This window comes from Ambystoma mexicanum, chromosome 7q, assembly GCF_040938575.1.
Source record: "Ambystoma mexicanum isolate Mex_15411 chromosome 7q, UKY_AmexF1_1, whole genome shotgun sequence".
NCBI classification, from domain to species: Eukaryota; Metazoa; Chordata; class Amphibia; order Caudata; family Ambystomatidae; genus Ambystoma; species Ambystoma mexicanum.
Genome location: NC_090941.1, coordinates 585567974 through 585640062, shown reverse-complemented (window position 1 = coordinate 585640062; position 72089 = coordinate 585567974).

Below are 72089 nucleotides of genomic sequence, written 5' to 3'. Positions count from 1 at the left end.
TTTGGGTCTCTCGCGCCCTCTTTATTACAGTTCTTTCTCTGCTTTTCTTGTTTTCTCATACTTTTTCTTGATCATGTCACTCTTCTTTCAATCTATATTGCTTTATTAGTTTCCTTTCCTTTCTTTCCTCTTTTCCGCTCCATGCAGCTTTATGCATTACTTTTGCACGCTCTACTTCAGTCAGCTGCATGCTCCCAAGTCTCTCTCTCTCTTACTTTCACGAGACTCACCCGGGCAGCAGCGCAGTGACAAGCGGCCCCTTCTGGTCATGTAGGCCTGATGTCAGGGTCTAACTAGCTGCCATCAGACACCCTTGGGCTGGCACAGATCCCAAGGGAACAAGCAATGTTACGACTGCCAGTACCAGCCTGCAGGGTGCTTCGCTCCCGCTCTTTGGAGACATGGCTCCCTAGCCACGCTGCAGCCACTCACAAACACCGGGCAAGTGACTTGGTATGCTGTTCTACTCTGGGCCATCAATCCTATTGCTCTCTGCTCCTTGGCTTCTCTGGTCCAACCAATGTCCCCAGCTCGCTCTTTCAACTGTGTAGAACCACACCATTTATAGTTGATAAAACAGTCAATTGGAGTCAGGTGTGAGTGATAATTAGTAAATGCCTGACTCTATCAATGGGGCAGCTTAAGTTCTTTCTACAACCGTTTTCCCTTACACTCCCCATTTTATTCCTATGCAAAATCTTCACTACTGTTGGTTGTCTCTTCCTCGTCCCAGTATTTGTTGGAAATCGGGAGGGAGAGATGGAAATGGATTGTAAATACCCCATGAAAGCTGAGGGAAAGGGTTTTGAGGTGGAATGGAAAAGGGGGGAATACCATTTCTCGCCCTCAGATGTTCTCCTCCCAATCCCCTGTGACCCTCCACTCAGGTGATCCTCCCTTGCTTGTCCACCCCCAGGGTCGGGATCCAAAAGCGATGGTCCTTCCCTGGCCACTTGACTAGAGGATCCTGGGGAGCAGCTGGGTGAGCACCATCAGGTTTCTCACAGTGGGCACATAACCAAACAACACCTACAGGTTGGGTGTCCCTCCTCGGCTGCCATTCCTCCCTATTTGTACTCTAATAAAATAGTTTTGGCTTCAAGGTGTCACAAGCAACACCTAATAGCCCAAACTAACAATGCAATTAACTTAACGTAGTGCATAATGCAGAACTGTGCCTCCTACAAAGCTATGTACATTGGTAACATGACATAAATAAAGGGCCATGGTCAAGCCCTCATTGAAGAGCCTTGTATTTAATAATGGCAATTTCAGTGAATACAAATGTAGGCCCTTATTAAGCTGCCCTTTATCATTCTGACACGAGGGCTTTCCAGTATTAAATAGAGACACTTTGGGATAATTCAAGTAGAGAAGGTGACACACAACTGTTACAGTCATTAATTTTTGAATCTCTGATAGTTCCATGAGTTAACCGCTGTCCTGGGCAAATCTGTGTTCACCTTTCAGATCATAGGCTCACATGTTAGCAATAAAGTCCAGGTCACCTATTCCTCTAAAGTCAATAATTAATTGGACAGCAGTACTGATACTATCCCATTTTCATATAGAAATGGAATCGTGAGGCAGGTTGGTCTCAAGTGGAGTGGGCTGTCAGAATTCTGGGATTCTTCATCCACAGGCCCACATATATGAATTCATTGGATAAAGCTCAGATGTCTCTAAAGCATATCTGCATGCCCCCTGGCTCTCCCAGAAGGCAGTAGGGGTGCAGTTAGCCCATCTGGCTATTGAATTAGTTTTAGGGGCGTGTACATTTGACCCAGCAGGAGTCTATCCCTCCCAAACCCTATCATCTTTCCACACTATAGGCAGGGACACAGAAATGGTTCAGAGGAGTGGCAAGTTATTGCAGCTTCACCCAAGGTGCGATTGCCCCTTACAGATATCCCATTAGTGGAAATATGTATGATTTTTTTTTAACAAATTGGTGTCTTGTTTCTCAGGATCCTTAGGTACTGCAGACAGCAAGAGGATTTATCGAGTGTTCTCCTGGGCCCCATATCAAAGAAGGCCTTCGGATTCTCAGATTATTCCCATGAGCTAAAACGTATTCTACATAAAAAGGCAGTGGAGAAGATTGGGTTCCACCCAAAAGGCAAAATGAACAATGTACGGATAGTTCATAAAAGTGAAAGTGCTGCCCAGCTCAAGGCCTAATCCGATTTGATTTGTAGGGGAAAGAAAGTGCCTCTTTTGACTGGTGCTCTAGTGCTGTGGACAATCTTATGTGGTGAGGTAGAGCCACAGACGGACAAGTAAGAATCACTGAAAAAAGCAAGAAGGTCCAGCTCTGGTTGCAGACAACACGATGTATTTATATGAAGTTGGGAATGAATTTAAAGTTATACCTACTTTTCAAAGCGGACTGGAATAATGCATTAGAGTGTACTCTGCTAGAACCTACTTTAGATGCAGAAAGGATTTTCAAAGACATGTTTTGTTGTCGGCCTGTAGGTTCCACCAAAAACGTTCTTAATCATCTGGAAGAATGATTTATTCATTGAATTTGTACTCCTTTTATTCTTTCATTCCCATGTGACAAACACCTCGCTGGGCTAACCCAAATTTGCAGAATCTAATTTCATTAACCAGATTTTTTGCTTTTAAAATTATAACCATCTTCCAATAGTCTACACTCACATAAAGGTCATTGTCTGGGTGAAATATTTCTTAGAGACCTCACAGTCCTTCATTACAATACCTCACAACTTTTTGGTCAGTTTACTTCATCAGACACTTCAACCATAGTATACCCTTGCTCTCTGGCTTGTAGTAAACCAGTTATTACAGACATTCCATTTTGTAAAAATTATAAATGAATCTCCCAACAATTTTTAAATGAGCTTAAAATGATGCATGTTAACCCTGTGGCCACCTTTAACACATTGAGTAATTGTTTATGGACATTGTTTCAAGCTCTTTATAATAGTATCACCCCTCTACAAAGCCCTATGCATAACTCAATGCCGAAACACTCTCCGTGGTATTATGCATGTCTAAAAACAAAATCACTAATAAAAGTGAAAAGAATCTGGAACAACAGCAAGCAAGAAGACTCTTTAGAAAAGCAAGAAATATTAAGTAGCTGTCTTTGAAGATTAAAAGCTCTTTCTACAGTCACGGATAAATAAAGCAGATAATGCACCAAGGAAATTGCTTTAGATCATTCAGTCTTTAATACATCCATTGGTTAATCACCAAACTTCACAGTTCCTATGATCATTGCCTGGCATACAAAGACTTCCACTCTAACATCACCATATGAAAATCTATCGACTGCAGTGTTAATTATGATAATCCCATCCCCACACAATCAATCAATCTTTTTGACTTTACCCAGGTCTCTTCAGATGAGATTGCTAAACTTCTGAGAAACCTGCATCTGACTTCTCTTCTAGAAGTCTGTCTGCCAGCCATTTCTGTCCAGTCTTTTGCTGACTATATTGTAGTCTCAGTCCCGCAATTGTTTAATGAATCGCTAGAAGAAGGTGTGGTGCCAGTAGAATTAAACTGTAATATCCCTCCTACTCTTGATGCATCAGCTCTAAACGATTATCTTCCAGTGGCAAGCATTACTTCGGTATGTAAACTGTTAGAACAGGCAGTCACCACACAACTGCAATTTGTCATAGATTATGTTGGATAAATGCCAATTTGGCTTTCACCATACCTGTCGGGTAACAGATGGATCATCTCTTTCCCCACTGCTCATTAAAATTTACGTTATTCCTCTGTTTTATGTCTGCGACAAATATAGACTGAAATATCAGTTGTATGAAGATGAGACATGTATTTTTCAAAGTAAACAGCCGGGACATCACTTTTAGCAAGTTGACTAATTGCCTGTAGGAAGTTGATGCTGGAAAAAGGCCTTCAACCCAATCCAGAGGTGAGTATTCTTGGGCCAAAACATAAACTGGAGAAAACTCTAATATCTTTACTCCACCTACTGTGAGGGGTCAGAAATGTTAGGTGGACAGCTTTTTGAGGGTTTTTAATAAGATGCAATTTTATTAACTCAAAAGGGTTTGATAAATGCCTCACTATCCCTACCCTAAGGAGGATTTCCCTGCCTATCAAAATAAACTAAAGGAGACACTCTAACAAAAGGATTCTATTCCTCACACTTGTACATACAACACATTCAACAAGGTAATATATGGCAATTCAGATATAACAGAAATAACAAGTATGTTCAAAACCTGGAAACTGTTTCACCTTGTAAACTGGGTGAGCTCCCTTCCCCCAGATTTAAACAGGATTTCAATCAACAGTTGAAAGTAATAAGTAAATACTGTCTTGCAACAAAGGTCCAATAAAGTTCTTCTTGCTCCAGTAAGTCTCTCACTTGGATTTGACCAACAGTTCAAATATCTCTCCACTTGTGGCAGAAAGTTCCACACAACTGCTGCTCAGAAAATAAGTATTCTTCCACACTTCATCAGTATCAACAAAAATGCTTCTGTCAGGATAATTCCACCGCAACTCACAATGTACTTCAATGTTTTAACCACACCACAGTATTTTAATTATTTTCACCTGGTCTACTCACCTGCCAGATATACAACTACAAGGTACCTTGACTTGGTATACCCACCTACCAGGACTAATGAAACTACTAACATTGTGGCACAGTTCTACTTTACTCAATTTATGAAGTCTTTTGACTTTCCACAACATCAGTTTTGACTACTTCATCTGGGAAAACATGAGATACATTGGTGCTGTTTGTTCCACACTTGTGATTGCCACATGCAATGCAGGTTATGCTCCTCTCCTCCTGAATACCTTCTGTCAAAATGGCAGCTTTCCTGCCACTCTTGTTTTCCCACTCCTGCATTAACCAAGTGCTGATCATGGTTTTCTCCCATTCTTGCTCTTCTTTAGCTTAGGCAATGCTTGTTTAGGTCAGTTTTCCCTATTGCTGCATTCTCCCTCTAACAATAGGGTCTACTAACAATCAGCCTCTTAATTGCCCTCTCAGTTTTGGGAATGTTGGTTCTTCTTAATTTGCTTTGCTATTGCCCTCTTTTGTTGTAGGCAATTATTGTGACCTCCAAAAACGCATTTACACGTTGCTGGCCTGTTCGCCAATTTCTTATATTGCCACTTTCTCCACTTTGTACCAGCCGGGTTTTCAAAATGATAATTATTTTGCTTTGCATCAGTTTGGTATTCAAAACTCTTTTGGTTCTCTACTCCTTTGACATCAGTTTGATATTGAAAATACCCAGCCTTGACAAGCAGGCAATCACAGCCTTCATGTAAGGGGGCCATTTAATGTCCCTCAGTCTCCCCGAGGTGTGGGTCATTAACCCTATTAAGCTGCAACTTGCAGTCTCGTACCCCTGCACTCCTCTTCTTCATCCCAGTACTTTGGGCATTGTGGGACTTTAAGTTCCCAATGTTCCCATTTCTTTTCTTTTTAAAGGGATTATTATTATCAACTTCCTTTCCATCCTTACTTATATCTTCTAAAGGAATATTATAAGAATTTAATGAGTGGTTTGTCTTTACATGGGAATTAAGGTTTTCAGAACCTGAGATGTTACTATTTGAAGACTCACATTTAACATTCCCTTGTTGATCACTGGAGCTTTCACCTCAATAAATGTAATTGATTTTATGAGGGGGATTCTTGCTCCCAATTAATGATTGGTTATGACAGTTTCTGCCACCTTCAAGGTAGTTAGCTTTGGGAAAGAACAGCTCCCTCCCAACAGCAAGCCATTGCAGATTCGGATATCACTGACATTTCCTCTTCTGAGGAAGATAAATACTGCATCCCTCCCAATGGGGTTCTCCCGTTCCCTTGGGGACCTTCTTCTCCAACGTGACCCTCTCAGCTAATACCACCCCCAGGGTCGGGATCAGGTAGTGGCTGCCTTCCCCTTGCCACCCGGGAGGAGACTTTAGGTAGGGTTTTTGGTGAGGACTCCGCAGGATTCATCACACTACCCTATTTCATGATCCCATGGCCTTTTCAGAGAAAGTAAAGAATCTGTGCTTCTACTGGCAAACACACTTGAATTTGAATTTACAGATTAATGAACTATTTCAAAGCCTCTTATCTTAAACTTCTGCACAGTTCCACCCTATATTGGAAATTAACATCTCCCAGGCACCCTAACAAGTTTCCATCTGACCTTTTGAAATCGCTCTATCTTGGCATGCCAAATTATCTGCTGGAGCAGATGCCAAAAATCCATAATTCAGCTGTTCCCCTCATTTGCCAGTTGTCAAGTTTTGATTCAATCATTCCTTTGTGCCAGTCATTATATTGGCTTCCTGTACAAGGACGTATCAAGTTTAGGGTCCGTTGCCTGGTCTTCAAATGACTTCGGGGGTCGACCCTTTCATATCTCCAAGCGAAAATTCACCTTTCATTCTCTGCGTTCTGAAAATGAACTTTTTCCGCTGGTGTCTAAATCTAATTTTAGGCACCGATGTGATGGCACATTTGCTGTTTCAGCACTGCATCTTTGGAATCATCTTACCTTCTCCATTACATTCATAGACCAGTTCTCCCACTTTTGAAAAGCCTTGAAAATGTGGCTTTTCTGTTAACTCTTTCTCTCCTGTTACCAGCAATCCATGGTTTTGCTCTGCACCTTGACACAGTTTGCTCTATAATTGGCACGTTACAAATCAATACAATGGACAGACTAACCAAAGTTATCCGGCATAGACGTGGTGGAAGATCTCATTGGTTAGCAAAGTTGTGGGGCTGATTACCTTCCCTTTATTTAAGATAGCGAATAATACTTGGCACAGTTGAATAGATTATTAATAGTGTTTTGTTTTAACTCTTTGTCATTATCGGCTAAAAAAGGCATTAATGGAGAGGTTAGAACACAGTTCCCAGTCTGACCCTTTAGCCAAGCCTAGTTTCCAATCCTCTACATTACCAATGTCATGATCATGAAGCCCATACAAGTGGACAGTAGATTACGCATGGCACATTACATATGTCACCAGGTGCTCAGCACCATACCATGAATGGCATTAAGTGCCTGTTCTTCGGGAAAGTGACTAATGCAACATATTCGGGTTGCCAAAAGCGAGTGCATGGTCAGTCTGAGTAGGTCCACAACACAGAGAGGGTGGAAAAACGCAGTACGTTTTTCTTTAGGCTCATCAGCATTGGGGGGTAATGATGAAATATATGTGTCAAAGGCTGCTTGCCGGGAGAAAGATTTTCATCTCGCTGCAAAGGCTGGATTTTGCCAGTCATATTACAACCGTTGATGCCAAGTCTCGGGGGGATAGCTCAGAGGCAACGTGCTCGCCTTGGAAGCAGGACGACACCGAGCAACACAGGTTCGATCCCCAGGCCCGGCGCTTGGGATGTGCTTCTGCTGGCAAGACTTCCATAATCTGATTCTGAAGTATGCGTCAGCGTTTTACACTTCAAAATATGAGCTGTGAAAAGGCCAGAAAGGCTGGCTCCCAGACACAGAGCTGCGCAGCCGAGCATTTATGTACTGTCTGCCAGGTATATCATTTAGCAACAGGAACATACAGAATCAGGTCTTCCCAAGATTTAGTCAAGAACATTGATTCTGTTAATAGCTGGGTGTATTTCACTAAATCTACCACTACTTGTCACCTGGTAATATATCAGCTTCTGTGGGATGAACATGGGGGATTCGCTTACTCACACACACCTTTTGCTTGGTATTCTTTGCATGAGCTGGAGTGTGCTTCTCTATATCACTATTTGCATTAAGGATAAACAAAAGATTCTAACACTGCTGTCAAAGCCTTCCTTTGATCATCCTGGGGCTGCAGCGCTCCGACAGATGCTGCCCCACAAGTCATGCTGCCCCACAAGTCATGCTGCCCCACATTGGCTCCCAGCAGGTTCCCGTCTCACACGCAGCAAGTCCTCTGTAATATGCTAGGTCTGCAGCTCTCTGGGTCTCCAGCAAGGACATGTCCACTACATTTCGACATTACCTGTGTGGGCAACTCATATCTAGCAGCAGTCTGACCATCCACCAGATAGTCTTCTGCGGTCATTGCCACCTTCAAACCATTGATCGATTCACTGTCAATGGGGAAGAAAAGATCATCAACTTGACTTCTTTACAGGAGCCTCGCTTGAGAGTCAGCATTTCGTTTGGGCTTGTCTAAAACAGGATTACCCAAAGAACTGATCTTACGTTTTGTAGAACTGCGCATCTCTACATATCACAAGATTTGCACTGTACAAATGATAATATTTTTGTGAATCCTCCCCAAAGACTGATCAATAATTGATAATCAGTGTTCCCGGCAAGGATCTGCATATGCAGAGTGAGACAACACCTGTACTTCTACTGTGCCTATCGTGAAGCATTGAACACAAAGTCCTACTTCTTGCTAGCAGCCCTTGGCGTTTCCCTTTTTTGTCTGACTGGTTTACCAAACCTTTCTCTTGGTGATATGCCCTTTGTGCACCCTTCGGTCGTTCATGGTGCAGGTGACCCAAATCTAAACTCTTCCCTGTGCTAGCAATCTTGCATGTAAACTTGCATGGATGTTATGTGGGATCCACCGGTTGGTGACAGATTCCTATTCCTATTTACAGTCTAATGGAGAACAGCCTGTTGAGAACTGGAGCCCATGTGATAACATCCAGTTCCATTTCCCAAAGCTAAACTTTGTTCCCTTTGAATGAATTAGGCAAGGATGTTTCCTCAGAAGCACCAGAGCAATAGCACCATCATCATATCTAGCAAGATGTCCGAATGGGGTTTGAATTATTGTGAGGAATCCACACCTTGAGTGAAAGCCTAGGGACGGTCTCAGGAAAGTTTGAATGGGGAAGCCCCCAGTGATTGACCTGCTTCAAAATACTTGCAAAGAGGCACACTCGTAATTGGAAGCTACACACCTTTCTGTTTAACATTGGGACTGCATCATTACTTTGCCAAAGCTGAATCCCAGATGGTGGCAGGGAGTCCCTGCCAGTCTATTGTATAAACGCGAACACGATGAGTGGAAGAGGAACAAGAGGACGCTCTGCTGCCCCGCACCCTGTCAAAACCAGCCTTATTACAAAGCGCTTCTATTATCTGGGTACATTATACTTCTAAGCAACAAGAGGGAAACAAAGAACCAGCGCTTCATTCCCTTAACCTGGCAGGCACCGCAGAGATGTAAGCCTAAAGAATCTCTTACTTCCAGAGAAAGGATTGCTGCTCGTCACCAAGAGTGGGCTGGGTACAACGAGAGAGGAGCACCTCACTCCCGGAGTCCCAGATTCCCGATGTTACGAAAACCAAACTACAACCCAGAACCTTGAAAGACTCTTAAGGCCTTTGAGTGATCCGATTCTTACCTAACTGCAACTGTGGGACACCGAATTAAACATTAATAGTACTGGATCTGTACAGTTGGCAAACAGCAAATCGGTACTGCAGTTTGCTTTCCTCAGTTCATCATCCCTTGATAAGCCCCTTCTCCAGTGGGTCTCCTCTTGTCCTCCATGCCTGCCGAAATTGCAGAATATCTTCTTGCCACCTGCACCATTGCTTCCCAACGAGATATCAGGACTGCCACTGTTGACCTTTGACTTTGTGAAGAGTCAAAGCCAGCGTTCAGCACCATCCAAGATTTCCCGACTGCAACCAGAGACCTAAGAAATGGGATCGTATCTTTAACATTGAGCATAGAGTTAACACATTGGGCACTGCATCAACGCGACCACTATCCTGCTCAGTCAATCAGAAGCCAGACCACATCTCCTAATCGTTTGTATGAGACACTAACTCCTGAGTGAACAGCCTTGTATTCTGCCATGGCACTGGGATACATCAAGCAGAACATGGTACTTAAAGCATGCCTTTGACATTGAAGATTGCTGGTGAGCCTAAATGGCACTGTAGGTTTATCACATGTTCACATTGAAAAGACTGTATCTCAAATAGTTGTACTTACCTGTAATCTGCACAATCGTTCGCTTTCATTCTCAGAATCTTCTTCAAATGGGTATTTCATTACTTTACCTTGAACCACCATGCTCTCCCTCCCAACAGTGGCCCTTAACTGCTCAGCCAACGCCACAACCGGATGAGTGTGGTGAGTTGGATGAACTCCCCATCCTTGCATGTTGGGGAAGTGAGCCACCAGGGACTGGGGTTGCCCAGTCATTACCCAATGTGCAACGCAGAGGGTGGAAGAGGAGTAATCACACCGGCACACTGTCCCCAGGGATGCAGCATGACCCAACCGGGGGCCCTGTGACAACGTCATTGCTGGAAAGATGGCCTGTCTCAGGAGACACCACAGGGCATAGCAATAGACCACGTATCAGAAAAACAGTTTGTAACAGGCGAGGAACCACTGTTCCAAAAACTCACTACGTGTGCGCATCACAAAGTAACTAAAGGATAGTCTTACCAGCAACAACATGAGTGAATACCTCCTTGCAGAGCCGAGCCAGCACACTTAGGCGTCCAACAAAGTCTATGTCAGGAGAGAGAAGAGGAGCAGCAGAGTAGCACAGAACTGCTTGCTGTAGTCTGAAGGATTCCAAGATGGTGCTGTCAACCACTGCCACCTTCAAATCCTCACAGCCTTGCGCCAGCGACCCAAAACCTATTAAAGAAATTAACCAAAGCAAAGTCACTACTAATGCATCAGAAATAGAACTATTAAGGCCAGCACCGAGAATAACCAATCAGATGTTAGAATTCAAACCCAAATAAGGAATAACCAATCCAGAATGGGATTGTGAACCAAGTCCCAGCAGGAGGAGTATAAAAGTAAGTGGGGAAAATCAGGTAAGGGTAAAATCCATGAGAGTACTCAAAAGAGCATTCCTGATAGTATTCTGTGTCGAATAATGCAGGAGGCAGACATGCCTAAACCCCCGCCCTTGATGAATGGTAGGTTCCAACAGAAGAGATTGTGTAGCCACTCAGGTGCTGGAAGAAGATAAGGACACTCCTGTGTGGGCGGAAACCAGTGCAAGCTTTGGGGCCCAGGAGAAAGTAGCTAAGCAGTGTGTACGTTGGATATTTCCCTGCCTTGAAGGGAATGGGATGGCCAAAAACATACACCATCCACCAGCAACCCTGAGGTAGATGAGGTAGATGCTGAACCCTTGGCAGGATGGTGAAACAATATCTTCTGCCTTACAGGACCCTAATGGGGGGATACCCACTACTGTGTGAACCTTCAGAAGCCACACTCTTAGAGGGACCTGCCAGAATCCTGAAAGAAACCTTAGGATTTGGGGAGCATCCTATTTAAACTATGGAAGCCAGAGGACTGAGGGTCCAAAGGCGATTTGTTGGAACCCAGAGAAATTAAAGTCAAGGGGCCCATTTGAATTCAAAGGTGTAGGTTTAGGAAGGAGTGCTTTTAGCCTGCAAGAAGCCAGGCTCGTGGAAGAGCCTGAGTGCATATCTAACTGGAAACTTAGGTGCAAAAGGGCTCTCTGTGAATTCTGATGTACTGCCATGGTATAATGAGGACCTAGATGATTCCTGAGACGAGGTTAAGGCTGGGAGTGCTCTGCTTGTATTCTGAAAGAAACTAAGGTCCAAAGGAGGAATCTAAGGGAGTCCTTAAAAAATCTGAGATCCACGAGGACCTGTCTGAAGCCCAAAGGAAACCTATGGCCTCTTTGAACTGTTCAAGTGAGAGATACGGTCCAGTGGGAGACCTGTTTGAAATTTGAAAACCATTGCCTAAAAGGACAAGTATGAACCCTGCGAAAAGCCAAAGGCTGTGACACACCTGCTCATGGCCTAAAAGAAACAAAGGTCCAGGAGGCATCAGTTTGACTGATGAAGGAAAGTTAAGGCCCAGAAGTGTCCTGTTGTGAATCCTATGGTGTTAAAGGCCAGGAGGGGTCGGTTGTGAACCCTGACATAGCAAAGGTCCGGAAGGGACCTGTCTTGTGAAAGAAGCCTTTGAACTTCCAAGGGCCTGGGGGAAACCCAGAAACAGAAATTGAAGTAAGTCTGACAATAGTTTGACCAGAGAAGAAGTTGTGAAACCTGAAACCCAGAGGGAAAGACATACAGAAGTTCTCAAAATGAGTGCGACCTAAAGCCAAGACCAGACTGTGAGTAACCACTAGAAGTAGCTTCCGTGAAACCTGGATCTGTTGTGATGAAATAGAGACAGACTTTTAAAACTAGGTTTTGAGGTGTTTTTTGGCCATTCTTTAAAAATATTGTTATTTTAGGGTAGCGTGGAGGATACAGGATGTATTAACTGTAGGAATGTAACCTTTTCATTTGGCCACTTGTATTGGAACTTTCAGTTGTGGAATGTTTCGAGAGGAGATAGGAGACGCTTAAGAATAGGCATTTTGAACTAATGATTTGAAGAGTGATTTACCAAAGGCGATAGGCACCCAAGAAGTGGCAGAGTTGCCCCGAGTGAGTACTGTTTTATTCAGGAGTATTTGCTTTTAGGTTGTAACATCCAAGCCTGCTACAAAACTACTCTCTGAATATGGCAGTTGTGTCATTTCACACCCTGACCACAATGAGCGAATGAAAACTTGTGGGAAACCATCTTGCTCATTTGAGAGTCAGTACCCGTCACCCCTGTACACAGGGCTGAAACACAATCTGTTCTAACATACACTTGTTCCACATGGTCCCAAATCGTAGGCGTGTGATACTCCCCATCCGTTAGCTCTCTAGTGTCACGCTACTTCTTAGCTCACCCATTCTATATGCAATGTTCCCCATTCAGTATCATTCCTCTCTACTCGCAATCCCTGCTAATATGCGCTTGCTGAGTCTTGGCCTTCTGCCACGCGATTTGCGGTTTCCACGCTTTGCTTCCTCCCACAGTCCATATTGTCATGCATTCTCTCCTCTCCCAAACCTTAGGGAAGAGGTCTGCAACCTTCAGCTCTCCAGATGTTTTATCTTTGGATTCGCAAGACCCCTCACTACTGACTCTGCTGGCTCAGGCTGATGGGAGTCATAGTCCAAAACATCTGGAGAGCCGGAGCTTGCAGACCTCTTCACCTGGTTATGTTCCTTCCATCCTTGCTGCCTTGCCTAACATCCCTCTGCTGTGTTGAGCCTCTTGTGTGATTCTGCCTCTATGCAGCATGTTTGCCATTGTTGAGGCTGGTTGCAATTGCCAAAAATGGCTGGTCACCTCTGTTTGCATATGCCTATAGCAGGCTATAAAGTCACACTTAGACTCACAACTGAAAACGGCATAGCTTATGGTCTAAGAACAATCAGTCCTTCTGTACAATATTTGGAATGCTTTTTTTGATATTTGATGATTTCATCACAAACAGCCCAATGAAAAACGTGTAAAACACTTAAGACCACCTCTTCAAAGATAGGAGGGTAAGTGTAGAAGTTGGAAGCTGGGAAATCAATATTCGTCTGTAGGCTCCTAAGCCCCAATTCAAGTAGATACTGTGTAATAGAACTAGGATGCAATGCAGGAGGAGCTACGAGAAAATACAATAGTTACTGAAAGGCTTTCACTAAATGATGCAAAGTATCTAACATTATGACTGTGAATTTTTGACTTGCCATTGCCTAGAATGGTTCATGGAAAGGGCCTTCATCACTGTTATAATGACTTTTTCTTCTTTCCTCCCAACATTTCCTGTCAATATTCCTCCTAGAGAATGCTGACTCTAAGGTTCCCAGACATCTGTACTCGGGGAAGGGTGCTCAGCCAATCAGGTGGCTGTAACAGCGGGCTAGAATACACAATCTCTGAGCCCCCGTTCCTGGGTGGTGCTTTTATTTTCCTTTTCTCATTGAGGGGAGGTCCCCCACCCCCTTCACTTAGCTGCTTGACAGGAGTATTGCGCTCCAGTCACGCAGTTCCTCCCTTCTGACTACCGCCATAGACAAGGAAAAGGGACTTAGTCCTTTTTCGATATGGTGATGGCCATCTTATTTTCAATTTTTCATCGGGAGATCGGCTGTGCTAGCAGCACAGATCTCCCGATGAACAATTGTGAAAGCCATTCCCACTCTGGACATACCCTGGGGTACGAATGGCTTTCATGGCCTGCCAGGAGGGTGGTCATGGCCTTTAACGGCCCACAGCCCGAGCTGAGGCACCTCGCGTCACTCGGGCTTCCCTTAGCTAGGGCTGGCGAGTCGTTAAAGGCCATGTCCAGCTCCTGGCAGTGCATGAAAGCCATATTCTACAACCACCTTTGCTCAGCTAAATGTTTGCCAATCCAGGAATTCTTTAACCTATCGACCTAATCCTATGAAAATCCTCCCTGCCTCTCTGAAACTTGAGGAGGACCATCTACTTCCCGGAAGCACCTCAAGACCTTCCTCTTTGCTTCTGCCTTCTCACTTCCTCTGCCTTGCTGATTTCCTGTCTGATACTGCACTGGTCACCTGGCTACCCTCTGATTTTGGGCCCAGGCCCCTGTCCACCCTGTTGCACACCCGCACTGCCTCCCAGAAACCCTTGCACTTGGGTCTGTATTTGTAACCCCACAGCCCCCCTACCTGCACTTTTGACACCTGCTGTCTGCACTTACCCTTGCACCTGCCACCTGCTAGCCGCACTTCTTGTTATTGCTTTGATCCCATGTACAGCACTGCCCCACTCCCCTTTTTCGTGCCACTTTTCTCCTCACCCGCCCCCTCCCGTGCATTTACTCGATCTCAATGTCACTTGGCCTAGTAAGATCGTTGTCTCTGTCCTCCCTCTGTTCCCCCTCCCTTGCCTCTCCGCGCCACGCCTTGAAACACTTATGTATAGGCGCGTTATAAATGCCATATCATATCAATAAGACACTTACAAAGCCATATTTTAATGCTCGTAGGTGGAGGACTGTAGCAGGTGTTATCATTCTGTATTTATGCTATGAGCCCTTGCTTTCACCTTAGGCCCATATCTTGAGAAGGGGCCGATAATACCTTTTACAGCCCTCCCCTCTGGGCTGTGAAACCACAATATCGGAGGCTGGAGAGGGGTCCTACTTCCAGGTTATATCAGTAGATAGGATTTAGCTTCTCTAAAACAAATGAACCGCAGGCAAATTGACTTCTGAATTCACGAGCATGTTGTGGAAAGAAACAACAGAAACACTAACCTCCTGATTAGATTCAGCAATTCGGCCAAGATACGTTATTGTTTTGGGCAATGCTACGGAAGAAGAGCATCAAAAACGACTTTCACCCTCAGCCTAAATAACGCTATTAGGATTGACGATTGGCGCAGGCCTGGACTGTTCCCCTGGGAAGGATAAGTACTGCGCTAAGATGGTACCCGGGAAATGCTCGAGATCGGCAATTAACATACCATTGATTTTGGAGCGATCCACCGCTGGCAAAGGCAGTTCTGCTGACGGCACCATTGGGATAGACTGCAGCATGAGAAATACATTTGGGAATAGCCTAATGAATTAAACAACATACACAATGACTCACTGGAAAAACGCTTTTCAAAAATGAAACTGCATTATGAAAACAAAGTGGAGAAGGCGAGCTATCGCCACGATTATAGGTTAATACACAATCATCAATATCCGTGCACACTTTGCACAGCCTTATTTTAACCCTTACTCAAGCAGAGGATCAGAATTGTTTCACAATTATTAAGGTAACATTTATTTTTGTATGTAATCGTTGCTTTCCACTAAAGCACACAGCGAATCGGTAACCAGGCAACAAAACATATCTTCGCCCTCTTTCACTAATTTGTATTCTGGCTATTTTAAAATGCTGCAAACCTCTTCTTGTGGGGATTATTTTATTTCACTGTATCGCAAACTGTTATTTTGCTCTATGTGAAGATGGGCAAGGAAAATAGTTCAGTGGCAACAAGGAGCAGGGGTTCGAATCCCGGTTCGCGTGCGTAGAGGCTGGACTGCGGCATGAAGTGCGAACAGTGGCTTCTCCCCCCAACAACCTCCCTGGAAATGTTGGGCTTTGTTGACTCGACCTGGCTGACCTTCAGAGCCATGGCTGTACAGAACAGGACACAGATGTCAAAGGGCGCCTGGGCTTCTCTGTTAACAAAGGCCCTGCAATTGCTAACTTAAAGGATGTCATTGTTAGCACCTGCCTTCACATGCATACATTCATAGGCAATTGAAATCGTGATTGGCGGTTAGTAATTTCATGACCGGGGAGTGATTGGAAGGGTAGAGACGGGACAGGAGACTGCTCATTTTCACAGCATTTCTTAAATGGGTGCTTTCAGACTTAAAGGAGAGAGTTCACTGCTTGTAACATTGCAGCTGCACTAGAATAGTCTCATTAGAATGTGTATAGAAGTTAGATGCCCCCCACACAAATATGTGTGCCCCCCCTGTCTCTGAAGGTAGCACCTCTCCCAACATTTGAAGGGCAAGCCCCCCACCCCCGAAATATAGGTTTTGTTGAGCTCGAGTGCAATGCAAAAACCCAATCTAATAATACATGGGGAGGGGCCTATGTTTTAGAGTAATATTTGTTTTTTTAACAATGTGGTACTTTTAGGTACATTTTTGCAAACATAGTTCACATTTTATCTTTATGATTATTTTTTAGTTCAAGATCTAACACACTAAAAAATATGCATCAGACCATGTCCCTGTATGTTTGCCACCCTGCCCCAAGCGGCAATTCCGTTTGCAGTGTGGGCTGTATAAATAAAGATAAACATAAACATTTACGAAAATAGCCATTTAAGAAGTTTTAAGTTAAAAACAAAGTGAAAGAAAACCACTATTCACAACCATGTTTAGCCAGCCAGAGATGAACAGGGCTTTGTTGGGTATTTTTGTGGAGATTTGGGGCCTGACGGTATTTTCTTACCGCCGAAAAATAATTTAGCAACAATCACTCCTTGTATTCAGATTGGGGCATGTACAACAATAATACAGTGGACATGCATTATTTCAGCACACAGACATGCGTGGTTGGTATGCGTGGTTGGTATGCGTGATTGGTGGTATTTTGGTGAGCATAATTCCTTTGTTTTATTTGTGGCCCCAATATCCAGAATCCCTTATTTTTGTTTAGATTTTTCGTGTAATCACTAGAGAGACCTTGCATTTCAGGAACACCACATTTTCATTTTTAGTGTGCCACCATGGGCAATTTCTCTCTGTCTTATCTACGGCAGCGAACTGTCATGTGGTATTTTTCACTATTTTATATACGGTAGTGAACTATGTCCCGGGCCTCCCTTTCTGCCGACTCATAGACCTCCGGCAGACTACAACACACACAGTTAGTTATAATTGCTCATACCGAATTACATTGTGCACACAGCTGCAGCAAAATCTTATGTTTAGCTACCTTGAAAATGACAATTGCACTGTCTAAACATCTCCCCACATCATCAGCACTGTATTGGTAAATATAAAACACACCACCCGTCTGCTTTCAGATATTTTTGTGTATTATAAAAGTTGCATTTAAACACAATCTCACTCTTTACAGAAATAAATGAAATAGCACAGTGACAGCATTCTCTGTGATACACTGAAAAGAGAGTGGCGGAGACAAGAACTCAATTTGCAACATTAAACACGTGAGTAAAGCACAGGAATCTCCTTTCCTACACTGACTGAATATTCTTGTACACACTCAGCCCCCACACCTCAGCGAGATAATTACCAGGCTTATTCAGCATGTAACTTCTTTGGCTGTTCGCCTTCTGGAAGGGTTCACCCAGCAAGGACAAGCATCTGCTGTCACTCGAACTGGGACTTGTTGACTGGAAAAACCAGTCTCTGCAACCAAGTTGAATCTGCTTTAGGAATCAGGAATCCCCAGCTGTCAACCCCGTCGTTCTTCGAGCTGTGTCAAGATGTCTCTCCCTTTCTTCCCCCAGATTCTGCAGCAAAGCACTAGTCACAGCCTCTAACATGATGCTTGATGTGACGTACGCCAATCAGAATCAATCATGTTCTATCCTCCTACTTTTAACAATGGTTCTTCTTGTACAGTTGCAACTGCAACAAGCTGATTTCCTGCTTATTCGAAGTCTTTGCTTCCTGCAGTTACTGTGGACAGAGCACAGAAAGGCAAAGAAAAAAAAACTTGAATGTGTGTTTAAAACTGATTTTCAGAGTCTGCCTCCTTTTGCAGTGAAGACACATTCTTTTATTAATGAGTTATAATTATTAGTCTTGTTAGTGCGATTAGTTTGTTAATTACCAAATGTGTCTCTTGCAACATAGGCATTTCAGGTGAGAAATGGTGTTCATTTTGAAGGTACAGATGTGTGCTTTTAACTGTGAAAAATGTATTTGCATTTTATATGTAAAAATCGTTTTTGACTGAATAACCTGCCCTTACTTATATGTCCATGTTACACTGGCAACACTTAGCTTGAAACAACTGCATCATAGCAATGCACCAAACCCATGCAGTGGCGCTGCACTTCAAAAAAAAAACATGCTATACATTGATCCTGTGCAGTGGTGCTGTACTCTGTGCTCCCAAAAGACGCTAAACACTCCTACATATACCCTCCTTTTATTTTGAATTTGGCTAATCCGAGCCACAATTGGAAAAAATCCAACTTGTTCCTTTCCTTCTTTCAAAAATGTAACAATCCAATACAATTAACATCCTTGTCGTGAAGATGAAAATTGAAAGTCGCTGTTCAATCAATATAATATTAAAATTCAACTGAATTTATCATTTCTTATAAATGTTCTACATTTGCCTTCCCAATGGAAGTGTCCAGTCCAGTATTTCAATTGTATACTTGAAGTCAATTGAAAATAATAAAATAAAACAACTAACTAAAACAAATAATTAACATAACAGATTAAAACAATTAATTAAAATAATAAATACGTGGAACTCCATATGTCAGGACTCTTGTCTGCCTCTTTTGGTTCATTCGGGTACTCTTTCATCTTGGTATTCTTGGATCCTTCTCTATAGAAGTAATCTTTTCTTTGGCATTCCGGCTATTTTGTCTTCACCTCCACCTGGAGGCAGGCATCTTTTGGTCTTCATCCAGGGGACTCCATATTCCATCGTCTCCCGTGACCTCCGGTATAAATAGTTAATGTTCTAAACCAAAATAGAAAAGAAACAGATTAAGTATATAGCACAATACTAACCACCCTTTTGCCAAAAATAAAACATTTTTTTTTTCTGAAATTAAACACAGGTTAAAAAAAAATAAGCATACATGAAACAACATTTTAAATTCAATGCATTTTCATTCTGCACACCGACCATGAGCTTCCATTATGTATTTTTTTTTTACTTTTTATATTATTTATTTATTTACATATATTACAGTGTTTATGTGCCATTATAATAATCAACTTTTTAACTTCTCTGTCACTGCCTCCGGACTGTACCCAATTATTTTATCTTTTTGTGTTCAAGGGACTTTCTGATGTATTGTGTGCATCAGTGGGCAGTAGCCCCAGGGCTTTCTGTTTCTACATGCTCAAGCCGCCTGATCTCGTGTCTGGGATGGCATGGCTTGATCTGATTTACATGGACAAACTGCTCTATCGCTGTTTCACCTTCATTCTTCAAAATGTTATGCACTACAGGAGAGATCTTATCTATAATTCGAAATGGCCCCTGCCAGGCTGCTAGAAATTTAGAATTTTTCTGTTTACTTTTTCCAAAATGAAACTTGTACACCTGATCCCCTACACTGTATTCTCTCACTGATGTTCTTTTATCATAGTATGTCCTAGCACTGTCAGCAGCCCTTTCCAGATTTCTCTGCACAAAAGAAAATGCATGTTGCAAATGCTTCCTCAGTTCATCAATGTACTCATGAACTGTGGATGCACTCACAAGTGTCTGCTCATGTGTTCTGTACAGTAGGTGTTGTGGTAACACCATTTTCCTACCTGTCAAGACCTCATGGGGGCTAACACCTGTTGCTTTGGCAGGAGTGGATCTGATTGCCATCAAAACCAACGGTAAACGTAAATCCCAGCTGGAACCTTCTTCTGCCACAAATTTCTTTAAAATATCCAAAACAGACCTATTGCTCCGTTCAACTCCACCTGAAGAGGCTGCCCGATATGCGATATGTAGTTTCCTTTTCACACCCAGTATTTGCCATACCTTACTCATTAGGGTACTTGTGAAATGACTTCCTCTGTCTGACTCAATTCTTTGTGGCAACCCAAACCTTGAGAACACATGGTTCACCAGCAACGTGGCGGCTGTTTGCGCACTACAATCTGGTGCAGGAATGCATTCAATCCACTTCGACATCAAACATACCACACTTAAAATATAACGGTTTCCCCTGCTCGACCTTTTTAAAGGGCCTACATAGTCTATTTGTCACGCTTACCTGATTCCCACGGAGGCGCAGGTCTGGCTTCGAGTGCTGATGCTTCTTCAATGGTGAAGTGCAGGACTATGATGATGGACAGGAAGGGCCCCTCTACTCTGGCTTTTCTGGCTCGAAGGAATATTCCCCTGTGCGTGAAAAGGGAGTATTACCTACTGACGTAATAATGCTCAAGCCTCCCACTCCCTTCCAACCCTCCTCGATACCCTTCCACGATTCCCCGTGAAGTCTCACCTTAGGGTCTGGAAGGATGAGTTCTCCATCCTGCCTCTGATGCAGGGGCGCGTTGAAACCCAGTTACTTCACTGGATTGAGGTTTGATGGGAGTTCAAAATAAGCTTGACTATTCAGGTGAGGCGCTGTTAGAGTTCTGTTGCAAGTTCAAAAGTTCAAGCTTAATAATAATGTTCATTGTCTTATTGCAGCAAGCGCTAATGCTTATGTCTTTTTCCCCTTAGGGGCCGGGGTTCGGAATGCCGGAGATATGGCGCCGACCCGAAATGTAAGTTCTGGATGAGCGTTCAGGTAATGTCTTTGCATTCGCTCATTCAATGTCTTTGTCTTTTTTCCCCATTGGGGCCGGGGTCCGGAATGCCAGGAAGCGGCAAGACCCGAAATGAAATGGGAATGACCCAACAAGTAAGTCTTAGAAGGAAACTGAGCTTTTCCTATTTCCCTTCCTTCTCTCACCTTGTTTTCTTGTCTTTTCTCTCTAGGCTCTGGGAAGTGGTTGCGGATCGGGATGATCGCTGCTGAAGATGGAGGCGCCCAGGAAATATGAGTGAAATGCAGCGCTGCAGTGATTGAAGCGAAATGCTTTTAAAATGATGTCTTACCTTTCAGGATCGTCGGTGTGATGTCTCCGTGATGCAGCTTTAGCAGGTAAGGTCTTCTTTCTCTCCAATTCTCTCTTATCTCCCTTTGCAGGCGACCCAGGATGCTGACAGGCGTGGCTAAAGGCCAGATGCAGGAGCTGACACGGTGAGCGTCCAGCTGCGAGGAGCAGAACAACGCGAAGCGTGAGTTGCTGATCGGGCGTGGTTTAAATAGCTTTGGAGGAAGTTCCAGGCATGTATCCTTCCACCGATCAGGTATGTATCCTTCCCCAACCACACCCAGGTGGAAAGTAGTCCCACAGGTAAAGTAGTTCCATTCAGGCCTCAAGAGGGCCTGGATGTAGCAGCATGGTCTGCATCAGGTAAGTGCACATTAAAACACTTGAACACATGTCTAGCTTTATGAGCCAGGCGCCTAAGGCGCCAGGACAGGGGTCCAACATGAGCCTGGCGCCTAAGGCGCCAGGACTGTGTCCGAAGGGCCCCAGCTTGGGCCCGCTGCACTTCCCTGGGGGGAATGATGCCTGCCTCTGGGGTTGCTGGGTCGGACCTGGCTCCTTGGAGGTAGGCATCATGACACTATTTGCAAATCTGACCATGGGAGAGTTAGGCCTCTTTTCATCAATGGTGCTGTATGCATTGGTGAAGCAGGTTTAAATTGGGCGCATACTAGACATCCTCTAGTATATAATTCCACATCTTGGGACATATGTGGCCAGTAAGCATAATCTTTTAGTATCTCCAATGTTTTTTGTGAACCTCTGTGGCCTGCAGTTATGGCATCATGTGCATGGTGTAGCATCAGCCCTCTGAATGAAAGGGGTACCACCCACTGTATTTGTCCTGTTATGGACTCTCTAATCATGAGTCCATCTTGTAATCTAATTCGTTTTTTATTCTTTAATAGTACCCTCAACTCTTCTTTTCCCATCCAATCATTTTCTGTTAAAGGGTTTTGTTCAGGATCTATTAAATGATTGTAATAGATTCCCAAAATTCGATCATTCTTTTGTGCCTCAATCAAATCTTGGTCTGGCGTATCATGACTCGATTGTACCGCTGGTTGATCTACCTCCTTTGGTGCTTTAGAACGTGTTACTGCATCAATCTGTATTTCACCCAGTAAATCATCAATAGGTAGCAATTCTCCCATCACAGCCCCAATTTAAGCCAGGTGGTCTGCCTTATCATTTCCCTCCTTATCCTCTCCTGGTGTTTTTAAATGCCCACGAATTTTACTCCAGTATATTGTTAGATCATTCTCTGACACCAATTTGTTTACGGCTTGTATCATTTTTCCATGTTTAAGTGGCTTTTTGTTGTATGTAATCATTCCTCTTGCTTTCCAGCCAGGTAAATATTCCACAAAACTATTCCGTGCATAGTCAGAAACAGTCACCAGGACAATTTCACTGAACTTTCTATCAACTGCAGTAGTAATTGCTTTATAAATGGCTGCCAATTCCGCCACTTGACTGCTCCTAGCTCCAATCCTCATCCCTATACTGGGGACTCCTTCACATTTCAACCAGACATTTCCTATTCCTGACACTAATTGTTTATTTCTGTCATTTTCAATGTGAAAAGCACAACCATCCACATATACAGTTGGCAAATCCTTGCATGTTTTTTCATCAAAATCTTTGTGTGGTGATTCTTCAAATTCCTGCCAATTAGGTTCCACTTCCATTTCATTTGATATTTGTTCAGCTGCGCAGTCATGTAAGTCAGCTAACCCTTGAGTAATTCGGCTCTTTTTATTTTGTCCACATCTCACTTCTATAGGAAAACCTTGTAATGCCAGCGTCCATGAAGTGATTCTGGACTGCGCTAGATTACCTGACCTAATTCTTTTACTCTCTAAAAACTGCAAAGTTTGATGATTTGTTTCAATAATCACCTTTTCTCCCTGAACAATGGGGCGGAAATGTTGTAGCTCCCACACAGTGGTTAATAGGGCCTTTTCACATTCATTAAATTTCATTGCAACTTGGGAAAATGCCTTACTTGCATGGGCAATTGTTTTGTGATTCAAATCATGTTTTTGTGATAACACTGCTGACATACAATGTTCAGAAAAGCCTATTTCTATAAAGAAATCCCTACCTTTTATGGGATATGCTAAACATGGTGCCTTTACCAGACATTCCTTCAGTTTAGCCACTGCCTCAGACTGCTCTTTTTCCCATTTCCAGGGAGTATTCAGTTTAAGCAGTTTAGTCAATGGTTGAGTGATTTCAGCATAATTTTCAATGAATTTTCTGTTATACCCTGTCATTCCTAACAAACTTTTTACTCCTTTCACATTCTTAGGATCTTTTAATCTTTGTATGGCCTCTATCTTCTTTCTTCTTTTGTGGATTTAGCCCATGTTCAGTCACTTCATGGCCTAGAAAGTTCACTTTTTTCTTGCACCATTGTGCTTTTTGCAAAGATACTTTCGCGCCTGCTTTCTGCAATTGGCCAAGCACATGTCTTATTTCATCAAAATGGCTTTTCAGGCTTTCATTTTTTATCAAGACATCATCCACGTAAACTATGGTTCCTCTTTCCGCTGCATCAGGCATGGCCTTTCTCAAAAATATGCCAAATTTACTCCCACTATTGATGTACCCGAACAGCGTTCTAAGCCAGGCGTATTGAGTCCTGTCAAATGTAAAGGAAAATAAATTCTGTATCTCCTCTGCCAATGGCACGCACCAATATCCAGAGGTGAGATCTAATGTGGTAAACACTTTTGAACCATGTACCTGAGCTAAGCCCTGATCAATGAATGGCAATGGCCATCTGGACACTGGTACTCTTTTATTTAACTCTCTCAAGTCTGCACATAGCCGCCATTGACCATTTGGCTTTAACACACCTAAAATAGGTGTATTGGATGTGCCATGAATGGGCCTGATGATTCCCCGCGATTCCAAATTTTTAATAATTTCTGCCAATGATTCTAAACATGCCAGTGGTAGTCTATACTGGCGTACAAACACTGGACGTCTGCTACACCCTTCTGGCAGTGTGGCCACATGTAAATCAGTTAAACCACAATCATAAGCATCTTTTGCAAATACATCCTTAAACTCCATAAATATCTCCTTCAGATTGTTTCTATCCTCATTGCTGTCACACGCATCTGCTAAGGCGATCTGCTCTTCTACCATTTTGGAAAATTCTGGAAAATCTTCTGGTAAGGGAATCTCGGCGCTTTCCTCTAACTGTGTGGCTGTGTCTTTTTGTAAAGCTGCCACTTTTAAATATTTTGGCATATCAGCTTCCACTTCAATGGGCTGATTTTCTGTTTCATTTTCATTTATATTAAATATTATGCAATCCTCTTGATGGCAGCATACTGTCTTATTTGAATCATAAGGATACACAGAATGAATTTTAAATATTCCTTTGGGCTGAGAGTACGGGTGTTCTGGCAACTTACCCTTAGCATCTACATACTTTTCAGGGATATTTCCAATCACCATGTTATTTAGATCTGCCGTATAATGTGATTTTTGTATGGCCATTCCAAATGGGGAGTTTTCCTCTAAATGAATATCCTGACAACCTTTATTATTTACCATAATTTTTACAGATCCTTCACCAATATCTACCAATGGAGTGTATTCATAAGCCAGGCCTTGCTGTTTTACGGATTCATTCAGGCATACAAATGCATCAGAATCTTTCATCTGCTGTCCATTTCTGCACTTCAGTGTTATTGCAACCTGTTTGGTGAATGCAGGAATAATAGTATCCTTCCTCATCTGTAATTCAACTGCATATGGGACCAGCTGCGCGCAATGAAAAGCTCTTCTTTTGTCTTCAAATTCAGGTGCAGGCCCACCTAGATGTGACCATATCTTTTGATTAAGGAAATCTAACACCATGCACATCCTATGCATGATGTCGTTGCCCATGTAAAAGTCATTTGTGCTCCACTCACTATCCACACATTATGGTGAATTGTTTTTTGTCCAATGTTAATTTTCAGCATGCATCTGCCTGCAATTCGGTTTTCAAAGTCTGGACTGTCCAAACCAGAGACATATTGGTACTTAATTCTAAATTTCGAGATCTCCTCCCTCTCCATCATTTTTTGCAATAATTTCTCATTAATGAAGCTACTCTCCTGTTCAAGCGCTAAAGTGGCTTTTATTGTTTTAAAACAGTGATTTATACCAACATGAACCCATGGTTGCTCATCTTCCATGTGTATTTCAGCAAGAGTGGTAATGTGTTTTTCTGAATCTATTTTAGGAGCAATATTCTGTTTGATTGTTTTCTCTTTTAAATAAAAACGTAATGTGTGCTCATCTATGGCAGTCTGCCAATTTTTCCTTGGGTCCAAGTAGATTTGTACAGGTAGTCCTTCATTGCCGCTCTGCATTTTGTCTTGACACAATAATATAACTGTGACACTAGGTATGCAACTATTCTGGAGATATACCTCCACAGCATCATTTGTTTTGGCAACGGTGTGACATTTATTTATGTTGCTGTTTTGTGATTTTAGTTTCTTAGGCCTCAATGGTTTTTTGGTTAAGGACCACAGCACCCCATTCACCCCATCTATGAGAGGAGACAATCTTTTCACGCAATCTGTCCCCATCAAAAATGGAATTTCACAAATAGATGTGATCAATACCTCTTGTTTCATTCTGTGCTTTCCTATTTTTATGTCAACTTCAGTTACACCTATGATGGGCACCTCCTCCCCATTAAAGTTATGCACTGGACCTTGATTTTCCTTCACCGTGATCTGACTCTGTGGGGGTCTCCCTTCATTGATACTCTTTACCAGCTCCTTGGACATAATTGTGGCCTGTGTGCCAGTGTCAATCACAGCAAATGTGTGGCATTTTTCTTCTACAGTGATGGGTGCATAATATCTGTCCTCAACTTCCTCTAATACACATAAGAAGTGTAAATTCTTACTGATTTCAGGGCTCACCTTTCTCAGGCCTTTTTCACTTTTGGCTAAGCACATTGGTAAATGGAAAGACATTTTTCCCTCCTTTTTACCCATTTCTGCGTGAGAGACTTTATTAATTTCTCCATGATCAGAGGTTTTTTGGAGTGTGGCCACTGTTCGCCCATCCATCTGGGTAACATCAGAGACCACATTACAACCTTCCAACTGAACATGTGTAACAACATCATTCAGCAATTTGTCAATGTTTAATTCTGTGCATTTGCGATCATTTAGTGTGATACCAGCCCTTTCAGCCTCTTCAAAAATATGTGGCTCAAAGAATTCTTCAGGTGATTGACCCGTACCCTCCTTTTGAGTATTTCCTTTTTCTACCTGTGTTTGGTCATTGTTTTGCTTGCCCAGGGAAGGAGCTATAGCATCCCCACTTACTCCCTGTTCACTGGTATTCCTCATGCATGAGTCATTTTTCTTAAATCTGTCTCTTTGTTCTTTTGGAATTCCAGGTGTTTCTTTTTTATTTGCACAAATCTTCAATGTTTGATTTAGTTCTAGGTTAAACCGTACCTCTTTTTTAGAAGTATTTGCATTTTCTGTTACATGTTCATTTATTGGTGCCTTCACTTTTAAATCATTAGGCATCTCAGAGTCATTATGCAAATTTACATCAGGGCAATCTGTCTTTTTGGCACTGCAGGTGTCATAAGTACTTAGTCACTTCTCAGAAGCCCCTCGGTCATTGCTGGGGCCATCAGCCCCCTCTTTAGATGGTTGTTTTTGTGCTGTATAGAGCTTTCCTATTTGCTCAGCTAACATTTTCACCTGGGCCTCAAGGCACTGGAACCTTTCCATCTCTCTAGAATCCTCTTTCTGTGGCTTAGGTCGATATTGGTTGTTTTCCCCCTGATTGGATCTATTCTGATACCTCTCAGGTGATTGATGTCTGTTGGGATGGTTTCTGAACTCTTGATTCATTTGTGGAGGGGAGCGGGGTGCACCCATCCTTTGATTATAGTCCCCTGGTGGGGAATCATTGTACTGACGTGGATTGTAGTTCATGTTTTGCCTCATGTCCTGTCTCTCAGATTGTGGGTATTGGCCCCTATGTTGATTTCCATTATCAGTAAATCGATCCACATATCGGGGTCTATCCTGATTACCATATATCATGGTGTTGGGATCAAATCTGCTCTGTGTCCCCAATGACTGGTAGGGACCATCATTTCTTTGATCTGGATTTTGTCTCTGGTTATTGTTCATACCTGCCATATCAGGCCGATATCCTACCCGGGGTCTGTCCCCTAAATACCTAGGGCTGATGTAGCTCTCCCTATTACTAGGATCATGTGATTGGAACATTGGTACAGGAAAGGGCGATCTTTGTTGATTACTCCTTTGTTCAGGTGTCACATTATTTTTACCTTGGCTTTGAGCAGACTCAAGGGACATTTTGGCTGACCTGATTTCCATTACTGTGGCTGAGGGTTCTTTAGATTTAGGTCTAGTATCTTTCATTTTATCACTTTCTCTACCCTGACAATAGAGTACCTCATATAGTTTTGAGCTTTGATGTACAATCCATTCAAGGGACTTGTCACGGTCAAATTCACGGACCAATTGGGATATGATGTCTTTCTGTAGCCCATAGAAGTATGCAGTTTTAAGTTCATTGGAATTTGGGTCAAAAGATACATCAACGCGAGAAAATGCTCTTTTTAAGTCTTGTAAAAATTGGCGAGGGGATGTATTAGATCCAGCAGTGATTGTGTAAGTGACTTTCTTTGCCTCCTGCAATGACTGAAAAGGAGAAAAATGACGCCTAATTTCTTTTTCAAATTCCACCCATGTCATATTCTGCTGTTCATTTAATCCCCTCATGATGCTGGCTGTCGGGGCATCTAAAGTTAAATGAAAATATTGTCTGTACTGTTCCTTAGGTATCTGGAGTGCTTTAAAAATGTCATGCACCGCTTCTAAGTGATCCTCAATGCAGCATTCACCTCCCTTTTTAAATGGTTTGATCAGGGCTTTAATGGATTTCATTATTTTTATGGGGCTACTCGTTGCAATGCATGGAATTGCACTACTTTGTGATTCAATCCTGTTTTCAGGTGTATGAGATTGGTGGCTGCCCCCAATGGGAGTATCAAATCCCCCAAGGGCGCTGCAACCAAGTTCAGTCACCGGCCCAGTCACTGGAGCACTAGCTCTTTGGGCAGAACTAGAATTCACCTCCACTCCATTGAATGTGGTACCCTGCCGCCTCTCCTGAGACCTGGGAATGCACATTTGCTGTTCTAAGTCCTTACACTTTTTAAGGAGTCTGTTTGCTTCATTTTGCAAATAGTTGTTTTCATCACTCATCTTATTAATCACCTCCTGCATGTCGCACATTTGCATTTGGCATTCATTGAACTCTTTATTTCTCTTGTCTCTTTCTTGAGTCATTTTAATCATTTCTTGTTCTGCACTCTGGAGATCACATTCTTTTTCACAATGTTCTTTTTGTAAAATCTGCATTTCTGAAACAACCTCATCTTTATCCTGTCTAATGTGGTCCACTAAGGCTTTTAAGTGTACCAATTCTTGCTCACTATCCTCAAATTGTTTCTTGCTTTTGGATAACTGAGCATCAAAGTCTCCGCATTTTAATTGCATGTCTTTTTGGCATACATCAATTTCTGCTCTTAACATTTCCTGATTTTTACTTGCCCCATCTAATTCAGTCTTTAACCTGTTAACTAGCTGGGTATCATTGTCCTGCATTCGCAGGGACCTATTCAAAATAAACCATATTTTGCTGCATAGCCGTATTAAACAGTCTTTCTCTGCACTTTTATCGGCTGCATTCAATAATCTTGTAAGGCAGACCTGAATTATGCTGCCTTCTGCAAAAATATTGTCTAGTTTTTCTTTCTGCACCTCACCCTGAATGCGGTCATGCCATTCTAAGGTACTGTTCGACGACCACGTCCCATGTGCAAACAACTTTGCCTCTAAATATTGCACTAGGTCTGAAAATGTGTTTTCCCTTTGTGACATTCTGAAATTCGTTTTTAGTGGCACACTGCTATTATAAAATGGGTTCCCTCTAATGTGCAAATGGCAGTGTGAAACACGCTTGCCACGCCCAGTAGGTACTCTATGATAACTTTCCCGGCCTGCAACGCACCATAAATATGTTGGGTATTTTTGTGGAGATTTGGGGCCTGACGGTATTTTCTTACCGCCAAAAAATAATTTAGCAACAATCACTCCTTGTATTCAGATTGGGCCATGTACAACAATAATACAGTGGACATGCATTATTTCAGCACACAGACATGCGTGGTTGGTATGCGTGGTTGGTATGCGTGATTGGTGGTATTTTGGTGAGCATAATTCCTTTGTTTTATTTGTGGGCCCAATATCCAGAATCCCTTATTTTTGTTTAGATTTTTCGTGTAATTACTAGAGAGACCTCAGGCTTGCATTTCAGGAACACCACATTTTCATTTTTAGTGTGCCACCATGGGCAATTTCTCTCTGTCTTATCTACGGCAGCGAGCTATCATGTGGTATTTTTCACTATCTTATATACGGTAGTGAACTATGTCCCGGGCCTCCCTTTCTGCCGACTCATAGACCTCCGGCAGACTACAACACACACCGTTAGTTATAATTGCTCATACTGAATTACATTGTGCACAGAGCTGCAGCCAAATCTTATGTTTAGCTACCTTGAAAATGACAATTGCACTGTCTAAACATCTCCCCACATCATCAGCACTGTATTGGTAAATATAAAACACAACACCCGTCTGCTTTCAGATATGTTTGTGTATTATAAAAGTTGCATTTAAACAGGATCTTCCTCTTTACAGAAATAAATGAAATAGCACAGTAACAGCATTATCTGTGATACACTGAAAAGAGAGTGGCGGAGACAAGAACTCAATTTGCAACATTAAACACGTGAGTAAATCACAGGAATCTCCTTTCCTACACTGACTGAATATTCTCGTACACACTCAGCCCCCACACCTCAGCGAGATAATTGCCAGGCTTATTTAGCATGTAACTTCTTTGGCTGTTCGCCTTCTGTAAGGGTTCACCCAGCAAGGACAAGCATCTGCTGTCACTCGAACTGGGACTTGTTGACTGGAAAAGCCAGTCTCTGCAACCAAGTTGAATCTGCTTTAGGAATCAGGCATCCCCAGCTGTCAACCCCGTCGTTCTTCGAGCTGTGTCAAGATGTCTCTCCCTTTCTTCCCCCAGATTCTGCAGCAAAGCACTAGTCACAGCCTCTAACATGATGCTTGATGTGACGTACGCCAATCAGAATCAATCATGTTCTATCCTCCTACTTTTAACAATGGTTCTTCTTGTACAGTTGCAACTGCAACAAGCTGATTTCCTGCTTATTCGAAGTCTTTGCTTCCTGCAGTTACTGTGGACAGAGCACAGAAAGGCAAAGAAAAAAAAAACTTGAATGTGTGTTTAAAACTGATTTTCAGAGTCTGCCTCTTTTTGCAGTGAAGACACATTCTTTTATTAATGAGTTATAATTATTAGTCTTGTTAGTGAGATTAGTTTGTTAATTACCAAATGTGTCTCTTGCAACATAGGCATTTCAGGTGAGAAATGGTGTTCATTTTGAAGGTACAGATGTGTGCCTTTAACTGTGAAAAATGTATTTGCATTTATATGTAAAAATCGTTTTTGACTGAATAACCTGCCCTTACTTATATGTCCATGTTACACTGGCAACACATAGCTTGAAACAACTGCATCATAGCAATGCACCAAACCCATGCAGTGGCGCCGCATAAAAATGCTCAATAACACATGTCTTGCCGTACCCCATTATATCAATGCACCAAACCCATGCAGTGGCACTGCACTTAAAAAAAAAAACATGCTATACATTGATCCTGTGCAGTGGTGCTGTACTCTGTGCTCCCAAAACACGCTAAACACTCCTACAGCTTTAAGTCTCTAAAAACTGCTCATGCCCAGGGCTTTGCTGGGGCTCCCTACAGACCCCAACTAACAGGTAAAAATGACAAGTGTTGCAGAACACAAAAACGTGAACAGGAGCGTGTGCCCAAGAGGTCTTGAAACAGCAAGTGGCCACACTTGTCCTTTGGTAAAAACCGGACATATTTATTATATGTTATGTTATGTTATGTTAGTTGGCATTTATATAGCGCCTTATATATCATTGGTATGACATCAAAGCACTGGTAGGATGAACGCCCTCGGGAACCGTAGTTCAAGTCAGTAGAGAGAGAGATAGTGTCATGTGGTGCATGGGTGCACCGGATATGTGTGCAGCTGGTGTAGTTGTTGGCTGAAAGCTGCTTTCTAGCGATAGGTGTGGTGCTGAAGATATTAATTGGATGTGTGCAGTCTTGTAGGTGGACACCCAGACTGGGTTCTGGCTACGTTCGGCCTGTGGAATGCCTATGTGAACAGCTAGTCTGGATTGTGCTCAGCTAGCTGCGTTTTATTAGGGTGATGAGGTGTTCATGGGATAATATTCGTAAATGAACAGCTAGGCCGAATTATCAGGGGTATAGCTGTGTTCTAGTTGAGTGATGGTGTGTAGTAGAGAGTAAGCGTAGTGGTGTGATATGGTGGTTATCAGTAGAAGCACCTGAGACTGGGCACATTGTCAGGACGGTGGGGACATACTTAGCGACATACGGATATATAGCGACAGGGTCGATACATATAAAAATGGGATACAGATATGTACAGGGATACAGATATATAGCGTATATAGCAGATATACAGCAACAATTCCATCCACTCTGTCCAGTTCAGTACACTCTGTCCAGTTCCGTACACTCTGTCCAGTTCCGTACACCCTGTTCAGTTTTGTACACTCTGTCCAGTTCCGTACACTCTGTCCAGTTCCATCTATTCCATCTAGATCTATCTACTCAGTTCAGTCTCATCAATGTCATCTGATTCTATTCACTCCATCCATTAGGTCACTCAATTTACTCATCCATTCCCTCCGTTTCTTCCATTTCAATCCAGTACCACCTATTCCCATCCAGTTGTCCAAGTTTCATCCATGCCATCCAGTTCCATTCAAGTCATCTATTTCATTTAATTCTGCCCACACCGTCACTCTATCCATTTAATTTCATTTGCTCCATCCATTTCATCCACTTCATCCGTTTCATCTGCTTCATCCGATTCATCCGCTCCATCCGATTCATCCGCTCCATCCGATTCATCCGCTCCATCTGTTTCGTCCGCTCCAACTGTTTCGTCTGCTCCAACCATTTCGTCCGCTTCAACGGTTTCATCCGCTCCAACCGTTCCACGCGTTCCATCCATTTCATCCGTTCTATCCATTTCATCCACTCCATCCATTCCCTCAGTGCCCTCCATTCCATCCATTCAATCTGTGCCTTCCGTGTGATCTGTGCCATCTGCACCATCGGCTCTATCCGTTCCATCTCTTCCATCCGTTCTGTCCGTTCATTCCGTTCCGTCTGCTCCATCCTTTGCGTCCGCTCCATCCGTTCTGTCCGCTCTATCCTTTCCATCCACTCCATCCATTCCGTCCGCTCCATCCACATCGTCCGTTCCATCCACTCCGTCCATTCCATCCACTCCATCCATTCTATCCACTCCGATCTTTCCATCCACTCCATCCGTTCCATCCACTCCATCAGTTCCATCTACTTCATCCGTTCCATCTGCTCTATCTGTTCCGTCTGTTCCGTCCGTTCCATCCATTCCATCCGCTCCATCTGTTTCATATGTTCCATGAGTTCCGTCCACACCACCCGTTCCGTCCACTTCACCCATTCTGGCTGCTCCATCCTTTTCATCCGCTCCATCCGTTCCTTCCACTCCATCCATTCCATTCGTTCCATCCACTCCATCCACGCCATTTCTTCCATCCATTCCATCCGAACCATCTGTTCCATCCGTTCCTTCTGCTCCATCTGTTCCATCCGTTCCGTCCACTCCACCAGTTCCATCCACTCCACCCGTTCTGTCTGCTCCATCCTTTTCATCCTTTCCATCCGTTCCTTCCGTTCCATCCATTCCATCCGTTCCATCAACTCCATCTCTTCCATCTGCTCGATCCGTTCCATCTGTTCTATCCGTTCCATCCGTTCTATCCACTCCATCCGTTCCGTCCGTTCCATCCATTCCATCCGCTCCATCCATTCCATCCGCTTCATCCGTTCCATGCGTTCCATCCGTTACGTCCACTCCACCCGTTCCGTCCACTTCCCCCATTCCGTCTGTGCCATCCTTTTCATCCGCTCCTTCCACTCCATCCATTCCATCCATTCCATCCATTCCATCCACTCCATCCATGCCATTTGTTCCATCCATTCCATCCGAACCATCTGTTCCATCCGTTCCTTCTGCTCCATCCGTTCCATCCGCTCTGGCCGTTCCGTCCACCCCACCAGTTCCATCCACTCCACCCGTTCTGTCTGCTCCATCCTTTTCATCCGTTCCATCCGTTCCTTCCGTTCCATCCATTCCATCCGTTTCATCAACTCCATCTCTTCCATCTGCTCCATCCGTTCCATCTGTTCTATCCATTCCATCTGTTCTATCCATTCCATCCATTCTATCCACTCCATCAGTTCTGTCCGTTCCATCCATTCCATCCGTTCCGTCCACTCCACCCGTTCCGTCCTCTTCACCCATTCCGTCTGCTCCATCCTTTTCATCCACTCCATCCGTTCCTTCCACTCCATCCGTTGCATCCATTCCATCCATTTCATTCGTTCCATCCACTCCATCCACACGATTTGTTCCATCCATTCCATCCAAACCATCTGTTCCATCCGTTCCTTCTGCTCCATCCGTTCCATCCGCTCCACCCGTTCTGTCCACTCCACCAGTTCCATCCACTCCACCCGTTCTGTCTGCTCCATCCTTTTCACTCATTCCATCTGTTCCAATGCGTTCCATCCGTTCCGTCCACTCCACCCGTTCCGTCCACTTCACCCATTCCGTCTGCTCCATCCTTTTCATCCGCTCCATCCTTTCCGTCCACTCCACCAGTTCCATCCACTCCACCCGTTCTGTCTGCTCCATCCTTTTCACCCGTTCCATCCGTTCCATCCATTCCATCCGTTCCATCCGTTCCTTCCATTCCATCCATTCCATCCATTCCATCATCTCCATCTCTTCCATCTGCTCCATCCGTTCCATCCGTTCCATCCCCTCCATCCGTTCCATCCGCTCCATCAGTTCCATCCACTCCTTTTGTTCCATCTACTCAACCAGTTCCATCTACTCCCGTTCCCTCCCCTCCAACCGCTCCATCTGTTCCGTCCATTCCCTACGCTCCATCCGTTTCCTATGCTCCATCCGTTCCCTACGATCCGTCCGTTCCATCCCTTCCATCCCTTTCATCCGCTTCATCCGTTTCATCCGCTCTATCCGCTCTATCTGCTCCATCCGTTCCATCCGCTCTACCCGCTCCATCCACTCATCTACTGCATCCGTTCCATCCACTCCATCCGTTCCATCAACTCTATCCGTTCTATCTACTCTATCCATTCCATCCGCTCTATCTGTTCTATCCACTCTATCCGTTCTATGCACTTTATCCATTCCATCCACTCTATCCATTCCATCCACTCCATCCATTCCATCCACTCTATCCATTCATTCTTTTCTGTCTGATCTATACATCCTGTTTGTACCATTCATTCTGTCTGTTTGATTTACTCTGTCTGTTCATCCACTCTATCTGTTTCATCCATTCAAGCTGGTTCGTCGACTTTATCTGGTTCATCGACTCTATCTGATATGATATGATATGATATGATATGATATGATATGGCATTTGTAACGCGCCTATACACAAGTGTTTCAAGGCGCAACGAGGCAGCGAGGGGGGATACAGGGGGAGACAGACAACGATCCTACTAAGCCAGGTGTCATTCAGATCGCGCAAGTGCATGGGTAAATCTGTCTGATCCACTCTATCTGTTTTATCACTCTATCTTTTTCATCCACACTATTTGTTCCATCTACTCTGTCTGTTCTATACATCCTGTTTGTTCCATACATTCTGTCCCATTTACTCTATTTACTCTATCTGTTCCATCCACTCTATCCGTTCTATCGACTCTAGCCATTCGATTCACTTTTTCATCTGCTCTATCTGTTTCATCCTCTTTCTCAGTTCCATCCATAACATAACTAAAACCTTAATTCCCACAGTAACCATAAACGTTACCCTAAGTTAAGAACATGATATCATAAACACACATTAAGAAGTTGTAAGCATACATCATTATTATTTTCACCATGTGACAGGTGCACCAGGTGGAACCACCCTTCTGCCCCGTATGCGCTGTACAGCAGTGAGGTCTCCTAGTGTCAGCGTGGGCATCCCTGCCGTACGCTATGTTGGGGGGCGATCCCAAGAGGCACCCCTTTTTGTCTGACACCGTCTACCTCCTGGACCCGCCCCCCCCATTCCCTGCCTGTTGGACCTCCATCGGCCCAAACCCACTCAGTGAGAGGCAGGCCGTGCCCTAACCACTGCACTATACCGCCTCAGGGTCCCCCGGGAGAGGCAAATCAATGACGACATGGTCCTCCTCCCTGCCTGCGCCCTTACTCCTCCATCTTAGAATGGGGTGGGTGGACTGGGAAAAGACAACCCCGGGTCGCAGGCAGCACAGAACTCCTTTGGGGCTCTTGACAGCTGGAACAACGGCGGCGCTCCAGGTTTGATCAGCGGCGCCGATGTGCAGGCAGAGGGAGCGTAAAAGCTGTTGTCCTTCCCTGGCTCCGCTGCCTCCTTTTTACCTTCCACCTCAGCGCCACTGACCACCCGCCACCGACGACCCCCACAAAGCCTCCATTGTCCTTCTGGGGTGTGCCCTGCACACCCTCTCCCCTTCCTAAGTGGCTGCTTCCAGGACACGTGGTCCAGGTCGAACAACCCCTGCCGACCCCGTGGGCCGCCCCCGTGTGTGCTGAGCAGTGGTGAGGTCCCCTTGTGTCAGCGTGGACCTCCCCGCCATACCTTATGTTGGGGGGCGATCCAAGGAGGCACCCCTGTTTGTCTAACACCATCTGCCTCCTGGCCGAGCCCCTCCAGTCACCTCCCTGTTGGACCCCCACTGACACAAACCCACTCAGTGAGAGGCAGGCCATGCCCTCACCACCACACCCTACTTGCCAGGAGGAGCAAATCAATGACCACATGGACCTCCCCTTCTGCCACAAGGACTTTGACCAACCCGTCGGGTGCACTCCCCCTATCAGTCTGTGTTGTGCGTAATAACACCATAATGTTTGCGAGCAATAAGTCTGCTCCTTTGGTTGATAAGTGGACCCATCATGATGCCTATTCTCTGGCCCTTTTATTAGCCAATTCACCAGTGTCCGGAGCCACCCCCGGCCCCCTGTCAACCATACAAGTTCATTGTTCAACTTTCTTCCAGATATGTTCAAAGGTCTGGCGGCGCCCGCTACTCTCCAGTCCTTCCTTGGGATAATTTGTGACCATGCGATCACTGCGTGCGGGCAAAAGTTGTCAAGCCATCCAAATAGCGATACTAGAGCCAATCATAGCTCCTTCTGACCCAATGGTACCATGGCATTCCCTCCAATGTGGAGGATTACCAAGTCTGGTTCTGGCAGCCAATGCTAAGCCTTGCGTTTGGACACCATTTTTCGTAGGTCCTTTATCTGCAATCCCCCTCTACCGATCTAGTGAAAAATCAACTTCTGATCCTCTGAGAACCTTGGGCATCCCCTCACTCGCTTCTCCATTTTCTTCATGAAAGAGTGCCTGATCACCCAGACCGCTCGCACCAGCGGCATCCTCTATGACTAACGGAAGAGAATAAACACATTAAGCCATGCAAACATTATTTCTCATCATCAACTTGCATTGGCCCCCTCATCCGGTGTCGCTTGCCCCTACCTTCAGCAATATAAGTGGGGCCTGATGTAACCCTTGTAGGCCCCCAACTTCCATCTCCCAATATTCATGATCTGCTCGTTGTGCATCCCCAACCCCGCCGCAGTGCTGGCAGGAACTCGGCGCAAATCCTAGCCCTGCCAGCCCAGTTGCTTCGATGGCTTTTTTAAACATTTTTCTAAACTGGAATCTCAATGCCCCTAACCCATCTTGGTGCATGAAAAGTGGACCCTGGCCCCTTCCTCTTAATGCTATGAATTCCACGATTGCGGACACGGGGGCAAATAGTGCCATGGCTGTGGCTTGTAAAATTCATCCATGCAGAAATGTCCCAAAGCGATCACCAATCTTTCATTTTCTGTGGGTCCACTGGCCTCTGTAGCTACCCCCCTTTGTTGCCCATCCTACATCACCCCGCCAAAAACTATTTAACCGCAAAATCTTTTGAAGGGCTTGGCTCCCCATGGAGACCTGCCACACATCTGTCCGCTGCTACTTTCTTTTTGCCGTCCCTGCCGCCACACCTTTGTCATGTAGGTAGGCTAGGCACAGTATCAGTGTCTCCCGGTGAAACAAGCCTCCCTCCCCCTTTCCTGTCAAAACTCCCTGCATTACTGGAAAGCTCCCTCATAAGCTTTCTTTGTTTTTCTGGTGAGTGAGTCTGCGATCAGGGGTGCTATAACGGGGCACCAAGACTCCAGCGGGTGTAGGGGAAAGGGGTCATCACCACCTGCGCTTGAGGCAACCAGCTGTGAAAATCCTGCATCTTGAAACGAGACAAAGCATCAGCTGCGTTATTGAGCACACCTGGGACATGCTTCGCCTAAAAATGCACACCTCCCCACAAGCATACCAACACCACGTGTTTCAATAATCTCAATACCATGGGGCATGTTGCCCTTTGATTATTGATTGACATTACCGCTGACATGTTGTCGGACCAGAACACTACCTGTTTCCCCTGCAGCTCCCTACCCCATACAGTTAGGGCCACCACAATTGTGAATAGCTTCAGGAATGTGATATTTCTTGTCAGTCCCCTTTCCGCCCATTTGCCTGGCCACCTCTTGCCACACCACTGTTTTCCCTAAATGGCCCCGAAGCTGATCCTACCTGACACATCAGTGTACAATCCTACTTCGCGGTTGAGGTGCGGTGCATCGGGCCACACCCGAACCCCATTGAACTCAGATAAGAACCTGTCCCACACCCTGAGATCCTCCTTAATGGAGTCGGACAGTCTTGTGTGATGGTGTTTCTCTGTCAGCCCCGACATTGCCCTGGCCATTGCCCGTGTGAATGGGCGTCCCATAGGTATGGTCCTATGATGGCCTGTGATGGTATGGTCCTATGATGGCCTGTGATGCTGTGTGCACTACTCCCCCCCCACCCGGTTGCCTGTGATGCTGTGTGTACCCCTGTCCCCCCTGGTCGCCTGTGATGCTGTGTGTACCCCTCCCCCAGCTCTCTGGTCACCTGTGATGCTGTGTGAACCCCCTGGTCGCCTGTGATGCTGTCTTTGGCCCCACTTTGCAAATTTTTAGACTTTCACATTTGTGTGCTGCTGCCGGCTTGCAATATGATATGATATGATATGGCATTTGTAACGCGCCTATACACAAGTGTTTCAAGGTGCGACAGTATATGGGGCAAGCACCATGTATTTGCCCTTTGATTGACTTTCGCATTTGTGTGCTGCTGCCGCAGTGCAACATGGGATAGGCATCATGTAATTGCCCATTGTTTTGACTTTTGCATTCGTGTGCTGCTGCCTCCCTGCAACATGGGGTAGAAACCATGTAATTGCCCATTGTTTTGACTTTCACATTTGTGTGCTGCTACCGCCCTGCGATATGGTGTAAGCCCCCATGTATTGTGCCCATTGATTGACTTTCGCATCTGTGTGCTGCTGGGGCCCTGCAACATGGGGTAGGCACCATGTATTTGCCCATTGCTGGACTTTTGCAACTCTGTGCTGCTGCAGCCCTGCTACATGGGGTAGGCACCATGTATTTGCCCACTGACTTGACTTTGCATCTGTGTGTTGCTGCCGCCCTGCAACATGGGGTAGGCACCATGTATTTGCCCACTGATTTGACCTGGCATCTGTTTGTTGCTGCCGCCTTGCAACAAAGGGTAGGCACTATGAATTTGGCCACTGATTTGACTTTGCATCTGTGAGCGGCCACCCGGCAACATGGGGTCAGGCCTAATGGATGTGATCACCATGTACTTCTCTTTTGCACTAGCCGCATGTTAGGCAGAAACCTGTGCAGTTCCCTTAGGGACCACTGCAAAAGGCTTAAGACTACAGGTGTTAGCAGTGAACTCAATTGGTAGCAGTCTGCACCACCCAGATTTACCTGGTAGCTGTGGCTGAGCAGTCAGACTTCTCTCAAGAAGAGTTAGACAGTATATAGAGTATACACAATAGGGCTAAAAATACAGTAGCACAAGCAAACACTGACCAGAGCTTTGGTATAAAAGTATGTACTTATTCATTTAAAAACACACTTGTAAAAATACACTGGCACTAATATATCAAGCAAGTTCAAACACAGTCACTAGAAATATATACACCTCCCTAAGTAATTATTTGACAAGTCTAGATTGATACCCCACTTATTTAGCAAAACAGAGGTGAGCGCGTAACCATAGATGGCACTCCAATAACTATTTAAAAAGGGAGAGAAAAGGCAGAAATAGGAAAAACACACAATACGAACACTTTTAAAGCACCACAGCAATTCAAGAAAGGCAGGGTCTACTGTACAGCAAAAAGTTCATAGGCCAGGCCCACTCTTGGAGAGAGCAAGGCGGAATGTGCCCAAGATCACACAGTGGAAATGCACTAAAAGTCTTTGCAGGAAAGTCAAAAAGAGGTTGGATCACGTTAGAAAGGTAATGTTAACAGGTCCGAGGTCACCCCAGGATAGAGAGTCAAGGATTTACGGGACACCTTGGACAGTCTGTTGCAAGGGAGACCAGGCGGGACACAGTACCTGAAATGGTGAGAAAGCTCCAGCGGAGGCAGTTGTTCATGGCAGCGGGTGCAAGTTGGTGCATCGTCCAGGGGAAGAGAAGATCTCGACGTGGAGGAAAGCTGGAGGTCATTGCACTGCCAGGGAAGAAACCAGCCGCGGAGTTTCGCGGTTAAAACGTACTACCCTTTTTATTCGCGGTAGTGGTGAAGCGTGGCTATCTAGCTACCAGGGTGCTTGGCACGGGCGATTCAACCACGAGACAATCCAGGAAGGTGAAAAAGGCGAACTGGTTGGTCCCACCAGCTCAAAGGGAAGAAGACTCTCCTGGAAGAAGATCTTCTCTGTCGTTGGGAAAGTGGTGAGTTTCGTACAGCAGGGCTCCACCGGTGGTGTCATCGTTGTAGATGGCTCAGCTTCTCCCCTCTTCGGATTCTTTAGGTCCTGTGGCGACTTCTGAAGTTCCAGTCCCCAAAGCCCTGCTTTTATGCAGCAAAACCCCCATTCATCAGACTAGCTGTCAATCAAACATGCTAAGTGGTGAGCCGGGCGGCTCACCACTGGGCCAATCACACAAGAGTGCGACTTGAGTTGCCAAGGCAACTCAGTTCAGAGTGCCTATTCCCCCCTCCCACACATCCTGTAGACCCAGACAGAGTGGCACCACTTTTGGAGGCTTCTGTGTAGAAGTCCACCAAAAGTGGAACAAAGGGCTCGACTTGGGTTGGAGTTACAGAGGCAGACACAAACACCATTTTAAAACCGAGTCCTGGCAAAAAAGACCCAACCGGGGATAAATATTAAATAAATAAACCGGCAGTATCTTTAACATTGCACCAAAAAAGTGGTGTGTTTAAAATGAATGGGAAAATCCCATAGGAAATATTCCGGTGGAATATTTCACGTAGTAACCACTACCACCAGCCAGAAACTCGACAAGGGGGGACGGGACAGTGCCCCCTTGGAAAACAGACCCAGGGGCAATCGAATTACCCCTACCAGTACTTCCACAATATGATGGTTTGTACTGGTTCTGTTCACAATTTAAGACTAGTAAAGTCAATGGTGACTTTACATGCCCTGGGAGACAGTAGACAGTCCCAGGGTAAGGAGTCTATGTTTAGGGGTCACTATGACACCCCTGTGTTACTGCACTGAGGGTGCTATGTAACACACTTACCAAAAACACATGAAGCCCTATGGAGTAAAAGACCCCATAGCCCATAAAACACATTACAAAGTCAAAGGACATTCTCAAATCATGCCTAAGAGTGGGAGAAAAGCGTCTCACTCTTAGCAGGAGAAAAATTAAACCCCAAAAATCCAGCAAAACTGCTGGGGGACTCACTAGGTTTGGGAAATTAGAATTTACAGATAATCCTCCCTAACACTGCATGATGTCTCACCTCTTACACTTCCTTTTCTGTAACTTGAAGCATTTACTGTAACCGTATTCTTAAGTTAAAAGCACCTAGATACCTCTGGGTTTTGTGCGCTATGTAAGTGTCAAATAAATAAAATAAATACGTGCAAACTTTAGCTACCCTAAAAGATGCTGTCGACCCAGGGTGACTTTCTTTGCTCATAGGCAAGTTGTCACTGATTCTCTGAATTTGTCCCCCTTGCTGGCTGGGAGTTGGCATATCCCCTGGATTGAGTTTATCTCTATGCCCAAAAATGTGATTGAGGTGATGTGCCCATCCATTTTGTCGTGTGCCAATGGAACCCCCCTGTTCCTTGCTACTTCCTGAAATGCTGTTAGTGTGTTTGGGCACTGCCTAGACTCCCGTGGGCCCAAGAACAGGAAATCGTCCAGGTAATAAAACGCCCTGGCCCCTGCCATCTGCTGTTTTGTAACCCATTCTATGAAGGTACTAAACGTCTCAAAGGAACTGCATGATATAGAACAGCCCATGGGCCAACATTTGTCAAAATAAAATCTAGCTCCGGCCTCAAAACCCAGTAACTGTTAATCGTATGTGTGCACTGGTAACAGACGGAATGCTGACTTGATATCTGCTTTTGCCAGCATTGCCCCTTTCCCCATCTTTTGCAGCTCCTTCAGATCATTGTCATACCTCACTGAGCATATTTCTTTGTTGATAGCATCACTGATGTTGCCCCTTTTGGGAAGGATAAGTTGTGTATCATTCTGTACTTGCCCATCTCCTTTTTGGGGATAATCCCCACAGGGGAGCATAGAACGTGTTTGCCCAGCGGTGACCCAAAAGGGCCCCCTGTGCTAGCCAGCATCCTTTCTTTCTCAGTTTCTTCCACCAGTAACCCTGCATTATTTGCGGCTGAAGATTGATTCTATGTTATTGATGAATTGACCAACCCCTCCACATGGATTCTAATGCCAGTCGCAAACCTTTCTACCAACCTATGTGCATCCTCCTTTCTCGGGTATCCGTTTACCCATAAGTGCAGCACGTCCACCCGGATCGGTGTTTGTAGCGTGCCCCCTTTATCGCACCCTCCCTCAATTTTGCTTGTGCTCCCTGTTCTTAGCATTTTTGTTCAGGGTGACCTGGCAGCCCCCAAGAGGAGCAAGAGGAGCATGCATGTCTGAACTTACAGATTGCTCTTGTACATCTGTTTGTATTATGTGCCCAGAACGTGCCCTTTCTATCCTCTTCCTGGGTGGGGTCCGAAAGAACTGCCCCTGTCTTGGTGACGACTTTCCCTAACCCCGCCCACCCTGTTGGCGGGCCATGGTGCCACTAACCCATAGTCCACAGCCCTAGTCCCCCAATCCAACTGCACACACCCTTCCTTAGATGTCCTAAATCTTTCATTGTAAGTGAGCCACGCTCCAAATGCACACTCCAGGTTCATGTAAACTATTAGGTGCAAATTGGAGCACAATTTTTGATGCAATCCTGGGAATTGCTCGGCCATTACTGTGGCGAATATTGCAAAACCTGCGATCCAGTTCACTATTGACTTCTCTACCTGAACCTTTTGTCTCCCTGCTTTCCCCTTTGCATCCTTAACCTCCTCTGATACAGTTCAGTTTATTAACGAGAAAATGTCAATCAATGTGTCCTTCCATTTCTTTTCTTTTAAGTCTGGGGATATGTGCCACGTAAGCATAAGTGATGGATTTGAGATGGGAGCAGCCAGAGACCTCGCATCCCACCCGTGCGTCCCCATTGAAGCAATGCCTGCTGGTCCCTGTGTTCCAGACACCCCACCAGCTGTCATTACATTCTGCCCCATCCCTGCTGTTCCCCCCATGGTGTTATTTGGTCCTGCACACTGGTTACCGTGTGCTAGAGGGACCTGGGCTACTGTGCCCGTGTGACCCGTTGTACAAGGGCATGCCCCAATTCCATTGCTTCCAGGCCCAGCAGCCGTTTGCTCTGCCAGGTGCCCATTGCTACTTGGGGGGGTTGTCCATTGGGTTTGCCTGCCCCACTGGTCACCCCAGTGTCAGCGGCCCCAGGGGAGCCATTATCCCTCCACTTGTTGACCTACTGTCTAAGGATCCCACCTGCTGGGAGTGCTGGGACCCTTCCCATGTGCTTGAGTCTGCTCTTGCTATCCTCCAATGATGCACGCCCATGTTGCCCACTATCCAAAGGCTGTGCCTGAAGTGCTTGTGCCTGAATTGCTTGTCCCTGCAGCCTCTGATCTGGCACAGGGGCCATTGCGCCTCTTCCCATATTCTCTGCGCCTGTTCCTCCATTCTGGGGCCCCCAGATGTTGGCACCCTCCACCCCCTGTGTTTATATGGGGGTCTATCTGGGCTGCTGGCTAGCTGGCCCCTGTTGCCCTGCTTATTTCACACCCATGTGCGGCCCTGCTGAAAACAGAGTTGCTCCCCTCTCCTCTGCCAGTAGAATTACTGCCCCCGCCCCATGCTGATTGCCCCCATGCCTGCACTGCCTGCCACCTGCACAGTCAAGGTGGGCCTCTGCATTGCTGTTGTTTCCTGTGTCCCTCTTTTGTTTGGCCCCTTGCTGCCCTTACTTCTTTTTGGGGCCAGGAATTCCACCCTAGGCAGAACATACTTCCGCATAGGATGCAATTATGTCCTCTCTACCGCGACCGCTGTCACCAGATACTGCTCCACCCTGTTGGATCCCAGTTGTTACAATACCGAATCTTTTCCTCTGTCTTGCAACAGAGTAAACAAAGCCGCCACTTTGCTGGGTCCATGTCTGCTACTGTGTTTTAGTTAACAATTAACAAACCTAAAAATGTCTTCCTATGTTCACCAGGGTCCCCTGCAGGTGCACCGACTTTGCTTTGTGCTAATGCAATTAATTCCCCCACTCCCCTTTCTGTTATGCAAGCTTCCTATAGAGTCTGCCGCTTGGCTGCCGGATTGCAACCCACGAGGAGGCACCATCGATAATTACCCTCCTATGCTCCCCTTTGCCCGCTATCTCTCTTTAATTCATGCACTACAGCGCCTCTCCCCATGCTTCCTCCAGCTCTTTTTTAAATGGGGAGGCACTGTCGAGATTCAATCTCCGGTGCACCCTTTTGCAGTAAGCGAAACTCAATACTTAATTAGCGCAGTAGTGCCTTGTTAATAATGGCCTATGTGCGGCCCTCCCACGATCAGGCCCTCCCGTTCTGCCATTTCCCACCACCCACGAGCACCGAGTTCACCCCTGTGACCCACCCGATCTGCCTCGCAAGCACAACAAAGCAAACCCGGAAGTCGATACCAGGACTCCAGGACGCTCCCTTCCCCGCCCACACCAGTATCCCACCCCCGTGGAGGACTCAGATACCCAAACAAGAGCATAAGAGCACACACACAGAACAATGATGCACTCCCTCCCCCCTTCTGCTTACCTTCTCAAGAATGTCCTGCAGGCCTGGGGATGCCTGAAATCCACAGAATCCAGGATCCACAGCCTGGCAGTAACCTCGAGGTGGCAGCAGAGAAGAATCCTCCCCGGAAGCAGGACCCCCAGCACAAATGACAAAAAGACAATCCTAGGTCACAGGCAGCAGGGAACTGCTTTGGGGCTCTTGGCGCAGGAACAATGGCGGTGGTCCATGTTTCATCAGCTGTGCTGATGTGCAGGCAGAGTGAGTGGACAAGCTGATGTCCTTCCCTCTCTGTCTGTCTTCTTCTTACTGATAGATTGTATCTAGATTGGCGGAGTTTCGCGCTGAGTTGCAGTCAACGGCAGTCATCCCTGTGAGAGGAGCTGCAGCGACTACCAGCGACTTCCTGATTCACTCGTTTTTGTTTTTGTGCCTTTAAGGAAAATAAGGCCAACTTTCTACAAAAAGGCCTGGACAGCGCAGAGCGCGCGTGGAGTTTCGCGCTGAGTTGCAGTCAACGGCAGTCACCCCTGTGAGAGGAGCTGCAGCGACTACCAGCGACTTCCTGATTCACTCGTTTTTGTTTTTGTGCCTTTAAGGAAAATAAGGCCAACTTTCTACAAAAAGGCCTGGACAGCGCGGAGCATGTGCGGAGTTTCGCGCTGAGTTGCAGTCAACGGCAGTCCGCGGCAGGAAGCCGGCAGGAAGTCAGCTGCCAGGTAAGACCCTACGATCATGGACTCTCGTCCTCTGACTCGCTCAAAAGCAAAACAATCCTTCATGGGTGCTGGGGATGAAATGTCTGTGAACTTGATGTCTACTGAAGCAAATACAAGCCTCCAGAGTGTTGAAACAGGGGCTGGTAACAAGACTGGTGTTCTGGGAATGGGGGCTGTGGGGAATGAGACGGGATCATCAAGTTCCCTCCCACAGGGGTCGGTGGCAGTCGCTCCATCGACGCAAGTAAACTTTGAACCCCTCCTTTCCCCATCTTTACTTCAGTAGTAAGACGGTCCAAAACAGGGGTTAGCACTCATCTAGTAATCTGGAATGATGGGGATAGCTTAGCACCCGGTGCTATTGTAACTACGAGTAACACAGAGGTGAAGAATTCCGTAAATGAGGAAAACGGGCATGAGAGAAATGCTCGTTTGGATACCCCCACAAAACCGCATTGTGCGAAAATTACCAACCAAACTTCGAGTGAGCAAGAGCGAGAGCTCAATTCACAATGCAAAGAACATGTTGACATTCAAAATGTAGTAAGCGCCGCCCAACTGGCCTGCAAAAAAAAAACCAAATCCTCAAGAATAACCACACACATATGTGATTTACCCAACGGGAACAACGAGGAAGGGGAAGATTACTCTCCCTTTGATGTGACAGATGCCGAACTCTTGAGCGCAGAAGTAGCGCGGACTCATAAAAACATCAAAACACTAAGATTTCATTTCAGGAAACAGGCTCAAGAGCAATCTGTTACTCAAATTGAAGCTCTTCCCTCGACCCAGATAAGTCACCCACTGATTAATCAACTGGCGACCAACATATTATCGAAACTGGACACAATAAATATTGAGCAATTGGTGTCCAATGGAAAAGTGAAAAAACAACTTGGCAATACACATTTGACTTCATCGTCGAGATTGAACAACAACGAAATGTATCAAACAGGATGGGAGGCCAGACTCACCCTGAGACTACAGGCTGACTTCAAAGCAATGAAGGCGAAGCTAGAAGAAAGCTACTCAAAGGACAATCTTGGATCAGGCTGTAGAAATCGAAAAATGTCATCTTCCGAGCAATTAAATGCTCCGGAAATAGGAATTACAAATTCACAATCAAAACTATTCCATCAAGAGCAAAAGGCGACCACGGCTGTCTGTTCGCCGAAATGGGAGGATGACACCTTCGGACTACATTTGTCCCATGATAATGGAGATGGTCGGGCTGAAAAGAGGATTGAGGAAATACAGCGACTGAAACCTTCATTTAAAAAAGGTGGAAATAATGCTCCAAACTGCTCAACCCCTTTAAATACACATACAGCTGAATTTCCAGAGACCCGACGAGAGACTGCTCATCCCTCGCGACAATTCGAACGAGCCAACAACAAGTGTCACTGTAAGGACAAGATGGTACATCCGACGGACTCAATATCAGAAGCTAAATCCAATTTAGCTGTTGCTGCGGCAATTCAGATACACAACAACGTCCTAGCTGCTACATCACAGGCTTTAATCCCTTTCATAAAATTATATGAAAGTGTGAACGAAACGATGCATAACAACGGAGCCATAATTGGACACCTGGCTGATAAAATATCATCAATGGAATTCAATCTACACTCAAATCAACAAGAAAGAGTAAACGAACATAATGAGATCAATGAAGGTTTTAAAAAAATAATCAAGTTGGTTGATAAAAACTCAAATGAAGCCAGGATCCAAATGGATGAGCTGCTGCACTTTATGAAAAAGACTCTTTCGAACTTAAACCCAGTTTCTCCAAACGTGGCCAAATTAGGGAGTCGTAATTGTCCCGAATTAGGTCTAAGTAAAAAAGCTCTACCACAAGGAACACAAACCGAAAATGATGTTCTCATAAGTGCAACAGCCAGCACATCTCTGCGGTCACACTTTGACGTGGGAATAAGAAATCTCACTCCAAAAATGATTTATAATGAGCAAAAAATTGATAATCAGTGAACCCCCAGACAAACACAACGGAGGTTCAACAACCAATCGGAGAGAGGCAAACATGTAATGCTATAAAAGGATCAGTCCCCTCCATTGCCCGGGAGTCTTCATTGGTGGCATCGAGTAGCTCCAAACCAAAGGCGTCCTTCGGAATTTTTCACGGAGGGGCAAAAAACTTCCAACCTGAAAAGAATCCAGACCCAACTCATGACGATGGACAAGAAGGTACAACAAGCTTACTTCAACACAAAAAAAAGAAAAGAAAAGACAAAAAATATAGTTGTCAAGAAACATACCTCAAACTCGAGGAAATTTCTTAGAAATTTAACAACTCCTCCTAAACCTAAAGTCTTCGTCGATGGAAGGCTGTCAGGGAAAATGACGAACAAACAACCGTCAATTATCGCCTTGGGGTCAACAGTGGATAATGAGATTGGAAAAGATAAACAAAAAAAACCTAACGACTCGTTTCTGGTTAACAACGATGTAAGACAGGTGTCTAAGAAAGATAGTGAAAATCCAAACAAGCGGAGGAGAGTTGATTCTGACTCTAGCTGTGTTTCAACAACTGATGATACTGAAGAACTTTGCAATTTATCTACTTACTCTTATGAGGAAAGTGAAGAAGATAGTAGTGCTCAATATGATAATATTTCGTTTGAAGGAACGACTCTTCAAGAAGATCAAGTTCAGAGCCAGCAGAATTTACTGAAAACAAAACAGACTCATCTACGTTTTCCAACACAAAGACGAGAAAATCGTACTGCAGTTCCCGTGGAGCACGATAAACAAAGAAACGGATATAAGTTGGAAAATCCTAGTAATAGCAAAGAAAAACTTGTCACAGTATTAAATCCAAAGCGAACAACTGCTCAAAAACAGAAAACTGGAGAATTAAAACTGAGGATATCCAGCTCTGGGCAACAAGCAAACTCATCAAAAAAAATAAAACTGGTGAATGTGTTGGCAGATGATACTGATGTGAATCTGAACCGTGGTAACGTAATGCGTTTATTGCACTCAGTACCTTTACTACGGACAATCGCCTCTGATGATCTACAAATCGTGGAATACATCTCAGAAGAACGAGTTGACTGTGTACTGTTACACATTAAGTCCAACGCAGTAAGAAGGTTACTGATGAAGGCAAAGGATGACATCTTATGTCTCGGTTTTGAAATCTCAGAATATTTCGAGCCGCTAAAATCGACTGCTTTAGACGGCACAGATAGGTACGAGACAACGACGTGACCAGATTTGAAAGTATCTGAACTCAAATTCGATATCTGGAAAGAATATGATCGATGTGCAAGAGGGAAAAAAACACTAACTAGACAACGATGGATTGGACACTGTTAATTCCTTGATCTTGTGGAACACCAGAGGCTTTAGCCATTTATATAACAACTTCCCTGTGGATCTATCAGACAACTTCATAGTATGTTTGCAAGAAACTTGGATGCGCCATCCCCCTGTAAAGGATGGATATCAAATCTTGATAAACCCTGCAAGGAAAAACACAAGAGGCCGTCCTTTTTCTGGCCTCCTGACGTTAATAAAAATAGGAACAAGTTGGGAAGTGGCAAAGTCAACAAATCCAAACGGATATGTGCAATCGACTTTGCTGATAAGAACAACCATAAGAGCTGGAAAAGTGGAACACCCACCTCAACATCTGCTGCTATTCAATGTATATTGGAATCCTGCAAGGATTTCGACTGGGACTTTTATCCAATCAATAACTACAATAATTGACAAAGAACAAAGACGTCTTCAAAATCACTGGATAATTGTATGTGGTGACTTTAACATATCTTGGTTCAATGGAAATCAACAGAAAAATATTTGCTGCCGCGATGAAGATCAGAAATCTTCCTCCAGAAGAGCACGATGGTTAGAGGCAATGGAATCCAGAGATTGTACCATGGTAAATGGAAATGTGTCTGGTGATTCCCCACCACAAATTACGTGGCAAAACATGGGGTTAAAAAAAACTCTGGATTACATCTGGGCATCGAATAACATGATGCATAAAATAACCAACTTACAGATAACGCCATCGACCAACAGTGACCACTACCCATTGAAATTGTTGTGGCAACCACGGTGCAGATATCTGAGTGGCACAGCAAGTACTCAATTAGAAGTAAATCCTGGTCAAAACAGACTCAGGATGAACATAAAACAGATTCAGCAACTGACTTCTGGTTTTCATCATGAAAATAAAGTCTCCTCAGATTTCATAAATTATCCAGTTATTCTTCCTAAGCCTAGTATAGCAAAGTCAAGAAACCCTCTGTTGGCATCAAATCACAAACATATGTGGAGCACGAGTCTGAACAATGAAAAGAAGAAACTGAGAAAAGATTTAAAGGATCTACGAACTAGAATCGGCACCAATAGTGCAGAAAAAATAATTAAACAACGAAAACAAAGGTACCGAAATTGGCTAAAGGCATTTGTGCACCAGCGAGATCAGGAACGTGGGGAGGTGATGCTCTCCTTGATCAGAACAAACAACACCAGAGATATTTGGAAAATTCTAAACCAAGGTTACTCAAATCAAGCAACAACAATGGCAAATGGAGTACCTGAGGCGAAATGGGTGTGTCACTTTCAGGAAGTATTCTCATCCAATGTTCAGCCTAAGGAGGCGGAAATTGACTCTGTGGATGTAGCCTGGCACACAAAGGAGACGGTAGATAACATAGTAAGCGCCATAGCAAAGCTAAAAAATTCCTGAGCAGCCGGCCCGGATGGCATCTCCAATGTGATGCTAAAACAACATCCTTGTGAATGGGCCATTTTCATAGGCGAATTGTTTGAGATAATAGCGAAATCCAGGAAAATTCCATCATCCTGGTCTGAGGCAATAATTGTTCTGATCCACAAAAAGGGCAGCAGGGATGTCCCTGCAAATTATCGACCAATTGCCCTATTGGACACCATAGGAAAAGTGTTTGCAACCTTTCTACAAGAAAAGATCTCAACTTGGGCCCTCGAGTTTGAATTAAATGATATCAGACAAACTAGATTCACGAAAGGGGTTGGAACTGAAAACAATTTATCCATACTGAATCTTTTGAAGTTAGAAACCTTGCGAGGAAAAGGAAAATTGTTCCTTGCATTTATCGACATGCAGCAGGCCTTTGATGGCATCAATCGAGAAAAATTCTGGGAGAAGTTGAAGAATTGGAATTGTCCAGCGAACATTCTGAATCCCATAAAAGCTCTACATGACCAAACGTCGATAAGAATAAGGTTAAATGAAAACGGAGACCTTTCTGCACCAATTGTAACAAATAAGGGAGTAAAGCAGGGCTGCTCTTTGTCAGCGATTCTTTTCAAACTATATATGGCTGATGTATCTGGAACCCTAGCGAAAACTCATTGCTTTCCTCCCAAAATTAATGGCAATCCGGTAAGTTGTCTTATTTATGCAGACGACCTAGTACTGATCGACAAAACACAAGTTGGTCTACAGGGGTTATTAAATACACTAAAAACATACATGGTGGAAAACGATCTGAAGATCAACGTAGAGAAAACAAAGATAATGAAACTTGGTCATGTTGAGAGTCACAAAGACAAGAACTTCAAGTGGACAATAAATAATGCCCAGATTGAGGAAGTGAATGAGATCCGTTATCTGGGCATATTTTTCAGCACCTCGATAAGAGAATGGAGCTGGGTGACTGAACTTGGAAAAAGAATTAAAACCTTGGCTCTCCAAGGATCCAGAATTCATTCACAGTATGGGAAATTCTCCGTGATCCCAGTACGAACCTTTTACATGCAAAAGGTGATTCCATCTATAACGTTTGGAGCCGAGACAGGCTGGAATATTGACCACAAGATCTGGGCAAAATTTGAAGGTCTGTTTTGGAGACGTGTACTAAGAATGCCTAAATATTTATCAATCATAGTCATACGCAATGAACTAGGGCTGGAGCCGATGCGTGGAACTGTTATTTGGAAATTGATGGCTCTGCTAAGCAAGATGTCGTTGGAAAAGAGCGAACTTGCATTTAAATTATTCAGACCACAGAACAACTTGAAAACTGACAATTTACAGAAATTGTGGTCAGAAAAAGTGAAGGCAAATATGCAGGTCGCGGATGTCTCCATGGAAAGTTTACAAGAACAGCCTCAATACGCAAAGAAAAAAATGAGACATTGGCTATGGATTGAGAATTTGGAAAAATACCACGAACTAAAAACTGCCCTGGATTTGAGGCCGATGATGAATAAATTAGACAAACTGCCAAAATATTTGTGTAAATTTCCATCTCGACGTCATAGAGATGGCTTTTTACGTCTAAGAACAAATACATATAAGACCAGGCAAATGTGTTTCGTCCGGCATATTGATAATGTAAAGGATCCCTTATGTAGGTTCTGTGCCATTCTTCCAGAAACGCTAAAACACTTATTGATCGAATGCCAATTGCTTAAAGATTTAGGATCTGTACATCTACATGAATTTGCTCCTCTCATTGACAGCATGGACGAATTGTGGTTACGAATTTTAGGTGGGAATTCAGTGCATCTGACATGTGCTGTCATAAACTTTCTAGAGAAAGCACTAAATTGAAAGCCTATTAAAACCTTGAGAAATGGCACCTCATAAGATGTGGAATATTGAAGAGACTAATCAGAAATGTTGATGTAAGAAAATTGTAATAAAAGTTTGTAAGAAACTAGAAATTACAAATAAAAAATAATAATAAAAAAAAAAAAGATAGATTGTATCCATCAGCTGTGATTTTTGGAAACCGAGGCTTGAGACTCATTACTCCTTCTTCTCGGGTTGAGTATGTAGTCGTTGGTTAGGATTCTTCTTGGTCTGTGTGAACTTGTCACAGTAGGGCTGGTTTCACAGGGTCTTTGCTGTGATGGGCCCTGGGTAGCGACCAAAAGGGTCTTCTGATTAGAGGGTTTGGGTTCTGATCTAATCCTTGGCAGAAGTTCTTACTCAGCTTTGTTAGATGTTCGTCCAGCATCTCGATTTCCAGTTCACTGTGAAGGTCAGCTATCCTTGTGAAGATTGGAGTTCTAGACGATATCCGGTGTCGCTCATGGCAGGTCATCCATGCTGGGGAGGCATACGTCAGGGTAGGTCTGATGATCGCATTGTAGACGTTGATCTTTGTCCGGAGGGGCATTGACTTGGTGTTCAGGAGTTGGTACAGTGCTGCCATCTTTCCTGTTGGATGTCCTTCCCTGGCTCGTCTGCCACCTTTTAATCTTGCACCTTGGCACCACCAACCACCTGGCGAGCCTCCATTGTCCTTCTGGGGTGTGTCTTGCACACCCCCTCCCCATCCTATGTGGCTGCTTCCGGCAGCTGCCTTTTTCTCCCACCTCTCTGGCGCCTCCTGCCCCGCCTACCCAGTGGCCCCTCCACTTGAAGAGGGGGCACCCTTTCAGCGGATGCCTGCCTCAAAGATCTCCTGAGAGCTGGGTGGCAGAACAATTACTCCTGGTGCTTAACACCTCCTCTTAACCCCTTCAGAGCTGGACAGAGCAGGCGACTGTTGAACAGAAATGGTGCTGCTGGATCAGCTGTTCACAGCCGGTGCACCTAATGACATGTTTTGTGCCCTTATGTGTCTAGGGCAAAGGCCGACAGGGCTCTATTAACAATCACCAAAGCATTCAAAAAAGGCGATTCTTGATGGCTGCAGACACAGCATTGAATAGAAGTATGAATGGTGTGTGATTGGAATAGGAGGGCTGCAAGGTGCGTGCTGCGAGAAGCAAGTAGCAGATGACCTTATGCTTTTTCTTTTGCTTTCAGTTTTTAACTTTCTAACAAGGTTGGAAGATTACAGCTACAAATCATCACACAATTTTGCCTTCATATGTGTCTTACAAATGATATATTGTAAAGTTGCTTTCTATGATTTGTGCTCTTTCCAAGACCCTTGTGAAGTTGAATATTATTTTAGCTCTCGGAAGCCCAACATTAACACATAATTATGTGTTAATGTTGGGCTTCCTAGGACTAAAGTTCACCAGTCATATAAAACAACCTTCACCATACAAAGAAATATATAATTTTTCAAATGTGTTGACTGACTGCTCTACCCCTAAAAATATTATGTATTGTTTGGGACAGGCAACCCTTGGCAGAGCAACCTTCCTCTCTACTTATGCCACGCCCCCGCAAATGCTGCTCACTCGACTTCTCATCCCACTTAAAGCATTAGGGAGCGATCGCATAGAGATGACCTCTTCCAGGAATTATTTCACTGATGTCAGGGCTAGTTTTACATCAGTGTTTGAAATCACACGCAAGTGCAAAATAACATGTGGAGTGAGTGACTAGTGTAAGAACTTAATGAAGTGACTAATGAGTGCACCATAACGTTTGCACCGATTGACCTGTGCAAAAACGACATTTGCAGTGGATGACTAGTGTACAAGCTGTATATGAATGCACATGCCTTTGCTACATTAACAGGCACTGGTACAAAATGGTCCGGTGTTGAGAAAATGTGTGTTTTCAGTCCTCGTGAATTATATACGTCAATGTTATTTACCAAAAAGCCACCGTGGGTGACATTTTGGGAGGATAGCTCAGGGGCAACGTGCTCGCCTTGGAAGCAAAACAACAGGAAGCACCACAGGTTCGATTCCCGGGTCCGCGCTGATGTGTTATAAATAACCTATCATATCATTCTAGTAGACCTGTAAACACAGGGCTAGTGAGTGAGATATTCCAGGGAACACGATCAATGGGGCGATCGTATTAACAAACTGTTCTGAACATGGGTGCTGACTTTTGATTTTCAGGAGGCGGGCAAGATTTTTGAAATTTGCATATACTAAATCCTTAACCACAATGCTGTACAAGTATCAAGATTTTCACCAGCCAGTTGTATACACCTTAAGGTAGTTTGTTAAAGCATGAGTCTTTTATAAGGTGTTTAAAGGAGCATATTATAGAAAAATGTAAATTCCCCTGCATAAATGAGACAAAATTACCTGTGCGCCAGTGGCAGGTTTTACAGTCGGACAAGAGACAAATGCCCAAAGGAGCTCCCTGGCTCTGCCACTCTCGCATAAAAGACAAACAGCCGGGGCTGCACATGGCCTTCCCGTGGAGCCTTATCCTTTCAACATCTCTCACCATCAGACCATTTACAACGGAAAGTGATTAGTGATGGGAATAGGTAGCAGTCAGTGACCATTGCTGAGGCACTATTTTTTCCTAGAATTATACAGGTTTTACTAAGTCATTTAAGTGGGATTGTAGGGTGATTAGAAATTATGGAGTACAGAACAAGCAGCGAGCTGTGATTATACAAGGTTATACTAAGCCATTGAAGTGGGATTGTAGGGTGATTAGAAATTATGGAGTACAGAACAAGCAGGGAGCTGTGATTATACAAGGTAGCCATTTAAGTGGGATTGTAGGGTGATTAGAAATTATGGAGTACAGAACAAGCAGCGAGCTGTGTGAAACAATGACCTTGTCATGCATTGCATTTCACTTTGTGTCTGCGGATGTATTTTCTGTAGTTTCCTATTGATTTGCATGCTAGGACTTGTAGGCTTCCATTCACAGTAGTGAAAAGAAAGCTACATCTACAAGGAGTCTTTTTTAAGGCATGTGCAATGGGAAAACCGGCGGTAAAACTCTTTACACCACTATTTATGCCAGCAGGATTTTGTATGGTTAGGCAGGTGAAGTTGGAGAGCAGAGAGACTCTACACCAGAGGTCTTCAAACTGTGGGGCGTGGCCCCCAGGGGGGCGCAGCCGCATCCCAGGGGGGGCGCCAGAGACCAGCATGAAATGTACAAAAAAAAGATTTTTTTTTTTTTAGATTGGAGGAAATGGGAAGGGGCAGCTCACATTGTCAGACTGGAATATAAAACGGTTTCAGGCACCAATGAAAAAAGAAAAAATGCCCTGCAGTTGCAAATGGATATTCAGTCCTTTAGCCACAGACTGTTTGAATAGTACCCAAGGGGTTGTTTTTTGTTCAAATGTAAACAAATTGTGATATTTAAAGAATATTTATTCAACAGTGGTCAAAACGACTAGCTGCATAGTAAAGTAACTCCTCAAACTGGCCCACATTGGCCAGAAAACGGGCCCATTTTGACTGGCCTACACTAGCATTTTAGCTTTTTGGTACGGTCATCGCCCTATTGCCCTACAGGCCAGTCCAAGCCTGCCGGCTCATCCATAATGGGTGAGGGGGCGTCTGCCCACTGGCCACCTCACCCATTATGGAGGAGCCGAGGAGCCAGCCCAGTGAAACTCCCTCAGCTGCTTTTTCCAGCTGAGGGAGTGCTCCTGGGCTGGCTGAACTGTCAGAGGGAAACACTGTTTGCCTTTGACAGTTCATTTCCCCAGCCGCACATGATCACTGAGCCATGCACCGCTGGGGGCGTTTTGCTTTGCCAGCCTTGCATAGCTCATTGGAAATGCTGGCAGGGGCACTGCATGTATGTATGTGCGAGAGGGTGCTCCTGCGCCTCCTCGCACATACGGGCAGAGCAACCTGGAGCGGGGCATTTTAGCAACCACACGAAGGCACCTGCAGAAGGTACGTTTTTGGCGATTTATTTTTTATTTAAATGTGTATGGATGTGTGTATGCTTGTGTTATGGGACTGTGGTGGGAGCAGGATGGGCGGCAGCACTGGGATAGTGGTGGGAGTAGGGTGGGGAGAGCCCAGGGTCTGTACTGGGAGTAGGGTGCGGTGACGGCACGCAAAAGTTCATAGCGATTTGTACATACTGTCCATTTGGCACTTTTGGGGGTGCCCGGCCTGCCCAAACATTGCTCAGGGGGGGCCCAAGCCAAAAAAGTTTGAAGACCACTGCTCTACACAGTCCCCTGCTCTTCCAAGTACCACTTCAAAATCTGCATTGTTTTCCACTACCATGTATTTTTATGCTGGAGGAAAACCAAGAGATACCTATGGAATCTACCCAACTTTTACATCTGGAAAACGCAAGTACAATCCACCTGCTAAAATCAGTTAATTGTGAGAGGCATTTACACTTTTTGTGACACGTAGTGGAAAAGTGCAAAGTGAAGGCTGTTTCGCCCGTGTTTGACATTTTATGTTTACGCTCCATGGTGAAAACAACTTAAATGGCAACTAAGGGGCCTTTTTCCCAAACATGTAAACAAAAACGATTCCCTCTGTTCAATTTAGCATGCAAAACAAAAGTAAGCCCATGCACATTTTAGTGTACATGTTGCTACAATGTTGTATACATTTAAATTACCTGTACACAATGCAGTATTTTATTAGGTTTTAGGTTTTAAACCCCAAACATTAACACATATTTAACATTTCAGACTACTCTCAAATTCCAGCTTCACCACAAAAACAAAGTGATCCTGGGCAAATCAGACAATGGGCCTCATTACGACCCTGGCGGAAATCGCGGTGCTAAATGCACCGCGGAGCACGGCGGAAAGCTGCCGATAGCGCCATGGAGGTTGGCGGATTTTCCGCCCCATGCCGACCTTGGCGGGGCGGTAAATCCCCATCCCCCATTTTACCCTTCCCCATTCCCATTTTTGCCCCATAGGGTATAATGGGAGTGGGGAAGGCGTTAATTGCGCCACCGCAAAATACGGTGGCGTAATTAACATCAAGGTCCCGTAGCGCCATGGATTTCTCCGCCCGGAAAAACCAGGCGGAAAACGTTCCATGGCGCTACGGGAACTCGTAGTAGGGCGGACGGGTCCGCCGCGAATAACGCTGGCGTAAACCCACTCCGCCAGGGTCGTAATGAGGCCCAATCTCTCTGTACCTTACCTGCCAAAATCAATTGCCCCTCGAAGTGATTCACTTTGCAGTTTCAAGCTGTTCAATAAGAAACCCACTCATGGGCTAATAGATTAGTGTTGCTCTAAATTTAATATTAGTGACCCTTCACATTCACCATACAAAGTGTCAGATGCTGTTTGCTAATGTGTATGCCACCCTCTTGCTGTTGCACCCTGTCTCTCTCCTACATACAATACAATACAATACATACAAACACTACGTCGCATAGGCAACTCAAATTAAAACTGGGATGCAAAAATGCAGCAAAACATATCATTTTGTGCTTGTTTTAATTCCAAACTGTCCCAGTCAATGCTGCAGTACTATGGGGGTGTAGGGGACTCTCTTTCATTACAAGATGCCGGATCTGCATGCCTCTCCTCCACAGACAGTGTTCAGAGACATTTGTCATGGTTTGTGGTGTAAAATTGTCATTGTTCATGCCATGGCAATATGTTTCCCCCCTCTTCCCTTTCCTTCATCGATCACTCCCACTCACACGTATCAATGTTTCACAGTCTTTCTTCTCCCTCATCTCTGTTTTCAGATGTCACTCCCCACAACTTCCTCACCTGCTCGCTTTCTCTTCTCCTACCTAATCTGCATTCCTCCCTCCTCTACCCTCAACATTTATATCTCTCGCCCTCTCCCTGCCTCCTTATCTTCCTGTCTTTACTTAATGTGGTGAACCAGAAGGAGTTAAACTAGGATTTAGCATGTTAAAAAGTTTTTTTTTAATAAAAAGAAAAATGCTATCTAACCCTATTGCTATGAGCCTATTTCCCTACAACCAAAGTAAACTAAAGGTGCTCATCAAATGTCCAAATTAATATAGTCCTCCGCCTAAACCCTGTTTGCTACCTTGCCATACCACTTAGAAAAAACAGAACAAAAATACAACTTTTTCAATAGAGAAATGTATACAAAAATGTGTTTTAGTTACAAAAAAACATTAAAATAAGAAAGAGTAAACACTTAATATGCAACATAACATATAGCGTCTTAGTTACCATGATCAAACCAACATTTCAATTTGAATTTATGTCATGATTAAAAAAACATATACTTGTGTAAAAATCAAGAAACACAGTCACAAATGTACACATCACCAACATTGTGCCTTATGTGGCATACCTCTTATTTCACAATAATGGTGTTTAAAAGGTCTTCGGGGGGCTTGTCCGGGAAGGGGTTTTCAAATGGTCAAAATTCACAATACAGTTCTTCTCCAGCCTCTTTGTAGGTTTTTAATTGGCAAGTCGTAAGTCTTCATACACATCCAATACTTTCCGTTCTTTAAAGGGAAAAAGGATTTTGTTAGTGCAATGCTCCATTTTTGATCTCCTATTTGTTCTTGTTTAGGGTTTGTGCAATGGACCTCTCCAGGGTCTCTCTGGACCCAGTCTTTTTCCCCTATTGTTTGTATTTCTAGGCCTCCAGAAGCCCTCTTGTCCTTTGGTGTGCTTACTTCAGCAGAGTCTCGATTGGGCGCCTGCCCGTCTCTAGCATTCAGGTTTCTCAGGCTCCCGTAACCCTTTTAGATTCTGCAGTCTTTTATGCTAATGCCACTCAGTTCTCTAGGGCTCCCCAACTCCCTCTGGCCCTGTGGTATAGTAAATGCAGTGGGGCATTGGATGGGCATCTGTCGGGGTTCAGCGTTCAGGTCTCTGTAGGCTTCCCCAGCCATGTATGTCAATGTCACTTCACTTTCTAGGGCTCCCCAAACCTTTTCGCCCTTTGAAAAAGTTAATGCCATGATGCTTCGGTTGGGCGTCTGCCATGTTTAGCATTCAGGTTTCTCAGGCTCCCATAACCCTTTTGGCTTCCTCAGCACTCGGGGACACAGCTGCTCACTCCTCTCCATGGTGTTACCTTCTCAGGAGCGTCTGTTTCCCTTTCCTGCCCAGCTCGGCAGTCGGCACACTTTTTATGCAGAGGTTGGTGATCAGATCTCTCTGTGGCGGTCTGGTCTCGGTGTTGGTTAACGGGCCCCAGGCCAACCATAGCTCCTGTGTGATCGGTCTCTCTACCGCCTCTATCTCGTTATGTTGTTATGTTATTTTAATAGCTTTTGTTATTAAGGCATCATGGTGCTGGAAGAACAGAGAAGGGGACAGCCAAATCAGAAAGAGAAAACTGAAATAGAAATGTTTTGAGATGGCGTAGATATATGAAAAGACATTCTATTGCGCATAAAAAGTGGGGAAGTTTATTCCAAAGAACCGTTGCAGTGACTGAAAAAGCTCACACACCCATCTGTGAGTGGTTGAACGTTGGTACCTGAATCAAAAGTTTGTGTTCAGATCTTAATGCTCGGGATAGGATATACGGGCGAAACGTAGCCTGGAGTTATTCTGCACCTTTGCCGCAGAAGGCACAGTAGACAATACAAAGTGCTTTAAAATCAATACAACAGGCGATTGGTAGTCAGTGGAGAGAACAAATAACTGGTGAAATTGACATAGACATTAAACAGAATAGGGGACAGGGCAGAGCATTGGGGAACCCCACAAGTGATAGGAACAGGGTAAGATTGGAAAGGGCGACGAGAAAGTGATTGAGAGCGATCAGACAAGAAGGAGCCAAACCAAGTGAAACACCTGCACTGGACAGTCTAGTAAGTAGGGTGAAGTGGCCATGTTGTCAAATGCAGCTGACAGATCTAATCAAATTGGTGTCAGCTTCATTGCCAGTCAGGACACTAGCCTTCCAGCATCTTGCTATGATCTGCTCGCTCTCCTGATCCTGGCCCTGGGGGCAGCTATCCCCATTTTTTGCTTCAGCAGACCCCCACCATTCTGCATACCTTGATGGCATGTTGTCGCACCTACCCTCATCCACCTAGAAAGGATCTTGAAAACACCTTACCAAACTCCACATATAAGTCATCAAGAACAGACTTTCCTTTTAAAATCACTAAGAACACTTTTTCAGACTCTACATATTCATCAAAAATTGATTTGCCTTTTAATATCATTGCGAACACTCTTCCAGACTGTGAACATAACTTATCAGAAACAGATTACCATTACCATAAGCCCAAGAATAATGGGACAAAAAAGATGGACCGAGTAATGAGGATCACGGAAAAGTGAAGAGCACAGATTGCTCTCCAGTGGTTGGAAGAACAAACCTCAGGCCAGTAAATTTAAACTGGCGAAGCAGCTGACAAGGGAATGCTGTTGAGGAAGTCTGCTTTTCTCAGTGCGGCCCGAGACACCATGGGGCGTGAAGTGAGTGAGTGGAGCCAACCAACTCACGCGACAGAAACAGGGAACAAATTGCTGAGGAGGGTATGCGGCAAGGACTCCAGATGTAGATGCAAGGCTTCTGGGTGTTCACCAATACTAGGAGGCAACCTCCATTTCACATGAACCCGGGAAGACACAGAATAGGCGAGCGGGTGCTGTGAGACACAGAAACGTCAAAAAACGGCAGAAACAGCAAGAGGGAGCAAAGCGCAGTAGGGCTGTCGCAGGTTTGTAGCAGAAGAAGCAATGCACATCATCAAAAACCAATGAATGCACCAAAGAAAAGCAGGGAGTTTAGGCAACACTGTCAAAACTGAATCATTTTAAATGAAACACATGAGGAAGAACGAGTAAATGACTATCTTATGAAAAGGCCAAATGGAATAAGCATAAGAGACTGTTATGTTGTGAATGTCGGCAGTACACCTATAAGAGAAGCCCTTGTGTAACAGCACACCATGCAGATTCAAGACAGAACAGAATAAAGACAAGAAACTGTTATATTTGTAAATGTGCGCAGTGCACATATAAGAAAAGCCATGGCAGAAGAGAATACCAGGCAGATCCCAGACCAAATAGAACCAACTTTAGAAGCGATCAAGTGTGTGTGTGTGTGTCTCCTTAGAACACACATGAGAAAAGTCTTGGCAGGAGAGCATACCAGGCAATTGCAAGTGTGTGCATAGAAGAAAAGCCCTTGCAGGAGAGTACAGCAGGCAGTTGCAAATGTGTTCATATAAGAAAGTCCTGGCAGAAGAATATACCAGGAAGTAGCAATTATGTTTGTATAAAGACTCCCTGGCAGGAGAGTATACCAGGCAGTTGCAAGTGTCGTTATTGGAGAAAGCCCTGGTAGGGAGGAACACCATGCAAGGACAAGCTGAACAGTGCATTTGAAATACATCACCTAAAAAGGTCCTGAGAAGGATATATCAGACTAGAAAAAGGCTGTGTTGATCAAGAGAAGAGGAGTGAAACCCTGGCAAGGGAATACGCCTGGGATTCTACCAAGAAACAAACTCACAGCCAAGTTGTTTTGTTTACCAGTTGTGTTGTTGATTAAGAGAAGAGGAGTGAAACCCTAGCAAGGGAATACACCAGGTATCCTACCAGTGGCCCTCATTATGAGTTTGCTGGTCCGCAAAGAAATGCCGATAACAGCGGTTACCGGCACCCTTTCTGGACTAGAAACGACAAGTCTACCGGATGGGGATGCGAACTACCGACAGGCCTGACCTTATGGTAGTTCTGGCGCCACCCGGCAGAGTTTTCACTGAAGCACTGGCACTGTTACTTACGGTGTCTGTGCTTCTGAGTTCCCAATCCCATGGAGCTCCACGGGACTCCATGGGACTGGAATTTACCGGCTTTCCACCGCCTGAAATATCCTAGTATTACCAGGATATCAGGTGTTGGAAATGGTAATGCGAGTCTGCCGGTCGTACCGGCGCGTTACGGGCAGATTCCTAATGTGGGCCTATATAGACTCATACCCAAGTTGTTTTGTTTACCAGTTGTGTGATTGATCAAGAGAAACATAGGAAACTAGTAATCCTGAAGGTATAAAACAGTGATGAAAAATCCAGGGGAAGGGAACTACCCTCTGGAACATCAAACTCTATCCTTCTGGAATGTTTGTGTTGGAGTAATGCCTTTTCATTTTTTTTTACATTTGTACACTATTGAAGGCCAAAGACATTTTCTATTTTCACCTTAGAGTTGATTTTTAGAGTGTGAGGGCCAAAATAGTACTTTGGACACAGGACATGTTTTACTTTGGACATTCTGACATTCGACTGACCCTTAGTTTTATATGAGGTAGGGAAACACCTCTTAGTGTAGGGACAGAGAGGCATTTCCCAAGCCCCCTTTCTTTTTTCAAAAACCATGAGTCTCTGTGTCTCTGTCTCATTCCTGGTTCCTCACACTAGTCTCATTGTACAATTGATATACCATATTAAAAATCCCTGATGTGTGGGAGGTAACTCATCCTTTCAATTTCAACTGGAGAAGCTGCCTGACCACACTATCAAATAATGAGCTGTAGTGTATGTAAGTGACATGAAGTGGCATTGCATTCTTTCTTTTTTCTTTTTTTACTAGTAGTTTTAATATCGGAATATTCAGAAGGGTAGCTCTCCCTTTGAGAATGGCTGCTTGAAAAGGGTTCAATAATTGTTTAACTTCTGCCCAGTTAGTTATCTCTTTAAAAAGGGTGTTAGAAAGTATTTTGCTGGAAATATCCAGCATGGCTAGTAGTCTGTAGTTTGTAGGATGGTCCCTATTTCTTATTTACAGGTATAATCAGTGAATGTTTCCAAGAAACTGGTACTTTATTGCTATCCACAATATTGCAGAAATATAAATATAAGAGGGAAGCCCATATGGTTGGTTTTAATAATTGCAGCCTTATTAGTCACTATGTCAAACAGGTTTGGTTTATAAGCCCACAATTGTCAAGTTTTTAGATGAGATGTTAAATGCAATATCTATCTGCAGTGACCTTGTGTCACAGGGGCTATCAGACAGGGCACATGTGACCTCTGAACCTGCTCTGTGCCACAGAAGGGCAGGTGCTGTAGATCAGGAGACTGATGAAGCAGGGCACATAAGTGTACTATGCTTTTTGCATGGGGCTTTATGAAAGGGGATCTGATTAGCAGACCACTGTTAATATGCAGATCCAACGATAAGTATGCGAGAAAGCTCTCACCAGCTAGATATTAGGCCTTCAATGGTGACATGCATTCTGTAAAAAATATACATGCAACAATGTAATGAAATACACATGTAGCAAAGGCCTTTAAACATATTGGGGCAGGTTGTTTTACTTTCTTGAAGTAAAAGTGTTTTCCTTTCTGCATGCATTTCTTTTTTTTATATAATCATAGTGTTCTATTAAGTCATAGAGTTGAGACATGCCCCCATTATGGAGTTTTTGTTTGGGCAGTGTGAGTTGCTATCAGTTATTGTGAGCAAGACAACCACCATTTTGGTATAAAATCAGGGTTACAGGCCGCACATTTCACCATGTTATTCTGCTAGGTTGCCTTTCAGAACTAAGGCCCTTTTTAATTAAATTCTATTTTGTGCTGAGTGCAGGTGCCTCAAGGTCAGGATGTTTTGGTAGGAAAAGCAGATATTAATTAATTGTTGCAAAGGAAGCAGCCCCCATTACTTGAAACCCATTTCCAGGCAAACAGGTGCTATCCAATATGAAAGGCAAATAAATACACAAAAGAAGCAAGGACACGACATGACATTCATGCCAATTTAAAAAGTTAGAGCATGAACACAGCACCCAAGCGCTGCGAAAGGCCCTGTTTTTGTGTAGTAACTGCCTTGATAATTTGAAGAAAATAGACAAAATGAAATTCGAACAGCGGTGCCTTAGCTTAGCTGTTCATCAAAAAGGTAGCTGAAAATCATTTGTGTATGGGTTTGCAGCTTGTGTGGAGATCGGAGTCACATGGTATGCAGGTGCAGGGCTTGGAGAACAGAGAAACCCAATTATAATGTTCAGGGGCTTCACAACATATTTCTATTGTTTCCCACATTCCCACTGGTCAGATCTTGGTGGGACATGAAGGCTCAACGTTATCTAAAATGTTTTATAATCCAAATAGTACAGACCTTCTTTGTTAGGAATACCTCATGCGGAACACATAAGAACATTGTCCGATCATAAATAAGGCCATGGTTTGAGGGTAGGGATTTTTGGGAGAGGCAAGGTTGAATCTGCCAGTGAGTGGGCAGGATATATGGTGTTCTGTAGCGGTTTTGTGACACGTAGCCAATGATATTCTTAGGTTTTTAATTATTGTAACACATATCAAATATGCCATATTTATCTTTTGCACCTTTAAATTATGTAGCTCCAAATGGGCGCTTGAGACAATGTCCAGTTTTTTTTGCTGTGTGTACTGTCCAGGCTGTTTCGGATCTATGTGAAAAGACCAAGGTCAAAAAGACCAAGTACCAAAAGTCCATTTTTTTTTTTCCTCCCATTAGTTCGCATATATATATATATGTGGGGGGATACCCCCCAACCCCACTCACATTGTGCCAATATATTTTCTATTAACTTTACCCCCCCACATATACCTATGTGAACAAATGTGGTCGGACTTTTGGTAGTAGGACTTGTTGGCATATACCGCTGTTTCAGACCTAAAGCTGTGTTCTTTCTGCAGTTCATGTACTCTGTTTTTGAGCATTTCTTTGTCTCCTAATTGTGGGGTTGTTTTGGGAGAGCTCCACCTTTACACCACCTTTTCTGAGATGGATGACCTGCATTATGTTATTAGCTGATACAAACCAGAAACACCAGGGCTTCTACACCCTCATCAGATAGCAATCCCTCACAGTTGCCAATACATTTACTGCCATACTCCTTTGTAGAAAAATGTGGATTAAGACAGCTACTTGGCCTGGTTGATCACAGGGAAATTCAGCACAACTTCACTCAAACTGCAGTACCACACATCTAAGGCCGTTTCATGGAAGCAGTGAGAATGGCAATGGACAACTCAGAAAGTAAGAAAGTCCACTTAAAAGTGAACATGTGGACCAGTACTCAAAGCACAGATGTCATGGCTCTCATCAAGCACTGGGTCACCTTCCCCTATGCTTCTCTTAAGTAGACCCAACAGTCCCATTCACCAGCAGGTGTATTGATGAGTTTGACAGCTGGTTCCACAGGGAAGTTTATATCTGGGAGAAAGTAAAGGGGGTTGTGGCACTTTGGCTCACTCCTAGTGGTTTGCAAGTTAGCTTTGTGGCAGCTGACAATGAATCTCATGTAACTGCTCTGAGGCTATGCAAAATCATGCCTGAGCCCTGCTTTGGCACTTGTCCCCCATTTTCCCATTAACCCCTTCATGAGCCAGTACCCACCACTAGCTGAGATGGGAAGCGTGGCCTAGAAGACCTGTGCCCACTTTATCTGCTCCTACAGTGCCTGGAACCTGGCAGGAAAGATGCAGTTCTGCCACCAGTTTCCTTACAACTAGCTGAAAACTGCAAAGCCAACTTGGTGGAATTCATCCTTCGATATGCAGGAGTACTCGGAAAAACAGTACAAAAACAGTACAATACAGTGGTCGACTACTGCAATAGCCAGAGCCTGCAACTGGATGGTACCTACTTAACATTGGCCCAGTAGCAAATGTTGGACACTGCTTGTTCTTTGTTTCGGCCATTTGCATCACTCAAAGTGGAGCTTCCACTTGTGTTTCTGAATTTAAACTATCGATTACATATACATGAACATGACTGTCTGGTGATGCAAAAGCAAGGCAGCCGGCCATCAATCATCTCTCAACCTTCCATCAGGAACATAGAGTACCCCCTGGCATCTTTTCTTGAACCACTGGTTAACATAAGGATGTCATCTTTTAGACAGCATGTGTGTGCGGATATGAAAAACACGGTGGGCTGTTATTTTTAAGAGGGCAATCTAGTTGGTGTAAGGATGCGTGAAAGAGACATTTAAAAGCCTGGGTGAAATAGAATAGAGCGGCTAAGGTCAGATATCATCAACCCAGTGTGGGACTCCACAGCCACTTAAAAGTTAATTTGACAATGCACAGTCATTCTCCACAACTCCTGACATTAGTTGAGGCCATAGCAAGGTGAGTTTTCAGAGCGTGGACAAACCATTAAAGGTTGTGGGATAGACTCCACCCCATACTGGTTTGCTATATACATTAAGATCCCCATCAGAATTCAGCGGGTCCATTGGAGACCAGATGAATGATGCTTATGTTCTCAACATATGCTGAATGGGTAGTGATGATGATTCACTGCAATTTTGGCTTGGCTAGCGGTCAGTATGGCCACTTGTACTTGCTCAATTAAATGTGGAGATCCTAAACTGCCTCCCAACTAGCGTGCAATAGTAACAGGCTTTTAATGCTGCTAGGGCTATTGTCTCAGACCACAAGCGAAGCAGCAAAGATATACATGTGAGAGAGCTTACTTTCATAAAAACGATTAAGCATCTTATCGTTGAACACTACTGTGGGAGAAAACACCAGTCCCATCACTTGGAACACCACACACCAGATTCCTCAGATGAAGAAGATGTATTTGCAAGCCAGCTGGAGTCTCACAGAGGTCACCTTTCTCCGAGCGTTTAAACTACTGCCCATCTGCCACACAGCAGCACACTGAGGGGTTCGGAAAACGCTACATACAGCGCCCTCAGTATGTCCTTTTGCACCGCCGGAGCAACCCGGCCTGTGCCTCTAGCTGTATCGTACACCTACGTACACGGCCAGCATCATGGACGCCATGGCAACGCAGGATAGTCTCCTCTGCGCATGCGCCACATTAAGATACTACTTTACTGCACACCGGTATTTAGATACACAGCTCTGGCTCTGGCACACGGACGAACGCGAGTTTCCCTTTCACCCGGACCCGGAGCACTGAATAACCGCATTTACAAAGGTTAGTTTTTGGCTCCTTCCAGGATCCATCCCTGGACCTTTCCTGCACTACGATTTCCCCCCCATGCTGATTTGTGACTGGGCTCTGCCCTTTTGTTTTTGTGCAGTTCTCCAGGTTCCAGACCTACCAGCTGGCGCCTGTTTGATCTCTACCTTGTGAATTTACACCACCAGCATTACTAAGCTGCAGTATCCGATCATTAAGGTACTCATTTACACTGACAGGCTCCCTTCTTTAGGCCACATTTAACCGGGAGCTCTATCCCTCTCTTTCTGTATCCACAGGCCACCACAGCTTGACCCAACATCCCTTTCATGGAGTCTACCTTCCAGCAAGCTGTGCATACCACCATTTTGCATTTTTCCTACTAGCACGCAAGGTTAGTGCACAGGGTCTTAGGCCCACTGTAGGATTATTTAGCGTGTTTTGGGAGCACAGCACCATTGCATGGGATTAATGTATTGCTATAATGCGGTACAAGCAATTGCACCATTTTTTTTCTCCTGAAATGCCTCTGTTGCAGGAGACACATTAGAGGATTAATGAACTAATATAATTAACAGTACTAACATGATCTTAATCAAATAACATCATAATGTGTTCTCCAGTGCAACATGATGTGGAAAAGAAAGGCTCTGAAAGTCATTTAAACGTGCATTTGGATTCATTTTTTTTTCTCTGTTCACTGTGTTAGCTGGATGCGAATTTTGCATGCCAGGAAATGAGTAGATACAGTTTCTAAACCGTATAAGCCAAGCCATTGTTAAAAGAGGAGGATAGATTATTGTGCATTTTCATTGGTGACACGTCACCTTATGGGCTGTAACAGAGGTCTCTTGGTACATTTCGGGGAGGAAGAAAGGCAGAGAACATTTTGCACAGCTCCAGGGAAGACTTGGCTGGAGTTTCTATGGGGTTTCCTGATTGAGAGGTGCCGTCCCAGTCCATTGCTGACTTTCCAGACTGAAGATTCCAGTCGATAAGCACCGGCTTGAGAGACCGCAGATCAGAACTGCATGTCCTCGCTGGGGTGCTTTGAAGGAAAGCATTGAGCCATTTAAAGAAAGCGACCAGTCCGGGGAGTTCGCGTGCTAAACAGCCACAATTCGCTGGTAATTATCTTGTATGAAAGTGAGGGTGCGTTATGTGCATGAGACCTATTTTAGACAGGCAGCGTAGCGATAGCTTTTCACTGTGTTGAAATGACACATTTCAATGTTGCCAGCTGAAGACAAGACAAACAATGCAATTTTTTCTCTCTATTGTGCAAATATGAAATGAAATTCGGAGTGTACTTGCATTTTGTCTTTCTCATGTTTTTATTTCAGAAGAGGATTGTCTCACGAATGGTAATGTATCATTGTAGAATGAAATTGTGATAACACAGTCTGCCTAAGAGTATTCTTGTTTCTGTTTCATTTGGTGTCTAAAAAAAATATTATGCCATAGAGGGAATGATACTTAAAGCGCCAGGTTTCTATGCAGATAAAGTAATGTTATGAGCAATTATAAATAGCTGTGTGTGTGGTTCCACTCAGTGTATATATGTGTGTGTGTTTTCTGAGTGGAACATAATGAAATAGTTTGCTGGATGTATATGAGTCAGAAGAAAGAGAGGCCTCTGGAAATAGTTTCACTAATGTAAATAAATGAGTGATTATACCACGTTATTGTGAATACTTTATGGAAGCATAGCTCACTGGTGTAGATAAATCAGTGATAACAGCCATAAGTGGAATTCCATATGAAAATGTGGTGTTCTTGAATAATGTAGAAGCCTGAGGCCTCTAGAGATCACAAGAACAGTCTAAACAAAAGAAAGGGGTTTTGTATGTTGGAGCCACAAATAAAACAAATAAATTATGCTCATTACTATACCACAACGAAATGCATACCAACTAAATGTATCTGTGTACTAAAATAATGCATAGCCACTATATTACTATAATACCAAACCCAATCTGAATGCAAGGAGTGATTATTGCTGAATTACTTTATTTTTGGCGGTAAGAAAATACCGCTAGGCCCCAAATATACACAAAATACCCTACACCACCCCTTAGAACATCCTTTTACGGAGTTACCTCTCTTTAATCTATTCTAAGGCATGATCCACTTTCTGGACCATCTCTCACTATACCATCATATTGTTTTTACCTATAGGGAGACCTGCTTACACCCGGCCCCAGAAGAAGGCTGCAACACCTTCCAGCCGAAACGTCAAGGCCATCATGTTCGTGTTTAAACCACTATGAACCATGACCCCAATTAGTACCACTACCTTCATGTTGACATCGACCAGTGTTCTGGTTATCCCCTCTAAACCAGTCTACAGCAGACCCTATTTTTAAGGTTTTTCGGTCAAAAAGCAACCCACTCTCTCATGACATTGTTTAATTGTCTTTTTACATTGTTCTAGACTAATATGAAGTAATATTTAGCCAAACATTGTACAGGAGAGAGCACACCGCACAACTGCCTATAAGTGTTTCTAAACACACTGCATAGCTCACGTTGTGTGTTTTTGAATTTTGAATGTACGACACCTTAGGACTCTGCTTCCAACTCACCTGAAAGTGTGCTTTTGAGTGTCCACTTGTTATCAATTGCATATGTACTTTTGAAATTTATATATAGAGAATACTTGAATAATCTGTTATTTGATCTAATGCAGAATGCCTGCTTATTTGTTTATTTGCTGATTTGCTTTCCATTTTAATACGTACATGTGTGGCCTAATCAAAATAAAGGCAACAGTAGTCTCTTTCCAGTAGTGGGATCATTACCTCTTTTTAGTAACTCATAGTTGTTGAGATGTATCACTACTAAAACTTGGAGGTTCTGAATAATCATTGCAAAAATTAATTGCACTTCGCAAACACTCGAGGACAGGACAAACCCCCCTGTACAAAGTACTAGCTAAGCCTCTTCGTCCTGCCCGACCCTAGGCTGTCCCTTTTGTTACAAAATGTGTTGATATAGCCCCGCTATAACAGGGACATCAACTTTGATCTACCCTTTGACTCATGAGATTTCCTTTTCTCTACCCTGTGAAAGACCCTTCTCTCTCACTTCTTCCATTTCTTCTTTCGGGGTTCCTTTCTCCCTTTTTACTCTAACCTTGCACATTTCCCTGCATTATTATGGAACACACACTCAGCTTTTCAGAGGAACAAATTAGTAATATCATTCAGGGCCCGACACTTTTCAACCTGGAAGGTGCACAAGCCTACTTGGACTCAACTGCTACAGGAGAGGATCTCCTCAACCTGAAAAAAAGATGCTTCAGGACAGAGGTCCACTGACACTTTTTGCGAGAATACCTCAGAGTGAATATGGTACCACTCGGGTTAATAATACGGAAGGAACTGGCTCTTTTTCTAGAAGAAGGGAATACATGGAAGACTTTAGCAAAATTGCAACCAAATGCAGCAGGGACTTAATGGCACTAACTATAACCAGATCCAAGAGAATACATACTAAAATGCTGCTGGACCTGAAAAATAAGGAAACGAAATTCCTAAATGATGCACCATTGCTAACGCAAGGGACAAACTTAAAGAAATTGATAAAACTATGGAAACTTTCTCAGCTTTGACCTTGGAGAGAAAACACAAAAAACATGCAAAGGACATTAAAAATTTCAAATTGGAGAATGTTTATCCATATCTCGCAGCTGATTACAAAGACGAGAAAGACAAGGAAAGAACAGCAAGACAAGGAGGACTCAATAGAAACAGGTGTAAGGGAGTCTCCTTCTCCTTTTCGGACAATTCCAGCGCAGGCTCCTCGTCAGGAGACCAATCTAACTCCAGAGGCAACAATCCCAACTTTGGTCAATTTCAACCACCCCCCATGATGCCTTTTTTAGGCCAAGGGGGTACCAGAGGCGGATACTGGGGCCCCCCTCCGCAACCACAAATGCCCTTTTACAACTTTCCTCCATGGAATCAACCCAGCAGGAGACGCAGGGGCAACAGAAGACGCCAGTTCTAATCCCCATTTTCAACCTTTCAGGCTTCCCATTATCCAGAGAAGAGACCTCACTGCTGGCCAAAGGGTTGTCCTTTGTACCCACCAGCAACACGGATTGCTTTAAACTTGACGGAGAACTCTCAACTTTCTTTCGAACTATCAGCAGAAAAATTTACTTCAAGGACAAAGATTGCCCACCTGAAGCAGAAGACACAGGTTTGAGACCTAAAAGTGAATTCAGTCCCAGAGACAGTGACATTCCAGCATCCTTCCTCACCTTTTAGAAGTGCCTAAGACAAGAAATCAAGAAACGTAAGACATCTATGGACCACCAGAGACAAAATTTGTCAGCCAATGAACACAAAGCCCTAAGGACCCTTTCAGAAAATACTGACATCGTCATCAAAATGGCGGACAAAGGCGGCGGTATTGTCATAAAAAACAGAGACCAATACACCCTTATGGTCATGACCCTACTCAATGAAGGTAATAACTGCAAGAAACCCAGAAAGGACCCGACAAATGTGTTGAAATTAAAAATACAGGAAATGACCAAATTTGCAGTAGAAAGAAACTGGATAACGGACAAGGAAGAGGCATTCCTCAATACCACCGAAGGCAGGATTCCAACTTTTTACGCTTTGCCTAAAATCCATAAAAACAGCACCTCACCCCCGGGCAGACCTATTGTCTCGGGTTGTGGTTCTACATTAGAACCCATATGCAAATGTATTGATTTCTTTCTGAAGCCCCCGTGCCAGAAAACACCATCATATCTTAAGGACACCATGGCCACTATCGCCATCTTTGAAAACCAGCCCTTCAACCCTACCAACGAAGAACTTGTCACGATGGACATCAGAAGTCTGTACACCAGCATTCCCCAAGACAAAGCAGTGGAATGCATTAGACAACACCTGACTGCACACATGACCCAGAGAAGAGTATCAGCGAACTTCATAATAGAACTATTGGAGTTTGCCCTCACCAACAACTACTTCTCATTTAATGATATAATTTATCTACAGACATGCGGTACCGCAATGGGCGCAGCCTTCGCCCCCCAGTCTATCCATAATTTACATGGCCGAATACGAAAAGAGTTTCATACTTAACAATGAAAATCCCTTTCATGAAAACATCCGTCTTTGGTACAGGTACATTGACGATATCATCTTCATTTGGCATGGTAATA